The sequence below is a fragment of the Pituophis catenifer genome, unplaced genomic scaffold (assembly GCF_029215685.1).
Source record: "Pituophis catenifer annectens isolate HBS135680 unplaced genomic scaffold, rPitCat1.0.hap2 SCAF_15, whole genome shotgun sequence".
Lineage (NCBI taxonomy): Eukaryota > Metazoa > Chordata > Lepidosauria > Squamata > Colubridae > Pituophis > Pituophis catenifer.
The window spans coordinates 6,928,884-7,000,972 of NW_027256895.1; the positions used below are offsets into that span (position 1 = coordinate 6,928,884).

Consider the following 72,089-nt stretch of genomic DNA (forward strand, 5'->3'; position numbering starts at 1 on the left):
AACTCTACTACACAACCCATAACTCCCACAATCCCACCTTACCTTGACTCCTCCCCCAGGGTAAAAAAGGACCATCCACATGGGCACCAGGCAGTTCCAGATATATACCTGAGGAGAAAGGACATACAGTAGGTCAGTTACTATTGCATACCTGAACCTGTGATATATTTTAAACTGCAAATAAATAAACTGCAACAATTACTACTTTGTATCGAGAGTTATTGGGTGAGATCCTCCCTTTCTAACATACTCAGGTGACCCTGAGGACACAGATAAACCTCCAAGTGCTTTAACGACCCTCTAAAAGGATGCAAATGACCAACTGTCTGCAAGGAATATAAATCCTTCTATTCCCCACTATCCTGTCAAAGCTGAAGAAGCTTTTTAAATGAGAAGCAAAACATCTTAAAACACACACACTCACACACACACACACACACACACACACACACACACACACACACACAAGAAACTCCAGTTGCCTCCTGAAAAACCATCTTTGGCACAGACAAATAAGCCACTTGATGGGCTCCATCCCATTCTGGGTTCCCTAGGCCAGCTGGCAAAACCAGGCCTTCAGGGCTTTACAGAAGAGTGTCAAAGTGGGGGGACAGTCTAATGTATGAATGGATGATGTTCCAGAGGGTGGAAGCCACCATGGAGAAGGTCCTTCTTCTGTATCCCGACAAATGTATCTCCTTAGGGAAAGGGACCATGCCTTTTTTATGGTTTTTGTTTTGGAACTGCACCCAGTTGGACATTTCTTCCAACAGTATTAATGTTATTATCATTTCATGCTTCAACATTCTTTGACTGAAAATTTGGACAAAACCTCCCAAGAAATTATTGGCTTATTTGTCTGACCTTAAGAGGTCTGACAAATTTCCTCTTCTCTACTAAACAAATATATTTGTTTTCTATGGAAAATGGAAATCCTGTTCCATTGTAAGGAATGAACATGAATTTCAACACTTGAGGCTGTTTTTAATTGCCAATGTCCCCTAGATTACTTTTATTACCATTTGCTCATTTGAAAAAAAAATTGAACCATCACTGGAACCACTTATTGCCTCACCAAAAACAAAATAATTATCTCCTGCAGGAATCGTGTTTTTTTTTTTAACTAAATCAAAACATCAAGGACTGTGCATAAAGGTATTTAAATTCAGCAACAATGAAGGTATCAATCTGGTTATAAAGTAAGTCTTGAACCCCAGGGAGTTTGGTACAAAGGGATAATAATGGCTCCATGAGATTCATTGCTACAAGTTTATTCATTTCCAGAACATCTGTTCAATCCTAGTTATAGTCACTATACAAATTTTCACACACAAGGAACTTCAAATAGAAAATGATGGGATTTCTGATTAGGTTCATTATCAGACATAAACCTTGGCTCAATCATTGAATGAACCACTTGAAATACAAACTTTCTTATGGACAGGAGACACAAATATTTTCACTATGACAAATGCCTGAAGATGTTATTCCTTCTGGTGCTCTTGATGCAGAAAGCAGTTACTCTGAGCTGCCCTGCGAGCGATGCTTTCCCGATTCCCCATGAGTGGCACCAGCCTGGTGATCTCATCGTGGGTGGGATGGTGTCTCAGATAATTAACTCTTTTTTTGAAATTGAATTTAAAGAACATCCTTCTCTAATACCTTATGAGTTACCACTGTAAGGATTTTTTGTCTTTCCATTTATTTTCTAATTTTATTGTTTATATGACTAATAGCTCTTTGAGAATAAATGCATGGTTTTTTATATCAATTTACTCTTACTTCAAAGTTATCAGATTGTGGGAAAACAAATCATTTTCATTGTGTTAAAATCTTACTCATGAAATGTCTGAAACTATTCTGCAGGAAGTCTTTTGGAGAACATTTATGGAGTGTAAAATAATTAAAATTATCTAGTCTGTGCAGTCACTCCTTGCATAACATACATATATCAAATGAGTGATCCTTCCTATATAGTGCCAAACTGATTAAAATAAATGTCATAGCTTGGGAAAAAAACCATGACTTTGTTCTCTACTTATTTGTGGCAAATCATGGAAACACTGTACATAGTTGAAAACTATACAAATTATTGAGTGTTTTTACAAAGACTCTCATCTTCTCACTTACAAAAGAGACAGAAGTGGTTATTACTCATATGGTTATTACTTTAATGGTTTCACCATAAAAGAAATGTCAACATATTTTGTTTAAACTATTTGCAGTATAATAACTAAATTCTACCAGCATGCCCTCACCTTGGCCTTTGCAGTAAAGGAAATCAATGAGGATTCCCAGATCTTACCTAACGTCACTCTCGGGTTTCACCTTTATGATAGTTACAACAACCCAAGGATGACTTATCGCACCACCCTGGACCTGCTTTTCAAATCACAGCAATTTCTCCCAAACTACAAATGTGATAGCCAGAAGAATCTCATGGCCATCATTGGGGGATTAAGTCCTGATACATCATCCTTTATGGCAGAAAGTATACATGTCTACAAAATTCCACAGGTAGTTTGGGATGGAGTGAGAGAGAAAAGTCTTTTGTAATTAATAGTAGATACTAGTTGTTTGCCATACCTTTCTATAGAAATTCAATTAAATACATTATTATCACCCCTCATCTGTTTTCCCCACAACTCAATAGTCTGACTCAAGGTAATCCAATAAATCAAAACCTTTTATTACAAACATAGAGGTGTTTTGACTTCCATGCAGCAATAGGTTGCAACTCTTCTTACTTAATTTTGCTTTGTGTATGATAAAAATAGTTCAGTGTAAAACTAAACTGTTTTTCTTAGCAATTGTTGACAGTGTGGTTGTATACATTTAGTTAGTATTTTGCCATTCCTTTCTGCAGGACTTCAATTTTGCTCTCTTTGCTCTCCCTTCTGAAATTTTTCCCACAACTCAATATGTTATTAAAAATAATCAGTCAAGAAAATCTAAATCTTTTATTACAATCCTAGATTAGAAAATTTAAATTTAAATCATAAATTACAGTACAAAATTTATCTTATTTGAGAAGGTCATCTATGATTTGACCACTATCTGTGGTGAAATCTTGAGCTGTGTCAAGAGGAGGATAGAAAAGGCCAGCTAGCATGTAGAACACAGAACATAGAACATAGAATAATAGAATGGGAAGGTTTCTTGGGGATATTCTAGTCCAACCCCCTCTTTGAGAAGGGGATCCTATACTATTTCATATACTTCACTGTCCAGTCTCTTTTTGAAAGCCTCCAGTGATGGAGCACCCACAACTTCTGAAAGCAAGTTGCTCCATTGGTTAATTGTTTTCACTGTTTGGAAATTTCTATTTAGTTCTAAGATGCTTCTCTCCTTGATTAGTTTCCTTCAAATGTTTCTTGTCTTGCTTTCTGGTGCTTTGGAAAATAGTTTTACACCCTCATCTTTGTAGGAGCCCCTCAAATATTGGAACACTGTTAAAAGGATGAACATACTGGAACTCTGTATTAGGAAACTGAGTGTAGTTGTAATCTAGTTATATTTCAGATGAGAAAATATTTCATCATGGGATTTTACTGGCTTCTCTTTTTCATCAGAATTGTCATAATCTACATAGAATTGGACAAATGTTCAATGTAGGAAGACCTTCATTAAGTTTCTAAGAGGCAGTCTTCATATTTTTCCCAAGATTTTCATTATTAACAAATTTCTCTTTTTTGTTTCTTTAGTTGACTTATGGTTCCTTTGCCCAAGAACACTTTCAGTTATTTCCACTTTATTGCATGGTCCCAAAAGAGGAGCATCAGTACACTGGACTTATAAAACTTCTTCTCCATTTTGGATGGACGTGGATTGGAGTCTTTGTTTCTGAAAATAAGGAAGAATATTTTTTGCAAAAATTGCAGTTGTTGCTTTCCCAGAATGGGATCTGTTTAGCTTTCACACAAAAAATTCCACAACATATCCACTTGGAAGATTTGTCCCAATTAATTCATTCAGTCTCAACTATTAATGAGAAACTGTTAGATCAGAAAGCAAATACTTTTCTTGCCTATGGAGAAACATTCACAATCGCATGGCTCAGAACTGTCATGTTTATACGTGATCCTGAAAATAAAGAGAGTGCATTATGTAGCAAGATTTGGATCCTAATGAATCCTATTGATTTCGTTCTGATGGGAGGTCAAAGGAGTTGGGATTTTCAGATGTTCCATGGGGCTGTTTCCTTTACTGTACATTCAAGAGACATTCAAGGCTTTAAAGAATTTCTTCAAGTCATCAAACCTTCAACCCACAAAGATGCATTTCTTCAAGAGGTTTGGGAGCAATTGTTCGATTGTTCATTTTCAAATACAAAATTATCTTCAACGATGAATGAAACTTGTAGTGGAGAAGAGAATTTGGAGAATCTACCTGGTGCTCTGTTTGAAATGCAGATGACTGGCCAAAGCTACAGTATCTACAATGCTGTTTATGCAGTGGCACATTCTTTGCATGAGGCAGTGAGATCAAAATCCCAACCAAGAAAGATTCAAAGGGTTGAATTTCCAAATCTGCTGTCTTGGCAGGTAATCTTTCCATGCCATATCGATCTTGTATTTCAATGATTATCCACAATCATCCACAATCTAATATAGCTTACTTACTGTGGTCTATGGCTATGGCTACAAATCAATAGAGAGATTGAGGCACCAAAGCTATTCATTTTTTAAAATAAGAGGATGAACCTAAATGAGGTCTTTCCTAATTTCAGGATACTCAATGGGATTTACTGTATGCATCAATTTTTATTGTAGAATTGGCCTGTCGTGTGAATTTATACAATCTGGTTCCAAGAAGAATTCAATTGTATTGTGCCTGAAGGCAGTCTTTCTTTTATTGTGCCCCAAAAACATTTCTGAAGTGTAGAGATTTCACTTTTCTTATTAGCTTTTGAATGGTTCTCACCAGAGCCTTGATGGCGCAGTGGTCGGAAAGCAGTACTGCAGGCTACTTGTACTAGCTGCCAGTTGCCAGCAGTTTGGCAGTTTGATGCCCACTGGCTCAAGGTTTGACTCAATCTTCCATCCCTCGGTGGTTAGTAAAATGAGGATTGTTGGGGGCAAATGGTGACTCTGTAAACCACTTAGACAGGGTTGCAAAGCACTGTGAAGTAGTATGTAAGTCTAAGTGCTATTGCTATCCAAACCTGTCCTCAACCAGTTCTCTAATCTACTTCTCATTGGCTCATGAACCTTTCAGAGTTTGGATGCAAAGCAATATCTCTCTATAAATGTTCAAGAGGAATGGACCAAATATCAATCCTTTTCAGCTGTGTCCTGCACCCTTTGAAACAACTGTATGTTTGAAAGAATATATATAGCTCATTTTCACAATCTCTCTCTCTCTATCTCTCTCTCTTTCACACACACACACACACACACACACACACACATACACACAAAGTCACACACACATACACACACACACTCACAAAAGAATTGAATCTCGGATGATAAAATCTGGCTAAAGGAAATTTGTCATGTCTCAGGATGTCAAGAAGCTTTGTATTAACAAAGAACAAACAATTTAGAATGAGTTTAGATATGGTCCAAATTTGATTGTCTAGTTGTTTAAATAGTGAATATAAAACATAGATCAATCAAGTTGTATAATATCAATCTTTTTTTTATTTTGATTTGTTAACTGCTGTTGTTTCATTTTTTGCCTTGGTAGTAATATTAAATTAAGACTAGACCTGACCTGTGTCTTTCTCTGAAATATAGATTATCTGTATTCTAAGAGTACTATTGGATATGAGTACATATCTATATTTTAAGTGTACTTATTTGAATGAGTAAATGAAAGTTAAATATACTGGTCTCTTTTTCATTATTATCCTTTCATCTCTATCTCTCTCCCCCCCCCTCTCTTTCTCTCATTTTCTTTCAACTAGCTCCATCCATTTCTTCAAGGCATTTCTTTCAACAATTCAGCTGGGGACAGAGTGTTCCTGAATGAGAAAGGGGAAGCAACAGGTGGATTTGACATCACCAACTTGATCACTTTTCCAAACGGATCCTTTCAGAGAAATAGAGTTGGAAAGATGGATCCTCATATTCCCAATGTGAAGGAATTAATCATTGATGAAGAGCTGATTGTGTGGCATCCCGCTTTTAACCAGGTGTGGAATCAATTAATCAACTCTTTCTTGATCCATTATGATCCAATATTGAACACAGTCCTCTTTAGAAATCTAATTTGTGATTTTTTAAATGCCATCTTCTGTAGAAATATTGTCAATGATTAAGCATTCATCAAATTGACAGATTGAAAATGATCAAGCATTCATCAAATAGACAGATTGACATTTCAATTTAAAAGACAAGTATTCAAATTTGGGTTGCATTTCTATTTGAAATAATAAGATACTGTTTCCATCATATTGAAATCAGATATATTTCTTTATTCACCCTGCCATTCTCCAAACATGCCCTTTGCCATCCTTATAATGTCAACATTTTAATAGATAGTATAAATATGTGATGGCTCAGTGGTCAAAGACACTGAGCTTCACAGCTGGAAAGCTGACCGCCAGGGTTTGAGACCTGAGCACTATGCAATAGGTTGAGCTCCCATTCCTGCCTCAGCTCCTTCCTACCTAGGAATTCAAAAGGATGGAAATGTGAGTAGAGTCATTGGTACCATTTTGGTGGGAAGGTAACTATGTTCCTTGTGCCTTTGGCATATAGCCATGCTGGCCACATGACCATGGAAAATATCTTCAGACATTATTGGCTCCCTCGCCCAAGAAACACAGTGAGCCCTGTGCCCTAATGTTGAACACAACTGGACAGGGAAACCTTTACCTCATAAAAACACCTGGACTAACCCTTTGAGGATTCAAATATTCTTTCTCCCATAAGAAAGGAGGACAATACAAACTGCTTAAAAAACCCTCTTTGCAAAATCCTTTTACATTTATCACCAGGTTCTTCCAATTTCTCTGTGTAATGAGCATTGCTCCCCTGGATACTGGAAGAAAGGGTTGGAAGGAAAGCAATTCTGTTGCTATGACTGTGTTCTGTGTCCACAAGGGAAGATTTCAGATCAAAAAGGTAGGTTAGACATTCCGGCAACTCCTCAATAGAAGCAAATTTTAATATACTACTTTAGTATAGCAAATAGTTTTGTGAGTTCTTCAAGGTGAATATTAGTTTCTATACCTCTGAAACAGAACGCCCATGAGAGCTGAGCTCTTATATCTTACCCCTACAGATTTCTTCTCTGTGTTTTGGAAAAATGGGAAATGTCAAAATGGCCAAAATTTAAAAAAATTGGAAGATTTATTAGACAGGACTGTATTTCAGTGAATAGTTGCTCTTTCCATTGTACTTCTGTTATGGTGGTTCCCAGTTTATACAATGATGGAAAAACTGTGTTTCTATAGAAATATGATCTAACTGGTAGTAAATAGGGGAAAAAAACTTGAGAGGGATAATGGTTGGCACCCATGAAAAATATTATTTTCAAAAATATGGAATGTATAGAACAATATACCAATTGAAAGATGATAAAGGAGAAATTCAACATAGTAAAGAGGCCAAAAAAGAAATTATTAAGAAATTTGATGCGAATTTATATAATCAGGGAAAAATAGAGGAAGACAAGATAAAACAGTACATAGGGAAATCAGGAATGCCAAAATTCACAGAAGAACAAAGAACAACTCTCAATAGGCCAATAACCAAATTAGAACTAGATGAAGTACTAAAAAAGAAAAAAAAAAAACAATAAAACACCGGGACCCGACGGGCTACCGGTAGAAATATATAAAACAATACAAGAAGTATTGGGAGAGAATATGTTGCGATTATATAATGAAGCTATGGAGAAAGCCAAAATACCAAATTCATGGACAGAAGCCATAATAACAATCATTCCAAAAGAAGATGCAGATCCCCAGTTAATTCAAAACTACAGACCTATTTCATTATTGAATGCCGATTACAAAATATTTGCAGCAATCTTGGCTGAAAGGATTAAATCAGTATTAAATACATATATATACCCAGACCAAAATGGATTTCTGCGGGACGCCAAATAATGAACAACATGAGAATAGTACTTAATGCTCTAGAATATTATGAATCACACCCGGAGAAGCAGGCAGCGTTGGTTTTTCTTGATGCCCAAAAGGCCTTTGATAATCAAAATTGGAAATTTATGATTGAACAATTACAAAATATGCAAATTGGGGAAAAAATTGGGAAAATTATAGCAGAAATCTATACCAAGCAATCAGCAAGGATAATTATGAACGATGATATAACAGACAAATTTAATATAACCAAAGGAGTCAGACAAGGCTGCCCACTTTCCCCCTTACTATATATTCTATCATTGGAAATCCTGTTGAAAAAAATTAGAGAAGACCAAGGAATTGAAGGTTTAAGGATCAATAGAGAAGAATACAAAGCTCAAGCCTTTGCTGATGACTTAGTGTTTTTGACAGAAAATCCTATGGAATCTATATCTAATTTGTTCCAAAAAATAGAAGAATTTGGAGAAGTGGCCGGACTAAAAATCAATAAAAGTAAATTGAAGCTAATTGTAAAAAACCTTACGGAAATCCAAACAAAAGAATTGACAGATAATATACTAATCCAAACAACAACAAAAATAAAATATCTAGGAATCTGGTTATCTACAAGAACATCAGCAATTAAAGAAAACAATTATGATAAATTACTAGAACAAACAAAGAAAGACTTAGAAAAATGGGGAAATTTACATATTTCATTCCTAGGAAGAATTTTGCCCATCAAAATGTCTATTTTACCTAAATTTTTATATTTGTTTCAGGTCACCCCAATTAAAATAGATAAACCATTTTTTGAAAAGCTGAATAAAATAACATCTAAATTTATATGGCAAGGGAAAAGGCCACAAATAAAATTTAAGCTGCTTCAGGATACAAAAGATAGAGGAGGAGCTGCACTCCCTGACTGGGAGGTATATTACCAAGCAGCAGTACTATCGTGGGTCAAAGATTGGATAGAATTAAAGGACTCTAGAATTTTAACAATTGAGGGACACGAACTCCAAACTGGCTGGCACTCTTTTATGTGGGATGAGAAATACAAAACACATTCATATTTTAAAAGACACACAATAAGAAACTCATTATTACAAATTTGGCTTAAAATTAAAAAACAACATTATATGAAGATACCAAATTGGCTAGCACCGGCAGAATCAATTAGACACCCAAATTTAACAGAGAAGATAAAAATAATTAGATATAAAGATATAATTGACTATCAAGGCAAATTAAAGACAAAACAACAATTGGAGACAGATTTACACAGAGAAATAGACTGGTGGACTTATACTCAAATACAATCCAAATACAGAGAACATATAAAAACATATGAAATTTATAATCAAAAACAAGAAATAGATAAAATTATATTAGACTCAGAAAATAAATTAATTAGTAGAATTTATAAATTTCTTCTACGTTATAAATTGGAAGAAGAGACAGTCAAAGAAAAGATGATTAAGTGGGCTCAAAACATCAAACACACAATACCTTTGGAAAAATGGGAAAAGTTCTGGCAGGTAAACCTAAATTTAACAAAAGCAACTGCGTACAAGGAAAACCAACTGAAAATGTTTTATAGGTGGGATATGTCTCCAACCAGATTGGCAAAAATACAACCTAAAAATAGACCGATTTGTTGGAAGTGCCAAAAGGCACAAGGGACTTTCTATCATTTATGGTGGACTTGCCCGGCAGCAAAGAAATTTTGGTCTAACATCAAAAAATGGTTGGAACAAATAACAGAAACTCAGATTGAAAAAGAACCAGAAACATTTTTATTAGGAATCTTTAACAAATCATATCCTAAGGATATAAAATATCTCACAATTCACATATTAACTGCTGCAAGAATAACCTACGCAAAAAATTGGAAGCAAGAAAAAACACCAAGTGAAACAGAAGTAATAGGAAAAATTTTAGAATGCACTGAAATGGATAGGTTAACCAGAGAATTAAAAGAAAGAGAAGAATCAGATTATTACAAAATATGGAATAATTGGTATAATTGGTTAAAAATCAGAAATATACAAAAAATATAGGGGAAATATTACCAATTTAAATATATATATATATATCATAAAAAACGTTATTAGATTAAGGAGAGGTGAAGGAATATATCATAAATAGAATTGTAGAATGTCACTCTGAAAAAATGCTTAAGAAGAAATTATACTCTGTTTGTGTATATGTTGTATAAATGTTTGTTGTGTATATGTTATGTATGTCTTTTTTAATATTTATATTCAATAAAAATTATTTTTAAAAAAACAAAAAACAAAAATATGGAATGTATAAAAACTTGCCTTGACTTTGCTTTCAGATATGGATGACTGTTTTCAATGTTCAGAAGATCGTTATCCAAATAAAGAAAAGAAAGGATGTATCCAGAAACTGCTGGTCTTTCTAACTTTTCAAGAAACCTTAGGAATTGGTTTAACCTCAGCAGCTCTTTGTTTCTTCTTCTTGACATGTTGGGTACTTGGAACTTTTATTAAGCACAGGGATACTCCCATTGTAAGAGCCAACAATCGGTCCCTCACCTACACCCTACTTATCTCTCTTCTGCTCTGTTTTCTCTCCTCTTTGCTCTTCCTCAGTCAACCTGGCAAAGTGACCTGCCTTCTCCGACAACCAACTTTTGGCATCACCTTCTCAGTGGCCGTTTCTAGTGTACTGGCTAAAACCATCACTGTCGTTGTGGCTTTCATGGCCACTAAACCAGGATCTCAGATGAGGAGATGGGTGGGGAAAAGATTGGCCTTTGCTATTGTCCTTTCATGCTCCCTCTTACAAGTATGTATTTCTATAATTTGGTTGTCAACATTTCCCCCATTCCCTGAGTTGGACAAGCACTCAGTGCACCAAAAAATAATTCTACAGTGCAATGAGGGGTCAGCTTTCTTCTTCTACTGTGTCTTGGGCTACATGGGTATCTTGGCCATCGCCAGCTTTATTGTGGCTTTTCTTGCCCGTAATTTACCTGACAGCTTTAACGAAGCCAAGTTCATCACCTTCAGCATGTTGGCCTTTTGCAGTGTGTGGATCTCCTTCTTTCCAGCCTATCTGAGCACAAAAGGAAAAGCCATGGTAGCTGTGGAGGTCTTCTCCATCTTGTCCTCCAGCGCTGCATTACTGGGGTGTATATTCTTGCCAAAGTGCTACATCATTGTTTTCAGACCTGACCTCAACCACAGGGAGCAACTGATAAAGAGGAATTAACACTTGGTGTAATATTTCTGGCTTTGAGAAATTGCTCACACAAACAAAAGACAGAAGAATTGTTTGCTATCCATAGGAGACATATAGAAGTCCTTAATTCTGACAACAGAGGATTGATGGGGGATTATCCTGATCACTAAGATTTATTATAGTTGCCAATTGCAAAAGAAATGCTCATGCTTCTGCGTTTGCAATCATTCTCCAAAATTCTTTAATGAAACACCTTCCCTCTTTCAACACCCCAAGATTGCAAGAGATTGAGAATCCAGTTGTCTTGTTAGAAGATGAGAGATATTGAATCAAATCATGTGCAATGTTTGTAGTTTACTTACTGTATTAATGAAGCAAATTTATGTAGTTGGCTACTTGCTCACAGTGACTCTAGGCAGCTCATAAGCAATAAAACACAATATAGACAAAAATGAAAATAAAAAATGCTATCTCCCCGGTTGACAACACAAACTCAAATACGCCATTTAATGGGCTCCATCCCACTCTGAGTTCCCCAGGCCCCTGACAAAACCAGGCCTTCAGGGCATCTCAAAAGGGTATCAAAGTGGGGACCAGTATCATTTTTGAAGGGATGGGGTTCCAGAGGGTGGGAGCCACCCTGGGGAAGGTCCTTCTTCTGGGTCCCACCAAATGTTGCCATGTTCATCTTTTTCAAATATATATTTTAATTCATAAATATAGTAAAAAGGGAATTGCATTTTATGAAGACGTACTCAATACGGTATCAGGGATATCCTTTTTTGATTGGTCTGGGGTCTTTGAAATGTGAATGCTATGGAGTTTTTGAATTATCATTTTTTTTAAAGCATGCCCACTTTCTATTCATCTACCTATTTCCACTGTGACCTATTCTTTTAATAATACAAAAAGAATGAGTGAAGAAATATATTCTTCCTTCCATCTCACCTTTTACTAGAAGCGTATGCTTGCCAATAAGCATCATAAAGAATGCTTTGATTTGATTTCATCTTTTCCTATTTTAGCTTTATAACTTTTCATTATTTTAAATAATTGTTGCAGAATGATTTTAACTAATTCTTATCACATGTGTATTGGATTTTTGAACGCTGTCAGGAGTTCAAGATGCACAACCATTTAGCAAAGAACGCTGTCACTTGCCACAAGATGCACAACCATTTAGCAAAGTTGCAAAATTAATAAACATGTTATTAAAAGATATTAGAATAGAATAGAATAGAATAGAATAGAATAGAATAGAATAGAATAGAATAGAATAGAATAGAATAGAATAGAATAGAATAGAATGTTTAATTGGCCAAGTGTGATTGGACACACTAGCAATTTCTCTTGGTGCATACTCTCTCAGTGTACATAAAGGAAAAGATACATTCATCAAGAATCATAAGATACAACACTTAATGATAGTCATAAGGTACAAGTAAGCAATGAGGAAACAATGTCAATATAAAATATTAAGGATACAAGTAACAAAATTACAGTCATACAGTCATAAGTTTCTTTTCTTTTCTTTTCTTTTCTTTTCTTTTCTTTTCTTTTCTTTTCTTTTCCTTTCTTTTCTTTTCTTTTCTTTTCTTTTCTTTTCTTTTCTTTTCTTTTCTTTTTAAACATGCAAATTTTAATCTGTTTTTAAACGACTGTGGGGGGGTTTAATTTGTCTGGGCCAAATTGTTTAATTCAATTTTATCCTGTTTTTTTAAATTTTGTATTTATGTATTTTACTGTTTGGCTGTTCACCACCCTGAGTCCTTCGGGAGTAGGGCGGTATACAAATCAAATAAAGAAAGATAAAGATAAAGATAAATGGAAGGAGATGGGTGATGGAAATGATGAGAAGATTAATAGTAGTGCAGACTTAGTAAATAGTTTGACAGTGTTGAGGGAATTATTTGTTTAGCAGAGTGATGGCGTTTGGGAAAAAACTGTTCTTGTATCTAGTTGTTCTGGGGTGCAGTGCTCTATAGCGTCATTTTGAGGGTAGGAGTTGAAACAGTTTATGTCCAGGATGCGAAGGGTCTGTCAATATTTTCACAGCCCTCTTTTTGACTCGTGCAGTATACAGGTCTGCAACGGAAGGCAGGTTATTAGTATTACTGTGGCCTTTGGCAACTGCATGAAATAGAAACCTGGCAATATCCATTAGAAATGGGGATGTGATTAAACATAGTTTTATAAAACTGGATTATACCACTTCCTGCTCAAGCACAAAATCCTATACCATTTCAGACAAACGGTTGTCCAATCTCTTCTTAAAAACCTCCAGAGATGGATCCCTCACAACTTCTGGAGGAAGGTCATCCCACTTATTAATTATTTTCACTATCAGGAAATTTTTCCTTAGTTCTAGGTTAATTCTCCCCTTGATTGTTTTCCATCCATTGCTTTGTGTCCTGCCTTCAAATGCTTTGGATAATAGGTTGACCCTTCCTCTTCTTTGTGGCACCTTCTTAGATATTGGAAAACTCCTATAATATCTATCCTATCCTATCCTATCCTATCCTATCCTATCCTATCCTATCCTATCTATCACATCCTATCACATGTAACATATCCTATCATATCTATCATATACTAAATAGGAGGAGGAAGGTATGTAAGATATCTTCTCTGCCTTGAGTTATTTGTAAAAATAATACAACTAAGGACACAAATAAGTAAATAAATAACTAAAGATATGGAGGGTTAGATTATTAAACTCAAGCCAATGGCTAATGCTACTTTCCAAATATTAGCATAAATGTTGTCATCTTTTCATTCTTCAACATTCCTTGACTGAAAATGTGGATAAAAGCTCCAAAAAATTTTTTTGGCTTTTTCGTCCTTAAACATGTAAAAATATTTCCTCTTCTCTACTGAACAATTCTATTCATTATATATGGAAAATGGGGACCCTGCTCCATTGTAAGGAATGAACATGACCTTCAACACTTAAGCCTATTTTCAAGTGCCAATGTCCCTTAGAGTGATTTGTTAAAAAGTTGAACCTTCAGTTGAACTCAAAAAAAACCAAAATAATTATCTCCTACAGGAATCACTGCATTTTTTTTTAGCTAGGCCAAAACATCAAGAGCCGTGCATAAAGGTATTGAAATTCAGCAACAATTAAGGTATCAATTTGGTTATAAAGTAGCTCTTGAACCCCAGGGAGTTTGTCACAAAGGGATAATAATGGCTCTGTCAGATTCATTGCTATAAGTTTCCTCCCTCCTTTCTTCTTTTCCAGAACATCTGTTCAATCCTAGTGACAGTCAGTATAAAATTTGCACACACAAGGAACTTCAAATAGAAATTGATGGGATTTCTGATTAGGTGCATTGTCAGATATCAACCTTGGCTCAATCATTGAATGAACCACTGAAATACAAACTTCCTTATGGACAGGAGACACAAATATTTTCACTATGACAAATGCCTGAAGATATTGTTTCTTCTGATGCTCTTGGTGCAGAAAGTCGTTACTCTTAGCTGCCCTGCGACTGATGCTTTCCCAATTCCCCATGAGTGGTACCAGCCTGGGGATCTCATTGTGGGTGGGATGGTGTCTCAGATAATTCACAACGTTTTTGGACTTGAATTTAAAAAGCAGCCATCTCTAAAACATTTACCACTGTAAGGATTTCTTTTTCTTTCCATTCATTTTCTAAACTTAGCCAGACTCCCAAAATATCTTACATAACTTTGAGAATAAATGCATGTTTTTTTAAATATAAACTTACTCTTGCTTCCTTGTCTTTCAAAATTATCTGATTGTGGGAAAACAAATCATTTTCATTGTATTAAAATTTTAATCACAAAATGTCTGAAACTATTCTGCAGGAAGTCTTTTGGACAATATTTAGGGAATATAATTTTCTAGTCTATGCAGTCACTCCTTGCATAACTTACATAGATTAAAAGAGTGATACTTGCTAGCTAAATTCTATTTTGTGCCAAACTGATAGAAATACATGTCATAGCTTGAAAAAAATAATCACAACTTTGTTCTATACATATTTGTTGCAAATCATGGAAATGCTGTATGTGATTGAAAACTACACAAATTATTGAGGGTTTTACAAAGACTTTCATTTTCTCATTTACAAAAGAGACAGAAATGGTTGTTACTGATATATCAATGCTTTCACCATAAAAGAATTGTCAACTTATTTTGTTCAATGGGGGTGTTTAACCTATTTGCAGTGTAATAACCAAATTCTACCAGCATGCCCTTGCCTTGGCCTTTGCTGTGAAGGAGATCAATGAGGATTCCCAGATCTTACCTAACATCACTCTCGGGTTCCACATCTGTGACAGTTACTACAACCCAAGGATGACCTATCGCACTACCCTGGACCTGCTTTTCAAATCAAAGCAATTTCTCCCAAACTACAAATGTGATAGCCAGAAGAATCTCATGGCCATCATTGGGGGACTAAGTCCTGATACATCATCCTTTATGGCAGAAAGTGTACATGTCTACAAAATTCCACAGGTAGTTTGGGGTGGAGTAAGAGAGAAAAGTCTTTTGTAATTGATAGTAGATGCTAGTTGCTTGCCATACGTTTCTCCAGAAATTCAATTAAATACACTTTTTATCACCCCTCATCTGTTTTTCCCACAACTCAATAGACTGGCTCAAGGTAATCCAATGAAATCAAAATCTTTCATTACAATCATGCATGTGATTTGACTTCCATGCAACAATAGGTTACAACTCTTCTTACTACAATTTGCTTGGTGTAGGATAAAAGTAGTTTAGTGTAAAACTCAACTGTTTTTCTTAGCAGTTGTTGACCGATGGTGCTGTAGGGTAAGTTAGTATTTTGCCATGTCTTTCTGCAGGACTTCAATTTTTGCTCTCCCTTCTGCAATTGTTCCCACAACTCAAAATTTTGGCTCAAAATAATCACTCAAGAGAATCTAAATCTTTTATTACAATGATAGATTAGGAAATTTAAATTTAAATCGTAAATTCAAGTCTATCTTAATTGAGAGGGTAACCTGATGATTTGACCACTATCTGTGGTGAAATCTGGAACTGTGTCAAGAAGAGCGTAGAAAAGGCCGACTAACACATAGAACACAGGACATAGAACATAGGGTAATAGAGTGGGAAGGTTTTTTTTGGGTATTCTAGTTCAAACTCCTCTTCGAGCAGGAGACCCTATACCATTTCTGATAAATGTCCAGTCTATTTTTGAAAGCCTCCAATGATGAAGCACCCACAACATCTGAAGTTAAGTTCTTCCATTGGTTGATTGTTTTTACAGCTAGGACATTTCTCCTTAGTTCTAGGTTGCTTCTTTCCTTGGTTAGTTTCCATCCAGTGTTTCTCATGTTACTTTCTAATGCTTTGGAAAATAGTTTGACCCCCCTCGTCTTGGTAGGAGCCCCTCAAATATTGGAACACTGCTATCATGTCTTAATGTTTTAGGAAGGATTTCCTTTCAACCACTTCCTGAAATCAAAGCTATCAGCATTTTCACTGATGCCCTTAATTCAGCTCCAGATTCCATCAAGCTACCCGACAATAGGTGACAACTCCCCTTGGTATATTTTGGTTCGGTATGATAGTAATAATTGAATTTAACACTCAAGGATTGAGCCTGTGAGGTACTTTTGGAGATCTCCATAATAATTGTAGTAAACAAAGAGATGATTAACTCTTTCTATTCCTCTGGAATCTCATGGGCATAGTCTTCCATCTGTAAGTATTTTTTTTTATCTGCTACAAATAAGGGAAGAAGGTAATCCATTAAATCTAGCTCTTAAGAATCCTTTCCTTAGGCTGAGAAGAGTTCACAAGCTCAGATATTTAGCAAGTTTCCAGATGTTCTAGGGGGATGAACATACTGGAACTCTGTATTAGGAAACAGTATGGTTGTAATCTAGTTAAATTTCAGATGAGAAAATATTTCATCAAGGAATTTTAGTTACTTCTCTTTTTCATCAGAATTGTGATAATCTACATAGAATTGGACAAATGTTCATCATTAAGTTTCTAACAAGCAGTCTTCATATTTTTCCCATGATTTTCATGAATAACGATATTTCTCTTTTTCGTTTCTTTAGTTGACTTATGGTTCCTTTGCCCAAGAAGACTTTCAAATTACTGAGTTATTTCCACTTTATTACATGGTCCAAAAAGAGGAGCATCAGTACACTGGACTTATACAACTTCTTCTCCATTTTGGATGGACATGGATTGGAGTCTTTGCTTTTGAAAATAAGGAAGAACGTTTTTTTCAGAAAGTGCAGCCATTGCTTTCACAGAAGGGGGTCTGTTTAGCTTTCACACAAAAAATTCCACAATATCTTGACTTGGAAGACATGCCTGAATTGTCTAATTCAATCTCAATGATTTCTGAGAAACTGATAGATCGAAAAGTAAATGTTTTTCTTGTCCACGGAGAATCCATCACAATAGTGTGGCTCAGAACTATCATGTTTCTAAGTGATCCTGAAAATAAAGAGAGTGCATCATTTAGGAAGGTTTGGATCCTGATGAATCCAATTGATTTCATCCTGATGGGATTTCAAAGGAGTTGGGATCTCCAGATGTTCCATGGGGCTCTTTCCTTTGCTGTGCATTCAGGAGACATTCAAGGCTTTAAAGAATTTCTTCAAGTCATCAAACCTTCAACCCACAAAAATGCATTTCTTCAAGAGGTTTGGGAGCAATTGTTTAACTGTCTGTTTTCAAATACAGACTTACCTTCATTGATCAATGAAACCTGTAGTGGGGAAGAGAATTTGGAGAATCTGCCCGCACCTCTCTTTGAATTTCAGATGACTGGTGAAAGCTACAGTATCTACAATGCTGTTTATGCAGTGGCACATTCTTTGCATGAGGCAGTGAGATCAAAATCCCAACCAAGAAAGATGCAAAGGGTTGAATTTCCAAATCTGCTGGCTTGGCAGGTAATTGTTCCATGCCTCACCTATCTTGTATTTCAATGGTTATCCACAATCATCCAAAATCTAATATAGCTTATTTACCCTAGTCTATGGCCACAACTCAATAGAGACTGAGGCAACAAAGCTATTAGTTTTATAAAGTAAGAGAATGAACATAAACCTAAAATATAAAGTTGTCTAAGCCCAAAATTTGAAGACTGGTGGCATTAGGTATTTTATTGCGAGTAGAAGAATGGAGGAAAATATCTCTGGACTCTTTCAATTGTATTTATATCCAATATGCAGTGTAGGTTCCAGACAGATGAGCTGTATTCGAGAATTGGTCTAGCAAATGTTTTGTATGATCTAGTTAGTAGTACAACATTACCAAAGAAGAAGCTACGCAAGATTAGGTTAACAACTCTTAATGCCTTTTTTGGCAATGTTACAGTGTTACAATGTAACAGTGGACTCTGGCACTTAGATTTTTAGAGATGAGTACTCCAAGGTCCTTAACAAAATGAGGGTCGTCTACAAGGTCGTGTCCATCCAGCTTGTATTTTATGTTCTGATTTTTTTTTTTTTTTTGCCGATGTAAAAGAGAGAGCATTTGTTGGTTGAGATTTGAAGTTGCCACTTATTTGACCATTCTGACACATAGTCAAGTTCTTTTTGAAGGGTAGCAGCATTGTCGGTGGTGTTGAATAGTTTTACATCAGCAGCGATGAGAATGCAGTTGCTTTTGATATGATCTAATATGATCTAATATGTTTTAATATGATTTCATATTAATATTTACTATGATTTAATATGTTCGATTCCCACTGGCTCAAGGTTGACTCAGCCTTCCATCCTTCTGAGGTTGGTAAAATGAAGAGCCAGATATGGGCAGTATGCTGACTCTGTAAACTGCTTAGAGAGGATGGTAAAGCACTGTGAAGCTGTATATAAGTCTAAGTGCTATTGCTATCCAAAATTATCCTCAACCAGTTCTCTAATCTACTTCTCCTTGGCTCATGAACATTTCAAAGTAGGGATGCAGAACATTGTCTCTCTATCAATGTTCAAGAGGAATGGACCAAATGTCACTTTTTTTTCAGCTCTGGCATCCACCCTTTAAAACAACTCTATGTTTGAAAAAATCCCTCCCTCCCTCCCTCCCTCCCTCCCTCTCTCTCCCTCTCTCTCCCTCTCTCTCCCTCTCTCTCCCTCTCTCTTCCCCTCCCTCCCTCCCTCCCTCTCTCCCTCTCTCTCTCTCTCTCTCTGAAGAATTGAATCTCAGATGATAAAATCTGGCTAAAGGAAATTTGTTAGGACTCATGATGTTAAATACGTTTCTACTAACAGAGAACAAAAAATATAGGATGCGTTTAGATATGGTCCACATTTGATTGTCTAGCTTTTTAAATAGTGAATATAAATCATATCTGAATCAAGTTGTATAATGTCAATACCTCGTTTTGATTTTGATTTATTAACTGCTTATTAACTGCTGTTTTCATTTTTCCCCTGGAAGTAATATTAAATTAATATTAGAACAGTGTCTTTCTCTAAAATATAGATTATCTATATTCTAAGGCAGTGGTTCTCAACCTTCCTAATGCCGCGACCCTTTAATACAGTTCCTCATGTTGTGGTGACCCCCAACCAGGGGTGGGTTCTAAATTTTTTTACTACCGGTTCTATGGGCGTGGCTTATTTTTTGGGCGTGGCTTGGAGGTCATGTGAGTGGGTGGGCATGGCTAGCTGGTTATGTGACCAGGTGGCCATGGCTATGTGTACAGGGACTACTCAGAGGGCTGAAAAAAGTCATTTCTGACAGGTCCTCACACTTATGACCATCCTCACATTTATGCCTGTGCAGCATTCTTAACAACCATGTCACTCATTTCACAACTGCTTCTCTTCAACATGGTATAAGATAGGGCAAAAAAATGTAAAATGTGAGGACAGTCGTAAATTTGAGGACTGGTCAAAAGTGCGAGGACCAGTCAAAAATAACTTTTTCAGCCCTCTGAGTAGTCCCTGTGCACAAAAGGACTACCCAGAGGGCTGAAAAATGTGATTTCTGACAGGTCCTCGCACTTTTGACCGGTCTTCGCAGTTATGACTGGTCATCATTTATGCCCATTGTACAATTCTTAACAACTGTGTCACTCATTTCACAACTGCTTCTCTTCACCATGGTGACAAGATAGGGCAAAAACGTAAATTGTGAGGACAGTCGTAAGTTCGAGGACTGGTCAAAAGTGCGAGGACCAGTCAAAAATAACTTTTTCAGCCCTCTGAGTAGTCCATATGCATAAAAGGATACAGCAATAGAGAGGGATGAAGGAAGGGAAGGGAAATTAGAGTAGGAATGAGGGTAAGAGAGGGAGGAAGAGAGGAGGAGAAGGAGAAAGAAAGAGGAAGTAGGGAGAAGAAGAAGAGGGGGGAAGAGAAAGTAAGTAAGAAAGAAAGAAAAGACAGAGGTGGTAGGTTTGAGGAGAAAGATTGCTGTACAATAAAAAAGATGAAAGGGAAGAAAGCCAACCCCAAACAAATATAAAGATATTAAGATAAAGAATGAATTGTTAAACTTTAAAGAATAAAAGAGAACAAATAGCAATAAATAGTAATAATTAGAAACACACATACAAACATACAACGTATTTTCTTTGAACAGAGTATTTGGCCGGTTCACAAATTTAAACAGTTGTAGGAGGTTAGCACCCACCCCTTTCCTAGAAGAATGAAATATTTTGGGAAATATTAAAAAGGCAGAATATTATATTTCCCTACCTGGATGAGAAATGGAGAAGCATATTTTATAGACAAAGCAGCTCCCACCTTCCTGCCCCCCACCCTTTGTTAATGGGCCAGAGGCAGAAAGTCAATCCTTTGTCAAAGGACATTTGCAACACAATAGCAACAGAAACTAACACAATGGGCCCCATCAAGCCATGTGATCCTGTCCACTATTAAAACATCTTTCCAAACAGTCTCCATGTTTCCAGTGTCTTTTTCCCCACTTGGAGCAGAACCCAGAAGGATATTTCTTCCAACACAGTATTTAGTCATTTCAATTAAATTTACAATTTTTATATTTCCTTTTTACCATATTTATTCCTCATCTATTTTTTAAAAAACCAATATTACCCTTCATCCTCATCTCTAATCTTAATCAAATTCAATTTTTCCCTTCTATTCTATATTATACCCCTTCCCATTGTCATCTATTTTTATATCCATCCTCACATTGGTTAATTATGTAATACAGTTGTTTAATACAAATTCAACATTTTAATATAAATCAATTAGTTATATAACTATCTTTTTTGTATATTAATCAATATGAACATGAATATTCCAATTATTTCCATGCAATCCAATTTCTTACAAATCAATTAATTATATTTACCAATAATAATAAACCAAATAATTTCCCCCATATATTCCTCCAAACCACAACTTAACCATTTCTGCTTTCAACACAATATACAATTAATAGTATCTCAATTATTACAATTCCCTAGTTAAATAGAGCTTTTTTTCTTTTGTGTTTTAAAATCTTGAACCTCCTCTTGCCCTAATTTTCCCATTGTTTTCACCTACCTTTTTTGGTGAGGAAAAAGAAAAAGAAATCTCTCTGCCTCATTTTGTCACGTTGCAGCCAAGACCCTGCTTACTTTCAATTTCGCTTTTCAGCAGAGCTGGGGGGGGGAAATTTGCTCCAGGAATTTACCTCTTTGCAGCTAGCTCTTTGAAGCCCCGTGGCAAGAATTTAAACAGTTTTTTTTTCCTCTAGCCATCAGCTGGGACTCCGGAGGCAGCAATAGATTGGGAGTGGGCGGGGTAAGCGACCGGCGACCGGGCGATCCAACAGAGCAGAGAGTGAGGGTGAGTGAAGGCGTGGGGGGGGGCGAGAAAAGGCTTTGGCGACCCCTGGGAAATGGCCGTTCGACCCCCAAAGGGGTTGCGACCCCCAGGTTGAGAACCGCTGTTCTAAGGGTTGTTATTTGTTATTTGTGAGAGCAATGGGAAGTGAAAGTTAAATATACTGGCCACTTTTTCATTATTATCCTTCCAACTTACTCCCCCTCCCTCCCTCCCTCTCTCCCTCTCTCTCTTTCATCCTCTTTCAAGCAGCTCCATTCATTTCTTCAAGGCATTTCTTTTAACAATTCAGCTGGAGAGAGAGTGTTCCTGAACCAGAAAGGGGAAGCAACAAGTGGACTTGACATCACCAACTTGATCACTTTTCCAAACAGATCTTTTCAGAGAATTAGAGTTGGAAAGATGGATCCTCATATTCCCAATGCGAAGGAATTAATCATTGATGAAGAGCTGATTGTGTGGCACCCAGCTTTTAACCAGGTGTGGACTCATTTAATCAACTCTTCCTTGATCCATTATGATCCAATATTGAACACAGTCTCTTTAGGAATCTAATTTGTGATTTTTGAAATGGTATAATCCATAGAAATATTGTCAATGATCAAGCTTTCATCAAATTGACAAAATGACATTGCAATTTAAAAGATAAGTATTCACATTTGGATTGCATTTCCATTTGAAATCATAAGATAGTGTTCCCATAATATTGTAGTCACATGAATTTCTTTATTTACTCTGCCATTCTCCAAACAAGCCCTTTGCACATCCTTATAATGTCAACATTTTAATGGATACTATAAATATGTGATGGCTCACTGGTTAAAGACACTGAGCTTGTCAGCTGGAAAGATGAAAGATTTGAGACCTGTGTTTCATGCAATAGGGTGAGCTCCCATTCCTGCCTCAGCTCCTTCCCATCTAAGAATTCCAAAGGATGCTAATGAGAGTAGATTCATAGGTACCACTTTGGTGGGAAGGTAACAATGTTCCTTGTGTCTTTGGCATATTGCCATGCTGGCTACATGACCATGGAAAATATCTTCAGAGAATGCTGGATGCCTTGGCCAAGAAATGGAGATGAGCACTGTGCCCTAGAGTTGGACATGACTGCAGAGGGAAACTTTTCCCTTATAATAAACCTGGACAAACCCTTAAGGAAATCAAATATTCTTCTCGCTATCATAAATGAGAACATTATAAACTGCTTTAAAAATTCCCTTTGCAAAAATCTTTTATGCTTATCACCAGGTTATTCCATTTTCTCAGTGTAATGACCATTGCTCCCCTGGATACTGGAAGAAAGGGTTGGAAGGAGAGCAGTTCTGTTGCTACAACTGTGTTCCTTGCCCAGAAAGGAAGATTTCAAATGAAAAGGGTAAGTTAGACATTCCAGCAAGTTCTCATTGGATAGACTTAAGCAAACTATAATACCCTGTTTTCGTGTAGCAAATAGTTTTGTGAGTTCTTCAAGGTGAATATTCATTTCTATACTTGTGAATCACATTCTGTTCTTCTGAATGTAAAGTTTTTCCATAAGAGCTAAACTCTTATAACCCCCACCCCCTCAGATTTCTTCTTTGTGTTTTGGAAAAATAGGAAAAGACAACATGCTCTAAATTTTAATAAATTTGAATTTTTTTCAAAAATATGGAATGTATAAAAACTTGCCTTGACTTTGCTTTCAGATATGGATGACTGTTTTGAATGTTCAGAAGATCATTATCCAAATAAAGAAAAGAGCGGCTGTATCTTGAAATTGCTGGTCTTTCTAACTGTTGAAGAAACCTTAGGAATTGGTTTATCCTCAGCAGTTCTTTGTTTCTTCTTCTTGACTTCTTGGGTACTTGGAACTTTTATTAAGCACAGGGATACTCCCATTGTCAAAGCCAACAATCGGTCCCTCACCTACAACCTCCTTGTCTCTCTTCTGCTCTGTTTTCTCTCCTCTTTGCTCTTCCTCAGTCAACCTGGCAAAGTGACCTGCCTTATCCGACAACCAACTTTTGGCATCACCTTCTCAGTGGCTATTTCTAGTGTCCTGGCCAAAACCATCACTGTGGTTGTGGCTTTCATGGCTACTAAACCAGGATCTCAGATGAGGAAGTGGGTGGGGAAAAGATTGGCCTTTGCTATTGTCCTTTCATGCTCCCTCTTACAAGTATGTATTTGTATAATTTGGTTGTCAATATTTCCCCCATTCCCTGAGTTGGACAAGCACTCAGAGGTCCAAGAAATAATTCTACAGTGCAATGAGGGGTCACCTTTCTTCTTCTATTGTGTCTTGGGCTACATGGGTATATTGGCCATCGCCAGCTTTATTGTGGCTTTCCTTGCCCGTAAATTGCCTGACAGCTTTAATGAAGCCAAGTTCATCACCTTCAGCATGTTGGCCTTTTGTAGTGTGTGGATCTCCTTCTTTCCAGCCTATCTGAGCACAAAAGGAAAAGCCATGGTAGCTGTGGAGGTTTTCTCCATCTTCTCCTCCAGTGCTGCATTACTGGGATGCATATTCTTGCCAAAGTGTTACATCATTGTTTTGCGGCCTGACCTCAACCACAGGAAGCAACTGATAAAAAGGAATTAGAGCATCATGTAACATATAAAAGTCATTCATTCTGACAACAGAGTAGGGGTGAAATCCAGCAGATTCTGACAGGTTCTGGAGAACCGATAGCGGAAATTTTGAGTAGTTCAGAGAACCGGCAAATACCACCTCTGGCTAGCCCCAGAGTGGGATGGGAATGGAGATTTTGCAATATCCTTCCCCTACCATGCCCACCAATCCACACCCAGAAAGCCACACCCAGAGAACCGGTAGTAAAAAAAATTGGATTTCACCACTGCAACAGAGCATTGATGGAGGATTATCCTGACAACTAAGATTTATTATAGTTGCCAATTGCAAACGAAATGCTCATGCTGCTGCATTTGCAATCATTCTCCAAGATTCTTTAATTAAACATTTTCTGTCTTTCAACACCCCAAGATAGCAAGACACTGAGAATCACTGTTCTCGTGTTAGAAGATTAGAGATATTGAATAAAATCATGTCCAATGTTTGCAGTTTCCTTATTTATTTACGTAGAAAATTTATATAGCCGCCTACTTTCTCACAGTGACTCTAGTCATCTTACAAGCAATAAAAAACAATAAAGAAAATAATAAAAAACTGATATTCCCCTCTGGAAACAACACACAGTCAAATAAGCCATTTAATGGGCTCCAGCTCACTCGAGGTTCCCTCGGCCTAATGGCATAACCAGGGCCTTACGTAAGAGTGTCAAAGTGGGGGCCAGTCTCATTTTTGAAGGAATGGTATTCCATAGGCATGGAGCCATCACGTAGAAGGCCCTTCTTCTCTGTCCCACCAAATGACAAGGTTTATCGGAATTGGCATGGGACTCCTCCCACTGTCGTGAGAGGACAGTGGAGTCCAATTACCCACGCTTTTGTTGCTGCCTTTTGTCCTCAGGACCTTTAGACTTTATGGAACCCTGGCCAGACGCCATCTTCACCCTTTCCCATTTTGTGGATGTATTCAACCATTGAGCTTCTTGTGCTGCGAGACTCCCCCCTCTTGCAGGTCTGGCCCTCCACATTATCGAGGGCCTACCTCGATGACGGGCTTTGGAACCCAGAGAGGTGGCATGCCGCGAAGAGGGGGTTGAGGGTTTTTTTAAGTAAATTGGGTAAATTTTTAAGGGGTCCCGGGGGGGAGGGAAAAATTGGAACTAGGGTTGTGTGTTTGGGGGAAGACCCACCAAGGGGAGGGTCAGGCCTGGCCACTATGCGCGACGGAGGGGATGGGGGATCCGGAGGTAATGGGGGGGGTCGAGCTTGTCCAGATTGTGTTTCTATCATCGGTACTGTGAGTGGGAGGGGTAGATATGGCGGGAGCAGGGGGCCATATCATGTTAAGGGAGCGCGCACCCGCTGTCTTCGAGCGGTAGCATGCTCCGGCCCCCAAGGCTCCACTTGTTCTCCAGGTTGTACAGACCCTCAGGGCCCGGGCCTTCGACTGATGTTGTGCAATGCCAGGTCCGTAATAAATAAAGCCCCCCTCATTTGTGATCTGGTTCAGGAGGGGGGAGCAGACCTGGCGGGTATTACGGAGACCTGGTTGGGCCCGGAGGGAGGGGTCCCTCTGGTAGAAATGTGCCCACCAGGCTTCCTGGCATTCCATCAGCCGAGGTCACAGGGGAGGGGCGGGGGAGTAGCGGTTATTATTAGAGAAGGCCTTAGGCCGAGGGAGGCCGCTGTTCCTCAGACGGCCGGTTGTGAGACCCTCCTTGTGAAGTGGGGTCATGGGGTCCAGAGGGTTTGCTGATCACGTACCTGGCTCCCTGCCACGTGGCAGTAGCCCTGCCCGAGCTACTCAACGTTATTGCCGCGGTGGCGGTTGATACCTCCAGACTTATGGTCATGGGGGATTTCAACCTGCCGTCCGTGGGTGAGACGTCTGAGGTGGCTCGGGAGTTCATGGCTTCCATGACGGCTATGGATCTGACCCAGCTAATTCATGGCCCTACGCACATGGGGGGAAACACACTGGACTTGATTTTTGTCTCTGGACAGTGGCTGAGTGATCTTGAGATAGGGGACATAGTCATCGAGCCCTTGTCATGGTCGGATCACTCTCTCCTTCGCCTTGACCTTCGAACCGCTGCACCCCGCCACAGGGAGGCGGAACCGATGAGATGGTACCGCCCCAGGCGCCTGATGGAACCTGATAGGTTCCAGATGGAGCTTGGGCCAATTCCTGAGGTTCTGTCTCACGCCTCGACTGGAGACCTAGTGGCCGCCTGGGATAGGGCGGCCGCTGGAGCTCTGGACCGAGTCGTGCCTTTGCGGCCTCTGACCCGGTGCCGATCTCACCTGGCTCCTTGGTTTACTGAGGAGCTGAGGGAGATGAAGCGCCAGAAAAGATGCCTAGAGAGTAGTTGGAGGGCCAGTCGTACTGAATCTGACCGGACACTGGTAAGATCTCATATTAAGAATTACCTAGTGGCAATAAAAGCAGCAAAATGCACTTATCTTGCTGCTCTTATTGCATCATCAGATAACTGCCCGGCCGCCCTGTTCAGGGTGACCCGCTCCCTGCTCCACCAGGAAGCGAGGGAGGACCCCTTGGAGGGAAGAGCAGAGGATTTTGTTCAGTATCTGTATGACAAAATCACTCAGATTCGGGAAGATCTGGACTCCGACTGGGTAGATCCAGTGGGGATGATGGAGGCAGGTCCTGAGAATGTTATCTGGGATGGGTTTGATTCTGTGACCCCTGAGGACGTGGACAGGATTCTGGGTAGACTGAATGCGACCACATGTTTGTTGGACCCGTGCCCCTCCTGGTTAGTGCTGGCTTCCCGGGAAGTGACGTGAGGCTGGCTCCAGGGGATTATAAATGCTTCATTGGGTGAGGGTGTCTTTCCCGCCGCCTTGAAAGAGGTGGTGGTGAGACCTCTCCTCAAGAAGCCTTCCCTGGACCCGGCAATATTGGCTAACGATCGTCCAGTCTCCAACCTTCGCTTTGTGGTGAAGGTTGTTGAGAGTGTGGTTTGGTCACATTGGTGGATGATCTCTGGAGGGCTCGGGACAGAGGCTGTTCCTCTATCCTGGTCCTATTAGATCTCTCAGCGGCTTTTGATACCATCGACTATGGTATCATGCTGCACCGGTTGGAAGAGTTGGGGGTGGGAGGCACCGTATTATGGTGGTTCTCCTCCTTTCTCTCCGACTGGTCACAGTCTGTGTTGACAGGGGGGCAGAGGTCAAACCCGAGGCCCCTTATATGTGGGGTGCCAAAAGGATCGGTCCTCTCGCCCCTTTTGTTCAACATTTATGTGAAGCCGCTGGGCGAGATCATCCGTGGTTTCGGGGTGGAGTACCATCAGTACGCTGATGACACCCAGCTGTACATCTCCACCCCAGACCACCCCAACAATGCCCTTGAAGTGATGACCCGGTGCCTGGAGGCCGTACGGATCTGGATGGGGAGAAACAGACTCAGGCTCAACCCATCCAAGACCGAGTGGCTGTGGTTTCCGACGTCCCGATATAGTCAGCTGGTGCCATCGCTGACTATTGGGGGCGAAGCACTGGCCCCCAACGGAAGGGGCTTGCAACTTGGGTGTCCTCCTGGATTCACGGCTGTCTTTAGAAGAGCACTTGACGGCCGTGACCTGGAAGATTTTTCATCAGGTCCGCCTGATCCGCCAGTTGCGTCCCTTTCTGGATCGGAACTCATTACGCATGGTCACTCATGCCCTCGTCACCTCCCGTTTGGACTATTGTAACGGTCTCTACATGGGGCTCCCCTTGAGGAGCACTCGGAGGCTCCAACTGGCGCAGAGTGCGGCTGCGCGGGCGGTGATGGGAGCGACGTGGCGCTCCCATGTAACGCCTCTCCTGCGCGAGCTGCACTGGCTCCCAGTGGTCTTCTGGGTTCGCTTCAAGGTTTTGGTTACCACCTTTAGAGCACTCCATGGCTTAGGACCTGGTTACCTATGGGATCGCCTACTACCACCATTAGCCTCCCACCGGCCAGTACGATCTCATAGAGAGGGGCTCCTCCGGGTGCCGTCAGTCAAACAATGTCGACTGGTGGCCCCTAGGGGGAGACCCTTCTCTGTGGGCGCTTACTATCTGGAATGAGCTCCCCCCGGAGATACGGAGGATCCCGGATCTGAGCACCTTCCATCGCGCTTTGAAGACCTTTTTATTCCACCAGGCGGGCCTGGCCTAATCTTTTTTCCCTCTTTTCTTTTTAAACATGCAAATTTTAATCTGTTTTTTAAATGATTGGGGTGTTTTAATTTGTCTGGGCCAAATTTGTATAATTCGATTTTATCCTGTTTTTAAATTTTGTATTTATGTATTTTACTGTTTGGCTGTCCACCGCCCTGAGTCCATCGGGAGTAGGTCGGTATACAAATCAAATAAAGATAAAGAAAGATAAAGATATCATATCATATCATACAATATCATATCATATCATATCATATCATATCATATCATATCATATCATATCATATCATATCCCATATCATATCTACCATACACTAAATTGGAGGAGGAAGGTATGTGAGCTACCTTCTCTGCCTTGAGTTATTTCTAAAAATAATACAACTCAGGACACAAATAAGTAAATAAATAACTAAAGATTTTCATTCCTCAACAGTCTTCGAATGAAAATGTGGATTAAACCTCCAAAGAAATGTTTGGCTTTTCCGTCAGACCTTAACATGTAAAAAACGTTTTCTCTTCTCTACTGAACAATTCTATTCGTTTTATATGGAAAATGGGAACTCTGCTCTACAGTGGTAAGGAATGAACATGACCTTCAACACTTAAGGCTATTTTCAATTGCCAATGTCTCTTCGATTAATTTTATTAGCATTTGTTCATTTAAACACAGTTGAACCATCAGTTGAACTCCTTATTCTCTCACAAAAACAAAATAATTGTCTCCTACAGGAATCGCCATATTTTTTTATTATTATTTTTTTAGCTAGGCCAAAACATCAAGGACTGTGCATCGAGGTATTTAAATTCAGCAATAATTATGGTATCAATCTGGTTATAAAGTAACTCTTGAACCCCAGGGAGTTTGGCACAAAGGGATAATTCTGGCTCCATCAGATTCATTGCTACAAGTTTCCTCCCTCCTTTCTTCTTTTCCAGAACATCTGTTCAATCCTAGTGATAGTCAGTATAGAAATTTGCACACAAATAGAAAATGATGGGATTTCTGATTAGGTGCATTGTCAGATATCAACCTTGGCTCAATCATTGAATGAACCACTGAAATACAAACTTCCGTATGGACAGGAGACACAAATATTTTCACTATGACAAACGCCTGAAGATGTTGTTCCTTCTGATGCTCTCGGTGCAGAAAGCAGTTACTCTGAGCTGCCCTGCCAGTGATGCTTTCCTGATTCCCCATGAGTGGTACCAGCCTGGTGACTTCATCGTGGGTGGGATGGTGTCTCAGATAATTCATACCTTTTTTGAAATTGAATTTAAAGAACATCCTTCTCTAATACCTTATGAGTTACCACTGTAAGGATTTTTTGTCTTTCCATTCATTTTCTGATTTTATTTATATGCTAATAGCTCTTTGAGAATAAATGCATGGTTTTTTATATCAATTTATTCTTGCTTCAAAGTTATCAGATTGTGGGAAAACAAATCATTTTCATTGTGTTAAAATCTTACTCATAAAATGTCTGAAACTATTCTGCAGGAATTCTTTTGAACAATATTTAGGGAGTATAATTATTTAGTCTATGCATTCACTCCTTTCATAACTTACATATATTAATAATCATTTTCTTTTCACTGTATTAAGTCTAACAAGAAGTCTTTTGGAGAACATTTAAGGAGTGTAAAATCATTAAAAGTATCTAGTCTGTGCAGTCACTCCTTGCATAACTTACATGTATTAAAAGAGTGATACTTGCTGGTTGTATGCGATTTTGTGCCAAACTGATAGAAATAAATGTGAGAGCTTGAAAAAAAAATCACAACATTGTTCTCTACTTATTTGTGGCAAATCATGGAAACACTCTACATAGTTGAAAACTATACAAATTATTGAGTGTTTCTACAAAGACTGTCATCTTCTCACTTACAAAAGAGACAGAAGTGGTTATTACTCATATATTAATGGTTTCACCATAAAAGAATTGTCAACATATTTTGTTTAAATTATTTGCAGTGTAATAACCAAATTCTACCAGCATGCCCTTACCTTGGCTTTTGCTGTGAAGGAAATCAATGAGGACTCCCAGATCTTACCTAACGTCACTCTCGGGTTTCACCTTTATGATAGTTACAACAACCCAAGGATGACCTATCGCACCACTCTGGACCTGCTTTTCAAATCCCAGGAATTTGTCCCAAACTACAAATGTGATAGCCAGAAGAATCTCATGGCCATCATTGGGGGACTAAGTCCTGATACATCATCCTCTGTGGCAGAAAGTGTACATGTCTACAAAATTCCACAGGTAGTTTGGGGTAGAGTGAGAGAGAAAGCCTTTTGTAATTAATAGTAGATACTAGTTGTTTGCCATACCTTTCTCCAGAAATTCAATTAAATACAGTATTATCACCCCTCATCTCTTTTCCCCACAACTCAATAGACTGGCTCAAGGTAATCCAATGAAATCAAAACCTTTTATGACAATCATAGAGGTGTTTTGACTTCCATGTAGCAATAGGTTACAACTCTTCTTACTTAATTACTTAACAAATCACCAAATTACAAATAGATAAGAGAGCCGAAACTTTTTTGTTAGGAATTTTCACAAAAACTTACCCCAAAGAAATAAATTACTTGTTAATACATATCTTAACGGCAGCGAGGATAACATATGCCAAAAATTGGAAACTGGAAAAAAACCCATTGGAAAATGAAATAATGGATAAAATTACACAATGTGATAAAATGGATAGGCTGACAACAGAGCTAAAGGAAAAAGAAGACACAGAATTTTATAAAGTTTGGAATAAATGGTATCAATGGCATACGGCTATTATGGAAGAAATATAACTAGAAGTCAGATACAATAGAAACACAAGAGTGTATACAAATATTTTCTTATGGGCAAATAAAACCACAGAGAGAAACCCAGAAAGCAAAGGTATAATCCAAATATATAATACACAGATTATTAAAGTAGAAGTCTTAGAGAGGAGAAGAGAGGAGAGGGAGAAAAGGCAAAAATAAATTATTAAATTAAGATTTAGGGAAATAAGTATAACTGTATTACTTGAAAGACCATTACGAAACAAACGCTTTAAATGATTGATTATTTATAATTGTTTATTGTATAATGTAGTTTGATGTTTTTGTTATATGTGTTATATGTGTTTTATATCTGTTTTAATAAAGTTGATAAATTTTAAAAAAAGAAAAAGAAAAAGAAAAGGCTGGCTAGCATGTAGAACACAGAACATAGAACATAGAATAATAGAGTGGGAAAGTTTCTTGGGGGTATTCTAATCCAACCCCCTCTTCGAGCAGGGGATCCTATACCATTTCATATAAATCACTGCCCAGTCTCTTTTTGATAGCCTCCAGTGATGGAGCACCCACAATGTCTGAAGGCAAGTTGCTCCATTGGTTAATTGTTTTCACAGTTAGGAAATTTCTCCTTAGTTCTAGGCTGCTTCTCTCCTTGATTAGTTTCCATCCATTGTCTTGTCTTCTGGTGCTTTGCAAAATAGTTTGACCACCTTGTCTTTGTAGGAGCCCCTCAAGTATTGGAACACTGTTAAAAGGATGAACATACTGGAACTCTGTATTAGGAAACTGAACACTCGACCTGCTTTTCAAATCCCGGGAATTTGTCCCAAACTACAAATGTGATAGCCAGAAGAATCTCATGGCCATCATTGGGGGGACTAAGTCCGGATACATCATCCTTTATGGCAGAGAGTATAAATGTCTACAATATTCCACAGGTAGTTTGGGGTGGAGTGAGAGAGAAAAGTCTTTTGTAAAGTCTTTCTCCAGGAATTCAATTAAATACACTATTATCACCCCTCATCTGTTTTTCCCACAACTCAATAGACTGGCTCAAGGTAATCCAATGAAATCAAAATCTTTTATTACAATCATAGAGGTGTTTTGACAGCCAACCAGCAATAGGCTGTAACTCTACATACTTAATTTTGCTTTGTGTATGATAAAAATAGTTTAGTGTAAAACTAAACTGTTTTTCTTAGCAATTGTTGACAGATTGGTGCTGTAGGGTTAGTTAGTATTTTGCCATGCTTTTCTGCAGGACTTCAATTTTGCTCTCTTTGCTCTCCCTTCTGCAATTGTTCATACAACTCAAAATGTTGGCTCAAAATAATCAGTCAAGAAAATCTAAATCTTTTATTACAATCATAGATTAGAAAATTTAAATTTCAATCATAGATTACACTCCAAAATTTATTTTATTTGAGAGGGTCACCTATGATTTGACCACTATCTGTGGTGGAATCTGGAGCTGTATCAAGAGGAGGATAGAAAAGGCCGGCTAGCACGTAGAAGACAGAACATAGAACATAGAACAATAGAGTGGGAAAGTTTCTTGGGGGTATTCTATTCCAACCCCCTCTTCGAGCAGGAGATCCTATACCATTTCATATAAATCACTGTCCAGTCTCTTTTTGAAAGCCTCCAGTGGTGGAGCACCCACAATGTCTGAAGGCAAGTTGCTCCATTGGTTAATTGTTTTCACAGTTAGGAAATTTCTCCTTAGTTCTAGGCTGCTTCTCTCCTTGATTAGTTTCCATCCATTGTTTCTTGTCTTGTCTTCTGGTGCTTTGCACAATAGTTTGACCACCTTGTCTTTGTAGGAGCCCCTCAAATATGGGAACACTGCTATCATATCTCATGGTTTTAGGGAAGATCGCCTTTCAGCCACTTCCTGCCCATTCCCAACTCAAAGCTAGGCAGCATTTTCACTGCTGTCCTCAATTCAGCTCCAGATTCCACCAAGCCACCTGATAATAGATCACAACTCTCTTTGGTATGTCTTGGTTGGGTCTGATAGTAATAACTGAATTTAAAACTCATCTGATTTTATTTATTTATTTATTAAATTTATATTTATATTCAATTTTCCTTGAAATTGTTGAAGGATTGGGCCTACGTGGTACTTTTGGAGATCTCTATAATAATTTCAGTAAATGAAGACATGATTAACCCAGAATCTCATGGGCATAGTCTTTCATCTATAAGTACTTTATTTTATCTGCTACAAATAATGGAAGAAGGTAATCTAGTAAATCCAGCTCTTCTTTGTAAAAGCCCCTCAAATGTTGCACTATTGCTGTCATGCTTCCCCTAGTCCTTCTTTTTATCACACTAGAAATACCCAATTCCTGTAACTGAACTCTTTTGGATATCTCTATAATAATTGTAGTAAAGGAAGACATGATTAATCCTTTCTATTCCTCCAGAATCCCATGGGCATAGTCTTTCATGTACAAGTATTTTACTTTATCTGCTACAAAAAAGGGAAGAAGGTAGTCCAATAAGTCTAGCTCTTAAAAATCTTTTCCTTAGGCTGAGAAAAGTTCACAAGCTCAGATATTTAGCAAGTTTCCAGATGTTCTAAAAGGATGAACATACTGGAACTTTGTGTGGTTGTAATCTAGTTATATTTCAGATGAGAAAATATTTCATCTTGGGGTTTTAGTTTCTTCTCTTTTTCATCAGAATTGTCATAATCTACACTGAATTGGACAAATGTTCAATATAGGGAGACCTTCATTAAATTTCTAACAAGCAGTCTTCACATTTGTCCCATGATTTTCATGAAGAACGAATTTCTCTTTTTTGTATCTTTAGTTGACTTATGGTTCCTTTGCCCAAGAAGACTTTCAAATTACTGAGTTATTTCCACTTTATTGCATGGTCCCAAAAGAGGAGCATCAGTACACTGGACTTATTCACCTTCTTCTCCATTTTGGATGGACGTGGATTGGACTCTTTGCTTCCGAAAATAAAGAAGAATGTTTTTTGCAGAAACTGAAGCCATTGCTTTCTCAGAACGCAGTCTGTTTAGCTTTCACACAAAAAATTCCACAACATATCCACTTGGAAGATTTGTCCCAATTGTTAGATTCAATCTCAATTATTTCTAATAAATTGATAGATCCAAAAGCAAATGCTTTTCTGGTCTATGGAGAAACATTGACAATAGTGTGGCTCAGAAGTGTCATGTTTCTACGTGATCCTGAAAATAAAGAGTGTGCATTATGTAAGAAGGTTTGGATCCTGATGAATCCAATTGATTTCATTCTGCTGGGAACTCAAAGGAGTTGGGCTCTCCAGATGTTCCATGGGGCTCTTTCCTTTACTGTGCATACAAGAGACATTCAAGGCTTCAAAGAATTTCTTCAAGTCATCAAACCTTCAACCCACAAAGATGCATTTCTTCAAGAGGTTTGGGAGCAATTGTTCAATTGTTCATTTTCAAATACAGAATTATCTTCAATGATGAATGAAACTTGTAGTGGAGAAGAGAATTTGGAGAATCTACCTGGTGCTCTGTTTGAATTTCAGATGACTGGCCAAACCTACAGTATCTACAATGCTGTTTATGCAGTGGCACATTCTTTGCATAAGGCAGTGAGATCAAAATCCCAACCAAGAGAGATTCAAAGGGTTGAATTTCCAAATCTGCTGCCTTGGCAGGTAATCTTTCCACACCTATCATGTATTGCAATGATTATCGACAATCATCCACAATCTAATATAGCTCATTACCATGGTCTATGGCTATGGCTACAACTCAATAGAGAAACTGAGGAAACAAAGCTATTCGTTTTATAAAATAAGAGGATGAACATAAACTGTGTCCTTAATAATTTCAGTATAGTTAATGGGATTTACTGTATGCATCAATTTTCATTGTATAAATAACTTTTCACCTTCACATAGAATTGGCCAGTCTTGTGAATATATCTAATCTGATTCCAAGAAGAATTCAATTGCATTGTCTGAAGGCAGTCTTTCTTCTTTTTGTGCCACCCCGCCCCCGTGAATATTTTCATGTCATGTAGACGTATCATTTTTCTTATTAGATTGTGAATAATAATTCTCACCAGAGCCATGGTGGCACAGTGGTTAGAAAGCAGTACTGCAGCTAATTGTGCTGACTCCTGGTTGCTAGCATTTCAGCAGTTTGATTCCCACGGGCTCAAGTTTGATTCAACCCTCCATCCTTCTGAAGTTGGTAAAATGAGGAGTCAGCAATATGTTGACTATGTAAATTGCTTAGAGAGGGTTGTGAAGAAGGCACAGAAGAGGCTGTACTTCCTGAGAATGCTCAGGAAGAGAAATCTATCTCAGCATCTACTTCTGTCCTACTATCACAGCACCATGAGAGTATCCTGACATATGGCATTCTTGCATGGTATGGGAGCAGCTCTGTAGCAGACAAAAAAGCTCTACAGGGAATCATTAAAACTGCCCAGAATATCATCGGACTCCAGCTACCAGCCCTGGATGACATCTTCAAATCTCGCTGTTGGAGAAAGTTGCAAAACATTCTCAGAGATTCTTCCCATCCTGCTTACAATCTTTTGGGACTGTTGCCTTCTGTCAGAAGATACAGAACAATTAAAACTTGGACCACACATTTTCTGAATAGTTTTTATCCCACAGCTATAATTGCACTCAACAATGAACTAAAGGGCCACCATCAGTGAGCTGTTGGACAGTATTACTTCATCTGTTGTGTGGATGTTTGGGTAGTTTAGGGGTTGGGAATTGTGGTGGGTGGGAGTGTGTTTGGAGATTGTTACGTGTGTTGGACATGGTCTTTGGGTGTTACGTGAATTTCGTTGTATGGGTATACTGTGTATACATGTACAATGGCAATAAAGTTATTTATTTATTATTGTAAAGCACAGGGAAGTGGTATAAGTGTCCTAAAAGTGCCTTTTCAAGAGGCAACTGGACTTTCTGGATTTTCTTTGAAGATGTTTCACTTCTCATCCAAGAAACTTCTTCAGCTCTGATTGAATGGTGGGGAATGGAAGGATTTATACTCCTTGCAGACAAGTGGTCATTTGCATTCTTTTAGCTAGTCGTTAAGGTCACCTGGAGGTTTATCTGAGTCATCAGGATTACTGTGTGGTACAAATGGGTGTACTTTCTTCTTGGAACTTTTGTAAGGACTCTGTTGTAGATGGGAGATAGATGATGTTGTATCCGTCCTTTTCCCCCTGGAAGTAACATTAAAGTAATACTAGAACAGACCTGTGTCTTTCTCTGAAATATAGATTATCTATATTCTACGTGTACTTATTTGATATTTGTTAGAGCAATGTGAAAAATGAGTAAGTAAAAGTTTAATATATTGGCCACTTCTTCATTATTATCCTTCCATCTCTCTCTCTCTCTCTCTCTCCCTCCCTCCCTCCCTCCCTCCCTCTCTCTCTATATATATATATCTTCCATTCTCTTTCAAATAGCTCCATTCATTTCTTCAAGGCATTTCTTTTAACAATTCAGCTGGGGAAAAAGTGTTCCTGAATGAGAAAGGGGAAACAACAGGTGGTTTCGACATCACCAACTTGATCACTTTTCCAAACGGATCCTTTCAGAGAGTTAGAGTTGGAAAGATGGGTCCTCATATTCCCAATACGAAGGAATTAATCATTGATGAAAAACTGATTGTGTGGCACCCAGCTTTTAACCAGGTGTGGACTCAGTATTATTTGATACTATTTTACTATTTGTATTAAGATATAAACCTTTATTATGAAATTATTCAATATTTCAATGTATCATTCTAATGCCAATTACAACATTGTTTAAGCATGCATAATAATAATACTCTCTTTCAACCTCTAATCTTGCCATTTAAGTCTTTAATTTATTCTATTTAATCAGGCCAATCTTACTAATTCTAGTATAGTACACATATTGTATTAAAATTTAATCCCCCTACTCCATCCTGACAACAATCACCATATTATTTATACATACATATTAAATCCATCTTTCAACCTCTAATCTTCTGCCCATTCATTCATTTTATATCACATGTATCTTTATTTCTACTTCTACTTCTATTATAAGAAGTATCAGAAGAAAAAGAGCCTTGGTGGAGCAGCGGACTAAAGTGCTGTTAAAGTAGCACTTAGCTGCCAGCTGCCTGCATTTACTGCGAGTTCAAATGTCACCAGGTTCAAGGTTGACTCAACCTTCCATCCTTCCAAGGTAGGTAAAATGAAGAGCCGGATTGTGGGGGCAATAAACTACTTTGTATAAAAAAGAACACCGCTTAGGGAGGGCCAAAAGCCCTACTAAGCAGGTATATACAAAAGTATGAAGGTGATTGCTTAACGCATTGTAAGCCGCCCTGAGTCTCTGGAGAAGGGCGGCATATAAATCAAACCAATCAATCAATAAATAAATAACTTTTAATCAGGCCCCCATCATATTAAAGAAAGAAGGGGGGAACAAGGAAACCCCTTTCCTTTCTATCCATCTCTTGCCCATTTTAATATTTCAATTCTTATTTGTTTTTTGACATACCTCCCATACTCCTCTCTTGGATCTTTGTCTCTATCTACCTCTGCATTTTTAATGTTTTGACTTTTTCTGTTTACTCTTTCTATATTCCTCCATCTCTATTCTCTTATGCTGCCAAGCCTCCAGGGTATTTGCCCAAACTCCTATCTCTTTTTCAATGGTGTCTTCCCATTCCATTTTGAAATCTCTTAAAATACTTTTCCCCTGATTTGTTTCATTCATCATTATAGTCTTTATTATCTTCTCTTCTTGTTTTGCTTGTTGATTTATCTGTCCTGTCTTTTCCTCCATTCTTTCAATTCTCTCCCCCCTCTCCTGGGCATCTTGGCCTTTATTCATTGTACCTTGTAGAATCTTTTCTATTTTCCCATCTATGCTTTGAATTAAATTGTTTATCTCCCTGAAGTTTTTTGTCATAGAGTCCTTAATGCTTGTCTTATTTTAATAAGGTCCACTTTTACTCAATAGTTCAACAACCATATATTCAGGACTAATGTTGCTCTTCAAAGAATACTTTAGTCACAGTTCTTTTATATCCCAGGGTTATTCATTCAGACGTTCAGGTAGTCCAGGGAACTCTCCAAATATCTCTTATGTCCCCTCGATAAGTTTAATCATATATCTTAACATTCAAAAATTGCTTTACTTAGGTATCTTCCTTGTTCTCACCATTGCACCGCCCATAGTCATAAGGTAGATAAGTATAGAACAGTAAATATCACCACAGTTTTCCAAATAAATGTTGTTTATTTTTCCAATTGAAAATTTTCCCAGGGTTGTAGAATATGGTATGTTTTCCTTTGTCAGTAGATGGCGCTCTCAACAGGAGAGATTGCAACTCTCTGCGACCTGCAGGGTGCCCCTCTTTTCTTCACCACCCCTCCAGGGTGTCTTTCGTTCCTTTCGGACCCCTTTAATGTAGAGAAATAGGTGTGGGAGCTCAGAGACCCACTTCTCATGTCCGATATCGCTGTGATATCAGCCAGAAGTCAGGAATTCAAATATTCTTCTCGCTACCATGAATGAGAACGTTATAAACTGCTTAAAAAATTCCCTTTACAAAATCATTTATATTTATCACCAGGTTATTCCCTTTTCTCAATGTAATGACCCTTGCTACCCTGGATACTGGAAGAAAGGATTGGAAGGAAAGCAATTCTGTTGCTACAACTGTGTTCCTTGCCCAGAAGGGAAGATTTCAAATGAAAAGGGTAGGTTAGACATTCCAGCAAATTTTCATTGAATAGACTTAAGGAAACTATAATACACTACTTTAGTGTAAACAAATATTCACAAGTATAGAAATATTCATTTCTATACTTGTGAATCACAATCTTTTGTTCTGAATATAAAGTTTTCCCATAAGAGCTAAACTCTTATAGCCCCACTCAGATTTCTTCTTTGTGCTTTTTGAAAAACAGAAAAAGTCAAAATGTTCTAAATTTTAAGAAATTTAAAATGTTTCTAAAATATGAAATGTATAAACACTTGCCTTGCCTTTTCTTTCAGATATGGATGACTGTTTTGAATGTTCAGAAGATCATTATCCAAATAAAGAAAAGAAAGGCTGTATCTTGAAATTGCTGGTCTTTCTAACTTTGAAAGAAACTTTAGGAATTGGTTTATCCATAGCAATTCTTTGTTTCTTCTTCTTGACTTCTTGGGTACTTGGAACTTTTATTATGCACAGGGATACTCCCATTGTCAAAGCCAACAATCGGTCCCTCACCTACACCATCCTTGTCTCTCTTTTGTTCTGTTTCCTCTCCTCTTTATTCTTTCTCAGACAACCTGACAAGGTGACCTGCCTTCTCCGACAACCAACTTTTGGCATCACATTCTCAGTGGCCATTTCTAGTGTGCTGGCCAAAACCATCACTGTGGTTGTGGCTTTCATGGCCACTAAACCTGGATCACAGATGAGGAAGTGGGTGGGGAAAAGATTGGCTTTTTCTGTTGTTCTTTCCTGTTCTATTGTCCAAGTATGTATTTGTGTTCTTTGGTTGTCAACATCACCTCCATTCCCTGAGTTGGATATGCACTCAGAGCTCCAGGAAAGGATTTTACAGTGCAATGAGGGATCAGCTTTCTTTTTCTACTGTGTCTTGGGCTACATGGGTATCTTGGCCATCACCAGCTTTATTGTGGCTTTTCTTGCCCGTAAATTACCTGACAGCTTTAATGAAGCCAAATTCATCACCTTCAGCATGTTGGCCTTCTGCAGTGTGTGGATCTCCTTCTTTCCAGCCTATCTGAGCACAAAAGGAAAAGCCATGGTAGCTGTGGAGGTCTTCTCCATCTTGTCCTCCAGCGCTGCATTACTGGGATGCATATTCTTGCCAAAGTGCTACATCATTGTTTTAAGACCTGACCTCAACCACAGGGTGCATCTGATAAAGAGGAATTAGCACATCATGTAATATTTCTGCCTTTGAGAAATTGCTCACAAGAAAAAAGACAGAAGGATGTTTGCTATCCATAGGAGACATATAGAAGTCCTTAATTGTGACAACAGAGGATTGATGGAGGAGTATCCCAATCACTAAGATTTATTATAGTTGCCAATTTGAAAAGAAATGTTCATGCTGCTGCATTTGCAATCATTCTCCAATATTCTTTAATTAAACAACTTCTGTCTTTCAACACCCCAAGATAGCAAGACATTGAGAATCCAGTTCTTGTGTTAGAAGATTAGAGATACTGAATCAAATCATGTCCAATATTTGCAGTTTCCTTATTTATTTATGTAGAAAATTTATACCGCCTAGTTGCTCACAGTGAATCTAGGCAAATTATCGTCAATAAAACGCAACATAGAAGATAATAAAGAACTATATCCCCCTCTGGCGACAACACACAGTCAAATAATTCTGTAGGTAGTCTCAGTCATCCATGTCATGGTTGTCCCAAAGGTGTTTTTTCATGAGGCAACTCGAGTTTCTTTCTTTCTTCCTTTTTTCTTTTGAAAACGTCTTCAAGAAAGTCCAGTTGCCTCCTGAAAAAGCACCTTTGGGGCAGTGGTGAAATCTGAACTGGTTCACTACCAGTTCGCTGGCTGCGCATGAGCATTGTGCACCAAAGGTGTGCTGTGCGCGTGAATGCTCAGTGCTCACCACGCACCAAATGTGAGGGGTGTGTGTGTGTGTGTGTGTGTGCGTGCACAGTGCATGCCAAAAGGAGGCATGGGGTAAGTAGAAGAGTGCGCAGGGAGTTGTGATCAGCTGTGGTGAATGATCTTCAGAGCCTTTTTTTCTTTACTTTTACTTTTTATTCGGCCGAATAGGTTGTAAAAAAATGCTTTTAAAAGTTTTTTAAAAAACGTCTCTGACGATCACGTACCACAGGTTTTATCATCGGAGCCTTTTTTTTTTAAATTTTCTAAAGCATTTTTAGTACCGATTCTAGAGAACTGGTAGTAAAAAAATACTAGAAAAGTAAAAAAAAAAAAAAACTTCCAATGATCGCGCATCGCTCATATGATCTTTGGAACTTTTCTTTTTTTTTTACATTTTTTACTACCGGTTCGGGCGAACCGGACTGAACCGGGAACATTTCACCCCTGCTTTGGGGCAACCATGACCTGGATGACTGAGAATCTCTACAAACTTTTAGCAATTTGGGATGAACACCGTTTGGCATGTGTGAGAATAGAAATGGATTTCCAGAGGGAAAAAGATGCAGACTAGATGAACCAGGAGCACTACTCTGTCACATAAAATGTCTAACCTATATATGTACCCACTACTCCATGGTCCATCAAGGGTTAACTCTACTACACAACCCATCACTCCCACAATCCCACCTTACCTTGACTCCTCCCCCAGGGTAAAAAAGGACCATCCACATGGGCACCAGGCAGTTCCAGATATATACCTGAGGAGAAAGGACATACGGTAGGTCAGTTACTATTGCATACCTGAACCTGTGATATATTTTAAACTGCAAATAAATAAACTGCAACAATTACTACTTTGTATCGAGAGTTATTGGGTGAGATCCTCCCTTTCTAACATACTCAGGTGACCCTGAGGACACAGATAAACCTCCAAGTGCTTTAACGAACCTCTAAAAGGATGCAAATGACCAACTGTCTGCAAGGAATATAAATCCTTCTATTCCCCACTATCCTGTCAAAGCTGAAGAAGCTTTTTAAATGAGAAGCAAAACATCTTAAAACACACACACACACACACACACACACACACACACACACACACACACACACAAGAAACTCCAGTTGCCTCCTGAAAAACCATCTTTGGCACAGACAAATAAGCCACTTGATGGGCTCCATCCCATTCTGGGTTCCCTAGGCCAGCTGGCAAAACCAAGCCTTCAGGGCTTTACAGAAGAGTGTCAAAGTGGGGGGACAGTCTAATGTCTGAATGGACGATGTTCCAGAGGGTGGAAGCCACCATGGAGAAGGTCCTTCTTCTGTGTCCCACCAAAGGTATCTCCTTAGGGAATGGGACCATGCCTTTTTTATGGTTTTTCTTTTTCTATTCATAAATGGCTTCATAAATGTAGTAAAAAGGGAATTACATTTTATGAATATGTACTCAACACAGTATCAGGGGGATATCCTTTTTGGATAGGTGTGGGATCATTGAAATGTGAATGTTATCGAGTTTCTACTGTATGTTGTTGTTGTTTTAATCATGCTCACTCTCTGTTCATCTACCTATTTCCACTGTAACCTATTCTTTTAATAATACAAAAAGAATTAGTGAAGGGAAATTCCTTCCATCTTATCCTTTACTAGTAGCATGTGCTGCCCAATAAGCATCATAAAGAGTTACTTGACTTGATTTGATCTTTTCCTGCTTTAGCTTTATAACTTTTGATCTTTTAAATACTTGTTACAGAATGATTTTAACTAATGATGATCTCACGTGTCCTGGATTTTTGCACACTGTCAAGGCAGAAACTCAGAGCCCCAGGAAGAAACTAAGGGGCCAACTTTTAAAAATGCAGATTTGGTAATCCATTCAAGTCAGGATATTCTGAACAAAGGTAGCATTAGCTCTCAGACAGAATAGGAATTGCCCAATGAGCCCCTTCATTGCATCAACAACCCTACATGTAGCCATGATCCCTACCACAGCCAATAGAATACATGCTCTTGCACAGGAACAGGAAGCTCAAGTTCAAATCCCAGAGAGGGTAATAAATAACTCCCATTCTCAACTCCATGGGGTCAGCTGCCCAGGACATCAAACCCATGTGGCCTGTACATCAATAAACCATCTTTCCAATCAGCCTCCATGTTTCCAGTGTCTTTTTCCCCACTTGGAACTGCACCCAGTTGGACAATTCTTCCAACAGTATTAATGTTATTATCGTTTCATGCTTCAACATTCTTTGACTGAAAATTTGGACAAAACCTCCAGAGAAATTATTGGCTTATTTGTCTGACCTTAAGACGTCTGACAAATTTCCTCTTCTCTACTAAACAAATATATTCGTTTTCTATGGAAAATGGAAATCCTGTTCCATTGTAAGGAATGAACATGAATTTCAACACTTGAGGCTGTTTTTAATTGCCAATGTCCCATAGATTACTTTTATTACCATTTGCTCATTTGAAAAAAAAAATTGAACCATCACTGGAACCACTTATTGCCTCACCAAAAACAAAATAATTATCTCCTGCAGGAATCGCAGTATTTTTTTTTTTAGCTAGGCCAAAACATCAAGGACTGTGCATCGAGGTATTTAAATTCAGCAACAATTAAGGTATCACTCTGGTTATAAAGTAACTCTTGAACCCCAGGGAGTTTGGCACAAAAGGATAATAATGGCTCTGTCATATTCATTGCTACAGGTTTCCTCCCTCCTTTCTTCTTTTCCAGAACATCTGTTCAATCCCAGTGATAGGTAGTATAAAATTTGCACACACAAGGAACTTCAAATAGAAATTGATGGGATTTCTGATTAGGTGCATTGTCAGATATCAACCTTGGCTCAGTCATTGAATGAACCACTGAAATACAAATTTCCTTATTGACAGGAGACAGAAATATTTTCACTATGATAAATGTCTGAAGATGTTGTTTCTTCTGATGCTCTTGGTGCAGAAAGCAGTTACTTTGAGCTGCCCTGTGACTGATGCTTTCCCAATTCCCCATGAGTGGTACCAGCCTGGTGACTTCATCGTGGGTGGGATGGTGTCTCAGATAATTCACAACTTTTTTGGAATTGAATTTAAAAATCAGCCACCTCTAAAACGTTATGATTTACCACTGTAAGGATTTCTTTTTCTTTCCATTCACTTTCTAAACTTAGCCAGACTCCCAAAACAGCTTACATTTACTAATAGCTCTTTGAGAATTAATGCATGTTTTTTTTAAATATTAACTTACTCTTGCTTCCTTGTCTTTCGAAATTATCTGATTCTGGGAAAACAAATCATTTTCATTGTATTAAAATCTTAATCATGAAATGTCTGAAACTATTCTGCAGGAATTCTTTTGGAAAACATTTAGGGAGTATCATTATCTAGTCTATGCAGTCACTCCTTGCATAACTTACATAGATTAAAAGAGTGATACTTGCTAGCTAAATTCTATTTTGCACCAAACTAATAGAAATACATGTCATAGCTTGAAAAAAATAATCACAACTTTGTTCTATACATATTTGTTGCAAATCATGGAAATACTATATGTGGTTGAAAACTACACAAATTTTTGAGTGTTTTACAAAGATTCTCATCTTCTCACTGACAACCTAGACAGAAATGGTTGTTACTCATATATCAATGCTTTCACCATAAAAGAATTGTCAACTTATTTTGGTCAATGGGGATGTTTAAACTATTTGCAGTGTAATAACCAAATTCTACCAGCATGCCCTCGCCTTGGCCTTTGCAGTGAAGGAGATCAATGAGGATTCCCAGATCTTACCTAACATCACTCTCGGGTTCCACATCTGTGACAGTTACTACAACCCAAGGATGACCTATCGCACCACCCTGGACCTGCTTTTCAAATCACAGCAATTTCTCCCTAACTACAAATGCGATAGCCAGAAGAATCTCATGGCCATCATTGGGGGACTAAGTCCTGATACATCATCCTTTATGGCAGAAAATGTACATGTCTACAAAATTCCACAGGTACTTTGGGGTGTAGTAAGAGAGAAAAGTCTTTTGTAATTGATAGTAGATACTAGTTGCTTGCCATACGTTTCTGCAGAAATTCAATTAAATACACTTTTTATCACCCCTCATCTGTTTTTCCCACAATTCAATAGATTGGCTCCAGGTAATCCAATTAAATCAAAATCTTTCATTACAATCATGCATATGTTTTGACTTCCATGCAGCAATAGGTTACAACTCTTCTTAGTACAATTTGCTTGGTGTAGGATAAAGGTAGTTTAGTGTAAAATTCAGCTGTTTTTCTTAGGAATTGTTGACAAATTGGTGCTATAGGGTCAGTTAGTATTTTGCCATGCCTTTCTGCAGGAGTTCAATTTTGCTCTCTTTGCTCTCCCTTCTGTAATTGTTCCCACAACTCAAAATGTTGGCTCAAAATAATCAGTCAAGAGAATCTATATCTTTTATTACAATGATAGATTAGAAAATTTAAATTTAAATCGTAAATTACGGTACAAAGTGTATCTTAATTGAGAGAATAACCTAATGGTTTCACCCCTATCTGTGGTGAAATCTGGAGCTGTGTCAAGAGGAGCATAGAAAAGGCCGGCTAACACATAGAACACAGAACATAGAACATAGAATAATAGAGTGGGAAGTTTTCTTAGGGGTATTCTAGTCCAACCCCCTCTTTGAACAGGAGACTCTATACCATTTCTGATAAATCACTGTCCAGTCTATTTTTGAAAGCCTCCACTGATGGAGCACCCACAACATCTGAAGGTAAGTTCTTCCATTGGTTTATGGTTTTCACAGTTAGGACATTTCTCCTTAGTTCTAGGTTGCTTCTTTCTTTGGTTAGTTTCCATCCAGTGTTTCTCATGTTGCCTTCTAATGCTTTGGAAAATAGTTTGACCCCCATCGTGTTTGTAGGAGACCCTCAAATATTGGAACACTGCTAATATGTCTCAAGGTTTTAGGGAGGATTGCCTTTCAGCCACTTCCTGAAATCAAAGCTATCAGCATTTTCACTGATGCCCTCAATTCAGCTCCAGAGTCCATCAAGCTACCTGAGAAGAGGTGACAACTCCCCTTGGTATATTTTGGTTGGGTCTGATAGTAATAATTGAATTTAAAACTCAACTGATTTGCATGGAAATGGTTGAAGAATTGAGGCTATGCGGTACATTTGGAGATCTCCATAATAATTGTAGTAAATGAAGAGCTGATTAACTTTTCTATTCCTCTGGAAACTCATGGGCATAGTCTTCCATGTATAAGTATTTTTTTATCTGTTACAAATAAGGGAAGAAAGTAGTCCAGTAAGTCTCGTTCTTAAAAATCCTTTCCTTAGGCTGAGAAAAGCTCACAAGCTCAGATATTTAGCAGGTTTCCAGATGTTCTAAACATACTGGAACTCTGTATGAGGAAACAGTATGGTTGTAATCTAGTTTAATTATAGATGAGAAAATATTTTAGCAAGGAATTTTAGTTGCTTCTCTTTTTCATCACGATTGTCATAATCTACATAGAATTGGACTAATGTTCATTATTAAGTTTCTAACAAGGACTCTTCATATTTTCCCCATGATATTCATGAATAACGGTATTTCTCTTTTTCCTTTCTTTAGTTGACTTATGGTTCCTTTGCCCAAGAAGACTTTCAGATTACTGAGTTATTTCCACCTTATTGCATGGTCCCAAAAGAGGAGGATCAGTACCCTGGAGTTATACAACTTCTTCTCCATTTTGGATGGACGTGGATTGGAGTCTTTGCTTTTGAAAATAAGGAAGAACGTTTTTTTCAGAAACTGCAGTCATTGCTTTCACCGAAGGGGGTCTGTTTAGCTTTCACACAAAAAATTCCACAATATCTCAACTTGGAAGAGATGCCTGAATTGTTAGATTCAATCTCAATAATTTCTGAGAAACTGAAAGATCAAAAAGTAAATGTTTTTCTACTCCATGGAGAATCCATCACAATAGTGTGGCTCAGAACTATCATGTTTCTACGTGATCCTGATAATAAAGAGAGTGCATCATTTAGGAAGGTTTGGATCCTGATGAATCCAATTGATTTCATTCTGATGGGAGGTCAAAGGAGTTGGGATCTCCATATTTATACTATACAGTCCAGTAAGTCTAGCTCTTAAGAATCCTTTCCTTAGGCCGAGAAGAGTTCACAAGCTCAGATAGTCAGCAAGTTTCCAAATATTCTAAAAGGATGAACATACTGGAACTCTGTATTAGGAAACTGAGTGTGGCTGTAATCTAGTTACATTTCAGATGAGAAAATATTTCATCATGGGGTTTTAGTTGCTTCTCTTTTTCATCAGAATTGTCATAATCTGCACAGAATTGGACAAATGTTCAATGTAGGGAGACCTTCATTAAATTTTAACAAGCAGTCTTCACATTTGTTCCATGATTTTCATGAATAACGAATTTCTCTTTTTTGTTTCTTTAGTTGACTTATGGTTCCTTTGCCCAAGAAGACTTTCAGATTACTGAGTTATTTCCACTTTATTGCATGGTCCCAAAAGAGGAGCATCAGTACGCTGGACGTATTCAACTTCTTCTCCATTTTGGATGGACATGGATTGGACTCTTTGCTTCTGAAAATAAGGAAGAATATTTTTTGCAGAAACTACAGTCATTGCTTTCACAGAATGGGGTCTGTTTAGCTTTCACAGAAAAAATTCCACAACATATCCACTTGGAAGATTTGTCCCAATTGTCTAGTTCGGTCTCAATTATTGATGAGAAACTGTTAGATCAGAAAGCAAATACGTTTCTTGTCTATGGAGAAACATTCACAATAGCATGGCTCAGAACTGCCATGTTTCTACGTGATCCTGAAAATAAAGAGCGTGCATTATGTAAAAAGGTTTGGATCCTGATGAATCCAATTGATTTCATTCTGATGGGAGGTCAAAGGAGTTGGGATCTCCAGATGTTCCATGGGGCTCTTTCCTTTACTTTGCATTCAAGAGACATTCAAGGCTTTAAAGAATTTCTTCAAGTCATCAAACCTTCAACCCACAAAGATGCATTTCTTCAAGATGTTTGGGAGCAATTGTTCGATTGTTCATTTTCAAATACAGAATTATCTTCAACAATCAATGAAACTTGTAGTGGGGAAGAGAATTTGGGGGATCTGCCTGCACCTCTGTTTGAGTTTCAGATGACTGGCCAAAGCTACAGTATCTACAATGCTATTTATGCAGTGGCACATTCTTTGCATGAGGCAGTGAGATCAAAATCCCAACCAAGAAAGATTCAAAGGGTTGAATTTCCAAATCTGCTGCCTTGGCAGGTAATCTTTCCATGCCACACCTATCTTGTATTTCAATGATTATCCACAATCTTCCACAATCTAATATAGCTTATTTACCCTCATTTATGGCTCTAAATCAATAGAGAGACTGAGGCAACAAAGCTATTACTTTTATAAAATAAGAGAATGAGCATTAACCTAAAACATAAAGTTGCCTAAGCCCAAAATTTGAAGACTGGTGGCATTAGGTATTTTATTGCGAGTAGAGAAATGGAGGAAAATATCTCTGGACTCTCTCAATTGTATTTATGTCCAATATGCAGTGTAGGTTCCAGACAGATGAGCTGTATTCGAGAATTGGTCTAGCAAATGTTTTTTATGATCTATTTAGTAGTACAATATTACCAAATAAGAAGCTACACAAGATTAGGTTAACAACTCTTAATGCCTTTTTGGCAATGTTGTTACAGTGTTACAATGTTACAGTGGGCTCTGGCACTTAGATTTTTAGAGATGAGTACTCCAAGGTCCTTAACAAAATGAGGGTCGTTTACAAGGTTGTGTCCATCCAACTTGTATTTTATGATCTGATTTATTTATTTATTTATTCATTTTGCCGATGTAAAAGACAGAGCATTTGTTGGTTGAGATTTTCAGTTGCCACTTATTTGACCATTCTGACACATTGTCAGTAGTGTTGAATAGTTTCACATCATCAGTGAAGAGAACACAATTGCTTTTGATATGATCTAATATGATCAAGAGCCTTTTTGGTGCAGCAGACTAAAGTGCTATTATGTAGCACCAGCTACCTGCAATTACTGCAAGTTCAAATCTCACCAGGCTCAATGTTGACTCAGCCTTCCATCCTTTTGAGGTAGGTAAAATGAGGACCCAGATTATGAGGGCAATAAGCTGACTTTGTATAAAAATGGAACACCGCTTAGGGGGACCCAAAAGCCCTACTAAGCAGGTATATACAAAAGTATGAAGGCTATTGCTTAACGCATTGTAAGCCACCGTGAGTCTCCAGAGCAAGGGCGGCATATAAATTGAACCAATCTATATAAATAAAAATGTAAATATCCGTTTGTACATAACTGCACATCTCCGAAAGTTCTTCACCGATTGCTTTCAAATTTTGACACAATGTTGCATTTGACTACGGGCGTGTTTTTATATACCTATATTATATTCATGTCACACATGTGACAGGTAAAAACATGAAAAACATTGGAAAACATTGAAAGACATTGACAAACATTGAAAAACATTGAAAGACATTGACAAACATTGACAAACATTGGAAAACAGTGCCATCTGCTGGACATAAAACCAACATGGCAGCTCCCAGCCCTCATTACGCTCAACAGATTTCTGCTCCTTATATTTAGACTCTCCATATTGCTTCCAAGAAACTGCGCATTTGGAAGGCCGAGATGCCCGAGGGCCATATCCTGCCACCAGGCTCGGCAGGTAGGCAGCCGGCTCCCCGCCAGAAAGCCCTTGCAGCTGGCGCTTCAAGGGCTGGGCGGGGCCTGCCCAAGCCTGGCTCTGACCTCCCCCTCCCCTGGGCACCCCACAAACTAGCCTCACCCGCCACTGCTGCTCATCCCCCTCGCCAGCCACTCTCGGGGCTCCCTCCAAAGAACACCTGGCAACGAGGCTGCCTGGGTCCACTGAGCGGGAACCCTCCATCCCTGGCGTGGCCTGATTTGTGCCTGGCCCAGCGCTACCCCGGGCCCCGAGGTCAGACCAGCTGCTAATCGGTGCTATGCGAATCCGGTCGGTGAGCAGGAGATGGAGGCAACTGGAGCCTCGGGGTCACCTTTGACCAGCGCCACCTTTGATTCCCAGGTGGCGCTCTGGCAGTTCATGGAGCCTACATGAAAATTTTGGCCTCTGGCAGAAAAGGGACTCCAGGGAGGCTTTGGGGGGGCGGAAATGGGCAGGAGGGAGAATGGCCAGCCCTCCTTTGTTTCGCCTGGAAGAGCGGGGGATTTAATCATTCCCCTGCCCTTGGCAGGCGGGGGAGGAGAACTTCCCAGCAGGGGTCCAGTGGGGTGTGCGTGGCTCCTGGCTTTGCCGCTTTCTTCCTTCGGGTGGGAAGCCCTTAACCAGCCTCGAACCCCCGCCACACCCCCTCCCTCCCTCCCCTTCCCTTCCCTACTATACGTCTCCTCGTCAAGTCCCCAGAGAACATCTGTGTAGGGAGGACGGAGGGCCCCCCCCGAGTTTCTGCTGTGGTGCGGGAGCTGTGAAGGCCTGGCCTGAAAAGGTAAGGGGATGGTGGGGGATGCAGAAGAGGCCGGGCCAGAGACAGAGATAAACAGAGAGAGAGGGAGAGATGGACATAGAGAAATACAGAGAGAGATGGGGGGGCAGAGAGACACATACAGAGAGACAGAGAGAGAGGGTGGGAGAGAGAGAGACAGAGAGAGATACAGAGAGAGGGGAGAGAGAGAGAGAGAGAGAGAGATACAGAGAGAGGGGGAGAGAGAGACATAGAGAGATACAAGGGGGGAGAGAGAGACATAGAGAGATACAGAGACAGGGGGGAGAGAGAGACACATAGAGAGATACAGAGTGGGGAGAGAGAGAGACATAGAGAGATACAGAGTGGGGAGAGAGACAGAGAGATACAGAGGGGGAAGAGAGACAGAGAGATACAGAGAGGGGGGGAAAGAGACAGAGAGATACAGAGGGGGAGAGAGAGACAGAGGGGGAGAGAGAGAGACAGAGAGATACAGGGGGGAGAGAGAGACAGAGAGAGATACAGAGAGAGGGGGAGAGAGAGACACAAAGAGAGATACAGAGGGGAGTGAGAGAGAGACACATAGAGAGATACAGAGTGGGGAGAGAGACAGAGAGATACAGAGGGGGGAAGAGAGACAGAGAGATACAGAGAGAGGGGGGAAAGAGACAGAGAGATACAGAGGGGGGAGAGAGAGACACATAGAGAGATACAGAGGGGGGGGAGAGAGAGAGACAGAGAGATACAGGAGGAAGAGAGAGACATAGGGAGATACAGAGAGAGGGGGAGAGAGAGACACACAAAGAGAGATACAGAGGGGGATGAGAGAGAGAGACATAGAGAGATTCAGAGAGGGGGGGAGACAGAGAGGGAGGATTTTGTGGTTCCCTTTGTTTTTAGCAACCAGTTCTCTGCCCTAATCACCAGCTGGGTAGGCGTGGCTCGAGGGCTATCATGTGACTGGTGAAAGTGAGTGACGTCGAGTTGGCCATGCCCACTAAATGTTCGTGGAGAGTTTGGAACTTCAGCCTCGCTCTTTTAGGCCGGTGGAAGCAACAGACTGGGCCACAGCAACACGTGGCCTGGTACAGCTAGTAAATAAATAAATAAATAAATAAATAAATAAATATTTAATATGATTTCATATTAATATTTAATATGATTTCATATGTTTTATTATTAGTATGATTTAATATGTTTGATTCCCACTGGCTCAAGATTGATTCAGCCTTCCATCCTTCTGAGGTTGGTAAAATGAGGAGCCAGATGTGGGCAGTATGCCCACTCTGTAAACTGCTTAGAGAAGATTGTAAAGCACTGTGAAGCTGTATATAAGTCTAAGTGCTATTGCTATCCAAAATTATCCTCAACCAGTTCTCTAATCTACTTCTCCTTGGCTCATGAACATTTCAAAGTAGGGATGCAGAGCATTCTCTCTCAATCAATGTTCAAGAGGAATGGACCAAATGTCACTTTTTTTCAGCTCTGGCATCCACCCTTTAAAACAACTCTATGTTTGAAAGAATCCTTCCCTCCCTCCCTCTTCCCCTCCCTCCCTCCATCTCTCTCTTCTATTCTCTTTCAAGTAGCTCCATTCATTTCTTCAAGGCATTGCATTTAACAATTCAGCTGGAGAGAGAGTGTTCCTGAATGAGAAACGGGAAGCAACAGGTGGATTCGACATCACCAACTTGATCACTTTTCCAAACAGATCCTTTCAGAGAATTAGAGTTGGAAAGATGGATCCTCATATTCCCAACGCGAAGGAATTAATCATTGACGAAGAGCTGATTGTGTGGCAACCAGCTTTCAACCAGGTGTGGACTCATTTAATCAACTCTTCCTTGATCCATTATGTCCCAATATTGAACACAGTCTTTTTAGGAATCTAATTTATGATTTTTGAAATGGTATAATCTGTAGAAATATTGTCAATGATCAAGCTTTCATCAAATTGACAAAATGACATTACAATTTAAAAGAAAGGTATTCACATTTGGGTTGCATTTCCATTTGAAATAATAAGTTTTCAGGAGAAGGGCGGTATAGAAATAAAATAAATAAAAAATAAATAAATAAATAAATAAATAAATAAATAAATAAATAAATAAATAAATAAATAAATAAATAAAATAGCGTTCCCATAATATTGTAGTGACATGTATTTCTTTATTTACTCTGCCATTCTCCAAATACGCCCTTTGCACATCCTTATAATGTCAACATTTTAATTGGTAGTATAAATATGAGATGGCTCACTGGTTAAAGACACTGAGCTTGTCAGCTGGAAAGATGATAGCCCAGGTTTGAGACCTGCATGTCATGAATAGGGTGAGCTCCCATTCCTGCCTCAGCTCCTTCCCATCTAGGAATTCCAAAGCATGCTAATGAGAGTAGATTCATAGGTACCACTTTGGTGGGAAGGTAACAATGTTCCTTGTGCCTTTGGCACATAGCCATGCTGGCTACATGACCATGGAAAATATCTTCAGAGAATGCTGGATCCCTTGGCCAAGAAATGGAGATGAGCACTGTGCCCTAGAGTTGGACATGACTGCAGAGGGAAACTTTTACCTTACAATACACCTGGACAAACCCTTGAGGAATTCAAATATTCTTCCTGCTAACATAAATGAGAACATTATAAACTGCTTTAAAAATTCCCTTTGCAAAAATCTTTTATGCTTATCACCAGGTTATTCCATTTTCTCAGTGTAATGACCATTGCTCCCCTGGATACTGGAAGAAAGGGTTGGAAGGAGAGCAGTTCTGTTGCTACAACTGTGTTCCTTGCCCAGAAGGGAAGATTTCAAATGAAAAGGGTAAGTTAGACATTCCAGCAAGTTCTCATTGGATAGACTTAAGCAAACTATAATACCCTGTTTTCGTGTAGCAAATAGTTTTGTGACTTCTTCAAGGTGAATATTCATTTCTATGCTTGTGAATCACATTCTGTTGTTCTGAATATAAAGTTTTTCCATAAGAGCTAAACTCTTATAACCCCCCCCCCTCAGATTTCTTCTTTGTGTTTTGGAAAAATAGGAAAAGACAAAATGCTCTAAATTTTAATAAATTTGAATTTTTTTTCAAAAATATGGAATGTATAAAAACTTGCCTTGACTTTTCTTTCAGATATGGATGACTGTTTTGAATGTTCAGAAGATCATTATCCAAATAAAGAAAAGAGAGGCTGTATCTTGAAATTGCTGGTCTTTCTAACTGTTGAAGAAACCTTAGGAATTGGTTTATCCTCAGCAGTTCTTTGTTTCTTCTTCTTGACTTCTTGGGTACTTGGAACTTTTATTAAGTACAGGGATACTCCCATTGTCAAAGCCAACAATCGGTCCCTCACCTACAACCTCCTTGTCTCTCTTCTGCTCTGTTTTCTCTCCTCTTTGCTTTTCCTCAGTCAACCTGGCAAAGTGACCTGCCTTCTCCGACAACCAACTTTTGGCATCACCTTCTCAGTGGCCATTTCAAGTGTCCTGGCCAAAACCATCACCGTGGTTGTGGCTTTCATGGCTACTAAACCAGGATCTCAGATGAGGAAGTGGGTGGGGAAAAGATTGGCCTTTGCTATTGTCCTTTCATGCTCCCTCTTACAAGTATGTATTTGTATAATTTGGTTGTCAATATTTCCCCCATTCCCTGAGTTGGACAAGCACTCAGTGCACCAAGAAATAATTCTACAGTGCAATGAGGGGTCAGCCTCCTTCTTCTACTGTGTCTTGGGCTACATGGGTATCTTGGCCATCGCCAGCTTTATTGTGGCTTTTCTTGCCCGTAAATTGCCTGACAGCTTTAATGAAGCCAAGTTCATCACCTTCAGCATGTTGGCCTTTTGCAGTGTGTGGATCTCCTTCTTTCCAGCCTATCTGAGCACAAAAGGCAAAGCCATGGTAGGTGTGGAGGTTTTCTCCATCTTCTCTTCCAGTGCTGCATTATTGGGATGCATATTCTTGCCAAAGTGTTACATCATTGTTTTGCGGCCTGACCTCAACCACAGGGAGCAACTGATAAAGAGGAATGAGAACATCATGTAACATTTCTGCCTTTGAGAAATTGCTCAAGAAAAAAAAGAGAGAAGGATTTTTTGCTATCCATAGGAGACATATAGAAGTCCTTAATTCTGACAACAGAGTAGGGATGAAATCCAGCAGGTTCTGACAGATTCTGACAGGTTCTGGAAAACTGATAGCGGACATTTTGAGTAGTTCAGAGAACTGGCAGCAGACATTTTGAGTTGTTCAGACAACCGGCAAATACCACCTCTGGCTAGCCCCAGAATGGGATGGGAATGGAGATTTTGCAGTATCCTTTCCCTACCATGCCCACCAACCCACACCCAGAAAGCCACACCCAGAGAATCGGTAGTAAAAAAAAATTGGATATCACCACTGCAACAGAGCATTGATGGAGGATTATCCTGACAACTAAGATTTATTATAGTTGCCAATTGCAAATAAAATGCTCATGCTGCTGCATTTGCAATCATTCTCCAAGATTCTTTAATTAAACATTTTCTGTCTTTCAACACCCCAAGATAGCAAGACACTGAGAATCACTGTTCTCATGTTAGAAGATTAGAGATATTGAATAAAATCATGTCCAATGTTTGCAGTTTCCTTATTTATTTATGTAGAAAATTTATATAGCCGCCTACTTTCTCACAGTGACTCTAGTCAGCTTAGAAGCATTAAAACACAATAAAGAAAATAATAATAATAAAAAACCTATATTCCCCTCTGGCAACAACACACAGTCAAATAAGCCATTTGATGGGCTCCCTACGCCTGCGAGCAAAACCAGGCCTCCAGGGCCTTACGTAAGACTGTCCAAGTGAGGGCCAGTCTCATTTTTGAAGGAATGGTATTCCAGAGGATTAGAGCCACCACAGAGAAGGCCCTTCTTCTCTGTCCCACCAAATGTACCGCCTTAAGGGACATTTTCATGGTTTTTCTATTGTCTATTTATAAATGACTTCATAAATATAGTCAAAAGGGAATTGCATTTTATGAAGATATATTTAACATGGTATCAAGGGAATATCCTTTTTGGATAAGTGTGGGGTCTTTGAAATGTGAATGTTATAGAGCTTCTATGCCCAGTCCAGTTGCCTCTTGGAAAATCACTTTTGGGACAACTAAAAATAATGGAACCAGCACTCTGGAAATACTTTGCATAATTTCATAAGATAGCAATGAAAGTTTCATAGAAGACATTCAAGTGTCCTTGTGTGACAACATACATGAAGATAAGGATTCCCTGAGGAACACACAACCTACTGAAACAGAGCCATTGAAATTATGACAGTCACACCCAACAACCACAATTTTTTCTAATTTTTGAGTATCAGTTCAATATCTCCTACTCTGGTTGGTGGCTTTGGACTTCCCTGCTCAAAAAAAAGATTGCTCCATTCACTCATAAGTGAAATATTTGACTTAAGAGCCAGATTCAGATATGAGAGTCAGTTTGGCCCAGTGATTTATGCATCAGGTTAGAAAGCAGAAGGTTATGAGTTCAAGCCTCACCTTAGCCATGACAGCCTACTAGGTAACTTTGAGCCAGTCAATCTCTCTCAGCCCAACCCACCTTTTTGATTTGGTGAGGAAAATAGGAATAACAGAATAACAGAGTTAGAAGGGACCTTGGAGGTCTTCTAGTGCCATCCCCTGCTCCAGCACAAAATCCTATACCATTTCAGACAAACAGTTGTCCAATCTCTTCTTAAAAACCTCCAGTGATGGAGCACTCAGAGCTTCTGGAGGCAGGTCATCCCACTTATTAATTATTTTCACTGTCAGGAATTTTTTCTTAGTTCTAGGTTAGTTCTCTCCTTGATTATTTTCGATCTATTGCTTTGTGTCCTGCCTCCAAATGCTTTGGAGAATAGGTTGACCCTTCCTCTTCTTTATGGCAACTCCTTAGATATTGGAAAACTCCTATCATGTCTATCCTATCCTATCCTATCCTATCCTATCCTATCCTATCCTATCCTATCCTATCCTATCCTATCCTATCCTATCCCATATCATATCATATCATATCATATCATATCAATCATATGATATAACAGAAGGAAGAAGGTCTGTTAGATATCTTCTCTGCCTTGAGTTATTTTTAAAAATAATACAACTCAGGACACAAATAAGTAAATAAATAGCTAAAGATTTAGAGGGGTAGATTATTAAACTCGAGCCAATGGCTAATGCTACTTTCCAAATATCAGCATAAATGTTGTTATCATTTCATTCCTCAACATTTTTTGAATGAAAATGTGGATAAAACCTCCAAAGAAAGTATTGCCTTATTCATCAGACCTTAACATGTAAAAAATATTTCCTCTTCTCTACTGAACAATTCTATTCATTTTATATGGAAAATGGGGACCCTGTTCCATTGTAAGGAATGAACATGAACTTCAACACTTAAGGCTATTTTTAATTGCCAATGTCCGTTAGATGACTCTTATTACCATTTGCTCCTTTGAAAAAAACGTTGAACCTCCAGTACAAAATAATTATCTCCTACCGGAATCACAGTATTATTTTTTTAGGCCAAAACATCAAGGACAATTCAGCAACAATTAAGGTATCAATCTGGTTCTATAGTAACTCATGAACCCCAGGGAGTTTGGCACAAAGGGATAATAATGGCTCCATGAGATTCATTGCTACCAGCTCCCTCCCTCCTTTCTTCTTTTCCAGAACATCTGTTCGATCCTAGTGATAGTCAGTATAAAATTTGCACACACAAGCAACTTCAAATAGAAAATGATGGGATTTCTGATTAGGTGCATTGTCAGATATCAACCTTGGCTTAATCATTGAATGAAACACTGAAATACAAACTTCCTTATGGACAGGAGACAGAAATATTTTCACTATGACAGATGCCTGAAGATGTTGTTCCTTCTGATGCTCTTGGTGCAGAAAGCAGTTACTCTGAGCTGCCCTGCGACTGATGCTTTCCTGATTCCCCATGAGTGGTACCAGCCTGGTGACTTCATCGTGGGTGGGATGGTGTCTCAGATAATTCACAACCTTTTAGCAATTGAATTTAAAAAGCAGCCACCTCTGAAACATTGTGATTTACCACTGTAAGGATTTCTTTTTCTTTCCATTCATTTTCTAAACTTAGCCAGACTCCCAAAATAGCTTACATAACTAATAGTTCTTTGAGAATAAATGCATGTTTTTTTAAATATAAATTTACTCTTGCTTCCTTGTCTTTCAAAATTATCTGATTGTGGGAAAACAAATTATTTTCATTGTATTAAAATTTTAATCATGAAATGTATGAATGTATTCTGCAGGAAGTCTTTTGGAGAACTTTTAGGGAGTGTAAGATAATTAAAATTATGCAGTCTGTGCAGTCACTTCTTCCATAATTTACATAGATTAAAAGCTGATATTTGCTGGTGGTATTCTATTTTGTGCCAAACTGATAGAAATACATGTGATAGTTTGCAAAGAAAATCACGATTTTGTTCTATACTTATTTCTTGCAAGTCATGGAAATGCTGTATGGGGTTGAAAACTATACAAATTATTGTGTGTTTTACAAAGACTCTCATCTTCTCACTGACCACAGAGACAGAAATGGTTGTTACTCATATATCAATGCTTTCACCATAAAAGAATTGTCAACTTATTTTGGTCAATGGGGGTGTTTAACCTATTTGCAGTGTAATAACCAAATTCTACCAGCATGCCCTCGCCTTGGCATTTGCAGTGAAGGAGATCAATGAGGACTCCCAGATCTTACCTAACATCACTCTTGGGTTCCACATCTGTGACAGTTACTACAATGCAAGGATGACCTATCGCACCACCCTGGACCTGCTTTTCAAATCACAGCAATTTCTCCCTAACTACAAATGTGATAGCCAGAAGACTCTCATGGCCATCATTGGGGGACTAAGTCCTGATACATCATCCTTTATGGCAGAAAGTATACATGTCTTCAAAATTCCACAGGTAGTTTGGGGTGGAGTAAGAGAGAAAAGTCTTTTGTAATTGATAGTAGATGCTAGTTGCTTGCCATACGTTTCTCCAGAAATTCAATTAAATACACTTTTATCACCTCTCATCTGTTTTTCCCACAACTCAATAGACTGGCTCAAGGTAATCCAATTAAATCAAAATCTTTCATTACAATCATGCATGTGTTTTGACTTCCATGCACCAACAGGTTACAACTCTTCTTACTACTTTACTTGGTGTAGGATAAAAGTAGTTTAGTGTAAAAGTCAGCTGTTTTTCTTAGCAATTGTTGACTGATTGGTATTATAGGGTTAGTTAGTATTTTGCCATGCCTTTTTGCAGATTTCAATTTTATACTCTTTGCTCTCCCTTCTGCAATTGTTCCCACAACTCAAAATGTTGGCTCAAAATAATCAGTCAAGAGAACCTAAATCTTTTATTACAATGATAGATTAGAAAAAATAAATTTAAATTGTAAATTACGGTACAAAGTGTATCTTAATTGAGAGAGTAACCTGATGATTTGACCACTATCTGGAGCTGTGACAAGAGGAGGGTAGAAAAGGCCGGCTAACACATAGAACACATAACATAGAACATAGAATAATAGAGTTGGGAAGGTATTTTGGGGGTATTCTAGTTCAAACCCCTCTTCGAGCAGGACACTATTTATCATTTTCGATAAATATCCAGTCTATTTTTGAAAGCCTCCAGTGATGGAGCACCCACATCATCTGATGTCAAGTTGTTCCATTGGTTGATTGTTTTTACAGATAGGACATTTCTCCTTAGTTCTAGGTTTCTTCTTTCCTTGGTTAGTTTCCATCCAGTGTTTCTCATGTTGCCTTCTAATGCTTTTGAAAATAGTTTGACCCCCTCGTCTTTGTAGGAGCCCCTCAAATATTGGAACACTGCTATCATATCTCATGGTTTTAGGGAGGATCTCCTTTCAGCCACTTCCTGAAATCAAAGCTATCAGCATTTTCTCTGATGCCCTCAACTCAACTCCAGATTCCATCAAGCTACCCGACAGTAGGTTACAACTCCCCTTGGTATATTTTGGTTGGGTTTGATAGTAATAGTTGAATTTAACACTCAACTGATTCGCACGGAATTGGTTGAAGGATTGAGGCTGTGTGGTACTTTTTGGACATCTCCAGAATAATTGTAGTAAATGAAGAGATAGTTAACACTTTCTATTCCTCCAGAATGTCATTGGCATAGTCTTCCATATATAAGTCTTTTTTTTATCTGCTACAAATAAGGGAAGAAGTTAATATCCAGTAAGTCTATGTCTTCAGAATCCTTTCCGTGGGCTGAGAAGAGTTCACAAGCTCAGATATTTAGCAAGTTCTAAGGGAATGAACATACTGGAACTCTGTATTAGGAAACAGTATGGTTGTAATCTAGTTAAATTTCAGATGACAAAATATTTCATCAATGAATTTTAGTTGCTTCTCTTTTTTATCAGGATTGTCATAATCTAAATAGAATTGGACAAATGTTCAATACAGGGAGATCTTCATTAAATTTCTAACAAGCAGTCTTCACATTTGTCCCATGATTTTCATGAAGAACAAATTTCTCTTTTTCATTTCTTTAGTTGACTTATGGTTCCTTTGCCCAAGAAGACTTTCAGATTACTGAGTTATTTCCACTTTATTACATGGTCCAAAAAGAGGAGCATCAATACCCTGGATTTATAAAACTTCTTCTCCATTTTGGATGGACGTGGATTGGAGTCTTTGCTTTTGAAAATAAGGAAGAATGTTTTTTTCAGAAATTGCAGCTGTTGCTTTCACAGAACGGGGTCTGTTTAGCTTTCGCACAAAAAATTCCACAATATCTCGACTTGGCAGATATGCCCGAATTGTCTAATTCAATCTCAATTATTTCTGAGAAACTGGAAGATCAAAAAGTGAATGTTTTTCTTCTCCACGGAGAATCCATCACAATAGTGTGGCTCAGAACTATCATGTTTCTACGTGATCCTCAAAATAAAGAGAGTGCATCATTTAGGAAGGTTTGGATCCTAATGAATCCAATTGATTTCATCCTGATGGGATTTCAAAGGAGTTGGGATCTCCAGTTGTTCCATGGGGCTCTTTCCTTTATTGTGCATTCAAGAGAAGTTCAAGGCTTTAAAGAATTTCTTCAAGTCATCAAGCCTTCAACCCACAAAGATGCATTTCTCCAAGAGGTTTGGGAGCAATTGTTTGACTGTTTTTTTTCAAAGGCAGACTTACCTTCATTGATCAGTGAAACTTGTAGTGGGGAAGAGAATTTGGAGAATGTGCCTGCACCTCTGTTTGAGTTTCAGATGACTGGCCAAAGCTACAGTATCTACAATGCTGTTTATGCAGTGGCACATTCTTTGCATGAGGCAGTGAGATCAAAATCCCAACCAAGAAAGATGGAAAGGGTTGAATTTGCAAATCTGCTGCCCTGGCAGGTAATCTTTCCATGCCACACCTATCATGTATTTCAATGATTATCCACAATCCTCCACAATCTAATATAGCTTATTTACCCTGGTCTATGGCTTCAACTCAATAGAGAGACTGAGGCAATAAAGCTATTCTTTTATAAAATAAGAGGATAAACTTAAATCATGTCTTTTCTAATTTCAGTATAGTTAATGGGATTTAATGTATGTATCAATTTTCATTGTATATATATAACTTTTCACCTCCGCATAGAATTGACCTGCCTTGTGAATTTATCCAACCGATTTATAAGGAGAATTCAATTGCATTGTGTCTGAAGGCAGTCTTTCTTTCTGTGCCCCGCCCCCCACAAATTTTCTGAAATGTAGACATTTCACTTTTCTTATTAGCTTGTGAATAATGATTCTCAGCAGAGCCATGGTGGCACAGTGGTTAGAAAGCAGTACTGCAGGCTCCTTGTACTGGCTGTTGGTTGCCAGTAGTTTGGCAGTTTGATGCCCACTGGCTCAAGATTTGACTCAATCTTCCATCCTTCTGAGAATTGTAAAATCAAGACCGAGATTGTTGGGGGCAAATGCTGTAAAATGCTTAGAGAGGGCAGTAAAGCACTGTGAAGCAGTATATAAGACTAAATGCAATTGCTATCCAAAATTCTATTTTTCCTTGGCTTATTTCAGGGTTCAAAAGAATATAAGACAGTGTCTTATTTTGGGGGAAATACAATATATATGTATATATATGTATATATATGTATATATATATAAAGTGTTTTTCTATCGAGACACCTGGTCTACCCCAACATGTGGGAGAGGGCATTCTGCTCCCTTTTGCTTTTCAGCTCCAATCCAGGAGCCCTCAAGCAATCGCATTCACGACAAACCATTTTATATCAAATTTATATTTTGCTGATAAAGAAATAAAGGGAAACTAGTATAGATCTATTTCAAGCTAATTAGCTCTCATCAGCTAGCCATACCCTTATTCGGATTCGAACTTGGGCTTCCTGCATGTTAGGCAGTTGAATAAACCTCAGAGGTAGTACTCCAGCAGCTAAAGCCAAGGAGCGGGCATATCTTTATTAGATCTGCAAGCTCAATGGATACTCAATGGACTTTATGCGAAGGTGTACTACACCTAGGGTTCTGCAGCCTATTGAAGGTGCCAGTGGAACTGCTGCGTGGAGGGTACTCCCATATGTACATGGGGTATCTGAAACCGCTGCATGCATCCTCTCGGCACATGGAGTCAAAGTGGCGCATAAGCCAGACCAAACACTAAGAATGAGAGTGATGCCCCCAAAAGAAGCATTATCCAAGGAGGAGACATCTTCAACAGTTTACCGCATCAACTGTAGTTATTGTGCAAGCAATTATGTAGGAGAAATGGCCAAGCAGTTACAGACCAGAGTACACGAACAGGAACTGGCTGCCCGACGCAAGGAACAGCGCTCCCAGATCTGGACGCATATGAAGGAGCACAACCATACATTTGATTTTCAAGAAGCTGAGGTTATTGCCCATGATAGGACCAAAGGAGGACACCTACTAAAAGAAGCCTGGTTCTGCAATAACAATTCCATCAACAGGCATATTGAACTGCCACCGGCCTACCAGGCTTTGAGACACCAGGAAAGACCCTGCAGGAGGAGCAGAGGTGCCTTTCCATCAGGGAGCAGAGGCACCCACCCCCCACCTCTGGGCATGCAGACTCAGCCTGTGAAGGCATAGTTAGTCCTGACCAAACACAGAGCAACCCAGCAGGGCTGTCTCAAACTGTAACAGATAGGATCAATGAGAAACATACCTGGCCGACCACGAGGTCACAGACAAGGCAGCAAATTGCAATGGCTGACAGGCTAACATCATCCCCCACTGATAAGCAAACTAGGGCAGCAAACATGATGGCAGCAAAAACAACACAGCTGATTCCAACTGGGAGACAGCTGGAAGGGCCGATTACAGGATTAGCAAGGGCTAAATTGATTAATGGCATATAAAGGCAGATATCTCTGTAATGGTAGTTTAATACTCTGATGATGTCAGCAGATGACTGACAAAAGCTTAATAAAATAAAATTTTAATTCTTTTAAAATTTTAAAACTTTAAGTTCTGGAGTTCGCAGTATCTCTGCTTCTTTCTTTACTAATATACCTGGAACTCGTATTTTTAGAATAGTTTGTAAGATACACACACACACACACACACACACACACACACACACACACACAATCTCTCTCTCTCTCTCTCTCTCTCTCCCTCCCCCCCCCCTCTCTCTCTCACATACACACAAAACAATTGAGTATCAGAATATAAAATCTGGCTAACTGAAATTTGCCAGGTCTCAGGATGTCAAACACCCTTTTACTAATGAAGAACAAACAATGTAGGATGAGTTTAAGTATGGTCGAAATTTGATTGTCTAGTTGTTTAGCTAATGAATATAAATCATATCTGAACCAACTTGTGTAATGTCAATACCTTGTTTTGATTTTGATTTGTTAACTGCTGTTGTTATGTTTTTTCCCCTGGAAGTAACATTAAATTAATACTAGAACAGTTCTGTGTCTTTCTCTGATATATAGATTATCTATATTCTAAGTGTACTTATTTCACACTTGTGAGAACAATGGGAAGAATGAATAAGTGATATTTAAATATACTGGCCACTTTTTCATTATTATCCTTTGAACTCCCTCTCCTCTCCTCTCCTCTCCTCTCCTCTCCTCTCCTCTCCTCTCCTCTCCTCTCCTCTCCTCTCTTCTCCTCCCCTCCCTCTCTCTCCTTCTCCCTCCCTCCCTCCCTCTCTCTCTCTCTCTCTCTCTCTCTCTCTCTCTCTCGTCCATTCTCTTTCAAGTAGCTCCATTCATTTCTTCAAGGCATTTCTTTCAACAATTCAGCTGGGGAGAGAGTGTTCCTGAATGAGAAAGGGGAAGTAACAGGTGGATTTGACATCACCAACTTGATCACTTTTCCAAACAGATCCTTTCAGAGAGTTAGAGTTGGAAAGATGGATCCTCATATTCCCAATGCGAACAAATTAATCATTGATGAAGAGCTCATAGTGTGGCACCCCGCTTTTAACCAGGTGTGCTCTTGTTTGATCAACTCCTCCTTGATCCATTATGATCCAATATTGAACACAATCTCTTTACAAATCTAATGTGTGATTTTTGAAATGCTATCTTCTGTAGAAACATTGTCGATGATCAAGCTTTCATCAAATTGATAAAATGACATTACAATTTAAAAGACAGATATTCATAGCTGAGTTGCATTTCCATTTGAAATCACAGGAGTCACACTGTTTCCATAATACTGTAATCACATATATTTCTTTATTCACCCTGCCATTCTCCAAACATGCCCTTTGCGCATCCATGTAATGTCAACATTTTAATGGATAGTATAAATATGCAATGGCTCAGTGGTTACAGACACTGACGGGTTTGTGACCTGAGCGCCATGCAATAGTTTGAGCTCCCATTCCTGCCTCAGCTCCCGCCTACCTAATTCAAAAGCATGGAAACGTTAGTAGATTAATAGGCAGCACTTTGGTGGGGAGGTAACAATGTTCCTTGTGCCTTTGGCATATAGCCATGTTGGTCAAATGACCGTGGAAAATATCTTCAGACAATGTTGGATCCCTTGGCCAAAAAAATGGAGATGAGCACTGTGCCCGAGAGTCAGACGTCACTGGAGCGGGAAACCTTTATAATACACTTTTAGGTATTAAAATATTCTTCCCGCTTCCATAAATGAGAACATTATGAACTGCTTAAAGTTTTTCCTTTCCAAAATCTTTTATGTTTACTACCAGGTTATTCCATTTTCTCAGTGTAATGACCATTGCTCCCCTGGATACTGGAAGAGAGGGGCTGAAGGCAGTCAGTTCTGTTGCTATGACTGTGTTCCATGCCCAGAAGGAAAGATTTCTAATCAAACTGGTAGGTTATCAGTTTCACTGTATATTTTTCTTCAACCCGTTGTTATTTCATAAATTAAACATTCATTATTTAGTGTTCAAAAGAGCAGCATGATCGCCCTCACCTCCTAATCAGGAGCCTTTGATGATAGATAAAAGCAGATATTTTTCTCTCTGGCACAATGAGTAATTGTCTGCTGTGAACTCCAAGTTAGGTGTCAGGAAGGGCATCCAGCTTCAGTCAGTTGCCCCGACCCTATCCCAAAGCAAAGAATTGCAGGATCATTAATAGATATACAGATACAGATAGAATTATAGAATAATAGAATTTAGAATTATTATAGAATTATTATAGAATTATAGAATTATTATAGATATTATAGAATTATTATAGAATTATTATAGAATTATAGAATTATTTATTGGCCAAGTGTGATTGGACACACAAGGAACTTGTCCTGGTGCATATGCTATTAGTGTACATAGAAGAAAAGATACATTTGTCAAGAATCATAAGGTACAACACGTAATGATAGTCATAGGGTAAAAATAAGCAATCAAATTATATTAGGAAACAGTCAATATAAATCATAAGGATACCAGCAATGAGGTTACACTCATACAGTCATAAGTGGGAGGAGATGGGTGATAGGAATGATGACAAGATTAATAGATTAATAGATAGATAGATAGATAGATAGATAGATAGATAGATAGATAGATAGATAGATAGATAGAAGATATAGATAGATGGAGACAGAGAGAGAGAGAGAGATGATAAATGATAGAATGAGAGAGATTGAGAGAGAGAGAGTGGTAGAGATAGAAATAGAGAGGTAGAAGTAGAGATGGAGCTGGAGAGAGAGAGGGAGAGAGAGAGAGGGAGAGGTAGAGGGAGGGAGAGAAAGAGAGAGAGAGATAAAGAGAGAGTGAGAGAGAGTGAGAGAGAAAGAGAAAGGAAGAGAGGGAGTTGGAGAGAGGGAGGGAGAGGGAGAGGGAGAGAGTCAGAGGTCAGTCAGGCAGATCTCATTTCATCACAGAACCCTGTGATTATTAGTTTATTAGTGGAAGTTGCTCTTGTTCACACTTGCATTCTCCTTTGCATTGGTCTTCTGGCCCCTATGTTTTCTGTGTTTTTGCAACAGTAACAAATATTGCAAATGCTGATGGTCATCCATTGTCTTAATGAACTTTGGGTGCTAGGTGGGCATATGAATTTTCATTGGCTATGATTAAAAGCTGGTGTTGTGATGTTGATTCCTGGATTATGTGTTGGGCCTCAACCTCGTAATAACTCCAGCGAAGCAATGTCTGATCTAACAAATTTATGAATGGGAGATGACCAGCCTATTATAGGACCAGCAGAGTAGATTCAGGATTAAAGAAAAAGTGTAATGGAAAAAGACAAGGGTAAAATATTTGATCCTTATGAAGAAAAAGGAGGGGCTTTTTCTGCCATCAGTTTCTATGTTTCTATTTGAATCTATGAGCATGGGCTTAACTGAGAAATTCCTTGATCTGTTCTTTTGGGCTGAATTAATGTATGATTAATTAAGTGGTGGCTCAGTGACTAAGATGCTGAGCTTGTCGATCGAAAGGTCAGCAGTTCAGTGGTACGAATCCCTAGCGCCGCGTAACCAGGTGACCTCCTGTAACTTGTCCCAGCTTCTGCTAACCTAGCTATTCGAAAGCACATTAAGAACTGGCATCCACTCAGGCTATGTCTTTCAAAAATATGAAATGGATAGGTGATAAATTCAGTGGCTTTTATTTCCAGATATGGATGACTGTTTTGAATGTTCAGAAGATCATTTTCCAAATAAAGGAAAGAAAGGATGTATCCTGAAACTGCTGGTCTTTCTAAATTTCAAAGAACCCTTAGGAATTAGCGTGGTCTCCGCAGCTCTTTGTTTCTTCTTCATGACATCTTGGATACTTGGAACATTTATCAAGCACAGGGATACTCCCATTGTCAAAGCTAACAACCGGTCCCTCACCTACGCCCTCCTTGTCTCTCTTCTGCTCTGCTTTCTCTCCTCTTTGTTTTTCCTCAGCCAACCTAGCAAGCTGACCTGCCTTCTCCGGCAACCAACTTTTGGCATCACCTTCTCAGTGGCCATTTCTAGTGTACTAGCCAAAACCATCACTGTGGTTGTGGCTTTCTTGGCCACTAAACCAGGATCTCTGATGAGGAGATGGGTGGGGAAAAGATTGGCTTTTTCTCTTGTTGTTTCCTGTTCTCTCTTACAAGTATGTGTTTGTATACTTTGGTTGTCAACATCACCTCCATTCCCTGAATTGGACATGCACTCAGAGCTCCAGGAAATGATTTTACAGTGCAATGAGGGATCAGCTTTCTTTTTCTACTGTGTCTTAGGCTACATGGGTATCTTGGCCATCGCCAGCTTTATTGTGGCTTTTCTTGCCCGTAAATTACCTGACACTTTTAATGAAACCAAGTTCATCACCTTCAGCATGTTGGCCTTTTGCAGTGTGTGGATCTCCTTCTTTCCAGCCTATCTGAGCACAAAAGGAAAAGCCATGGTAGCTGTGGAGGTCTTCTCCATCTTGGCCTCCAGTGCTGCTTTACTGGGATGTATATTCCTACCAAAATGCTACATCATTGTTTTGCGGCCTGACCTCAACCACAGGGAGCAACTGATAAAGAGGAATTAATACATGGTGTAATATTCCTGGCTTTGAGAAATTGCTGACAAAAGAGAAGAGAAGAGAAGAGAAGAGAAGAGAAGAGAAGAGAAGAGAAGAGAAGAGAAGAGAAGGGAAGGGCAGGGCAGGGCAGGGCAGGGCAGGGCAGGGCAGGGCAGGGCAGGGCAGGGCAGGGCAGAGCAGAGCAGAGCAGAGAAGAGCAGAGAAGAGCAGAGAAGAGCAGAGCAGAGAAGAGCAGAGAAGAGAAGAGAAGATGACTGCATTTGCAATCATTTTACAAGATTCTTTAATTAAACAACTTCTGTTTTTCAACACCCCAAGATAGCAAGACATTGAGAATCCAGCTCTCGTGTTAGAAGATTAGAGATATTTAATCAAACCATGTCCAAAGTTTGCAGTTTCCTTATTTATTTATGTAGAAAATGTATGTATCCGCCTACTTGCTCAAAGCAACTCTAGGCAACTTACAACAATAAAACACAATATAGAAATTAATTTAAAAAAACACTATATCCCCCTGATAAGGATATTTTTGAGTTAAACCCGAAGTTGTGGCTTATAAAGCAGAATACCGTTAGAGTTTTACACACGGAAATGGTTTTAGAATAATTGTGAATAACATACAGACAAACTGGGTTTTATATATTTTACTGTTAGGGAAAAGCAAATTATTAGTCCTTTAACGATCCAAGTCTTAGCCATATAAAGTGCAATATAAGATCAATCCAGGGATATAAAATCTTCTTATCAGTTTGTAGAAAAATACAAGGAACAATCGGGAACAATATAAAAACAGTTCAATAAATATCAGAAAGCAGTTAAATATATCATCATGATCAAAACAGTTGATCATAGAGAGATCAAAAAGAGTTACAGCAGCAGATAAAGCAGCAGATAAAATGGTGTAGTAGTCCACATTAACCATAATTTAGCTCTCCTTAAATACATTGGCTACAGAGCTCAGCCAATTAAATGCAGAATGACTCAGCACAATTCTTAAAGCTACATAATACATTTACATAATACAAACATACAATGTTGGCTTATATATTTCCTGGCCAACCAATTAGGCAATAACCATTTCCTAACCATTTCCTGACAACAAATCACAGTCAAATAAGCCACTTGATGGGCTCCATCCCATTCTGGGTTCCCTAGGCCTGCTGGCACAACCAGGCCTTCAGGGCCTTGCATAAGAGTGTCAAAATGGAGGACAGTCTCATTTCTGAATGGATGATGTTCCAGAAGGTGGGAGCCACCGTGGAGAAGGCCCTTCTTTTCGGTCCTGCCAAATGTACCTCCTTAGGGGCTGGACTTTGCCATTTTCATGGTTTTTATATTTTCTATTTATAAATGATTTCATAAATGTAATAAAAAGGGAATTGCATTTTAGGAAGTTGTATTTAACACGGTATCAGGGGGATATCCTTTTTGAATTGGCCTGGGGTCTTTGATATGAGAATATTATAGAGTTTATGATTTTTTTTAAAAAAAAATCATGCTCACTCTCTATCATCTACCTATTTCCACTGTAACCTATACTTTTAATAATACAAAAAGAATGCAAAAATCCTTAGAATTAATGAACGAGATCCTGATATTTATGTAGATTTTGCATCTCAGGATGAACAACCAAGAATCAATGTCTACGGAGATTTCTAGTTTATCCAGGTCATGGTTGTCCCAAAAGTGATTTTTCAAAAGGCAACTGGACTTTCTTGGGTTTTCCTTGAAGACGTTTCGCTTCCCATCCAAGAAGCTTCTTCACTTCTGATTCTGACCAAGAACTGAAGAAGCTTCCTGGATGAGAAGTAAAATGTCTTTGAGCAAAAGCAAAGAAAGTCCAGTTGCCTTTCCAAAAGTCACAGTTTGGACAACCAACGATAAAAGGACCAGCACTCTGGAAATACTTTGCAGACTTTAATTTCATAAGGTAGCAATGAAAATTTCAGAGGAGACATTCAAGTGTCCTTGTCTGACAACATACAGGAAGATAAGGATTCCCTGAAGAACACACAACCTACTGAAACAGAGCCATGGAAATTGTGAAAGTCACAGCCAGCAACCACAATATTTTCTACGCTGGTTTGTGGCTTTGGAGTTCCCTTCTCAAAAAAGATTGCTGCTTTCACTCATAAGTGAAATATTTTATTTGAGAGCCAGCTTTAGATACGAGAGTCAGTTTGATCTAGTGATTTAGGCACCAGGTTAGAAAATGGAAGGCTATGAGTTCAAGTCCCACCTTAGCCATGAAAGCCTACTGGCTAACTTTGAGCCAGCCACTCTCTCTCACGCACCTTTTTCCTTTTGTAGGGAAAATTGCTTTTTCCTGCCTTCAAATGCTTTGGAGAATAGGTTGACCCCCTCTTCTTTGTGGCAACTCCTTAGATATTGTAAAACTCCTGTCCTATCTATCCTATCCTATCCTATCCTGTGATATCTATCATATCATATCAGGCCATATTATATCATATCATGTACCATATCATATCATACCATATCATACCATATCATATAATATATCATATCATATCATATCATATCATATCATATCATATCATATCATATCATATCATATCATATACCATATAATATCTACCATACACTAAGTAGGAGGAGGAAGGTATGTTAGCTACCTTCTCTGCCTTGAGTTATTTCTAAAAATAATACAACTCAGGACACAAATAAGTAAATAAATAACTAAGATTTTCATTCCACAGCATTCTTTGAATGAAAATGTGGATAACGCCTACAAAGAAATGTTTGGCTTTTTTGTCAGACCTTAACATATAAAAAATGTTTCCTCTTCTCTACTGAACAATTCTATTCGTTTTATATGGAAAATGGGAACTCTGCTCTACAGTGGTAAGGAATGAACATGACCTTCAACACTTAAGGCTATTTTCAATTGCCAATGTCTCTTCGATTAATTTTATTAGCATTTGTTCATTTAAACACAGTTGAACCATCAGTTGAACTCCTTATTCTCTCACAAAAACAAAATAATTATCTCCTACAGGAATCGCCGTATTTTTTATTTTTTTTTAGCTAGGCCAAAACATCAAGGATTGTGCATCGAGGTATTTAAATTCAGCAACAATTATGGTATAAATTTGGTTATAAAGTAAATCTTGAACCCCAGGGAGTTTGGCACGAAGGGATAATTATGGCTCCGCCGGATTCATTGCTACAAGTTTCCTCCCTCCTTTCTTCTTTTTCAGAACATCTGTTCAATCCTAGTCATAGTCAGTATAGAAATTTGCACACAAATAGAAAATGATGGGATTTCTGATTAGGTGCATTGTCAGATATCAACCTTGGCTCAATCATTGAATGAACCACTGAAATACAAACTTCCGTATGGACAGGAGACACAAATATTTTCAATATGACAAACGCCTGAAGATGTTGTTCCTTCTGATGCTCTTGGTGCAGAAAGCAGTTACTCTGAGGTGCTCTGTGAGTGATGCTTTCCTGATTCCCCATGAGTGGTACCAGCCTGGTGATCTCATTGTGGGTGGGATGGTGTCTCAGATAATTCACTACTTTTTTGAAATTGAATTTAAAGAACATCCTTCTCTAATACCTTATGAGTTACCATTGTAAGGATTTTTTGTCTTTCCATTCATTTTCTAATTTTATTGTTTATATGACTAATAGCTCTTTGAGAAGAAATGCATGTTTTTTTTATATCAACTTATTCTTGCTTCAAAGTGATCAGATTGTGGGAAAACAAATCATTTTCATTGTGTTAAAATCTTACTCATAAAATGTCGGAAACTATTCTGCAGGAATTCTTTTGGACAATATTTAGGGAGTATAATTATCAAGTCTATGCAGTCACACCTTGCATAACTTACATATATTAATCATCATTTTCTTTTCACTGTATTAAGTCTAACAACAAGTCTTTTGTAGAACATTTAGGGAGTGTAAAATCATTAAAATGATCTAGTCTGTGCAGTCACTCCTTGCATAACTTACATGTATTAAAAGAGTGATACTTGCTGGTTGTATTCGATTTTGTGCCAAACTGATAGAAATAAATGTGAGAGCTTGAAAAAAAATCATAACATTGTTCTCTACTTATTTGTGGCAAATCATGGAACCACTAAATCATGAAAACTATACAAATTATTGAGTGTTTTTACAAAGACTCTCATCTTCTCACTTACAAAAGAGACAGAAGTGGTTATTACTCATATATTAATGCTTTCACCATAAAAGAATTGTCAACATATTTTGTTTAAATTATTTGCAGTGTAATAACCAAATACTACCAGCATGCCCTCACCTTGGCCTTTGCTGTGAAGGAGATCAATGAGGACTCCCAGATCTTACCTAACGTCACTCTCGGGTTT

The 72,089-nt window shown here is 38.7% G+C and overlaps 3 protein-coding genes across 3 annotated transcripts in view; all 3 read left to right on the forward strand.

Annotated features, from left to right (window-relative positions):
- The first annotated feature begins 1,542 nt into the window (after positions 1 to 1,542).
- Positions 1,543 to 40,483, forward strand: LOC139324836 (vomeronasal type-2 receptor 26-like). Its single transcript, XM_070954588.1, has 8 exons — positions 1,543 to 1,589; positions 15,452 to 15,743; positions 17,324 to 17,409; positions 23,987 to 24,127; positions 29,852 to 30,085; positions 30,744 to 31,035; positions 39,160 to 39,286; positions 39,585 to 40,483. Exons 1-8 carry the CDS (start codon positions 1,543 to 1,545, stop codon positions 40,481 to 40,483), a joined length of 2,118 nt encoding a protein of 705 aa, XP_070810689.1.
- Positions 40,484 to 60,359: 19,876 nt separating this feature from the next.
- On the forward strand, positions 60,360 to 67,737 carry LOC139324837 (vomeronasal type-2 receptor 26-like). Its single transcript, XM_070954589.1, has 4 exons — positions 60,360 to 61,145; positions 63,997 to 64,224; positions 64,957 to 65,083; positions 66,839 to 67,737. The coding sequence occupies exons 1-4, from the start codon at positions 60,360 to 60,362 to the stop codon at positions 67,735 to 67,737; spliced, it is 2,040 nt and encodes a 679-aa protein (XP_070810690.1).
- Positions 67,738 to 71,088: 3,351 nt separating this feature from the next.
- Positions 71,089 to 72,089, forward strand: part of LOC139324838 (vomeronasal type-2 receptor 26-like) — a 9,862-nt gene continuing 8,861 nt past the window's right edge. The window contains exons 1-2 of the mRNA XM_070954590.1: positions 71,089 to 71,330; positions 71,990 to 72,089. The exon at positions 71,990 to 72,089 is cut by the window's right edge and continues 159 nt beyond it. Coding sequence (XP_070810691.1) covers positions 71,089 to 71,330; positions 71,990 to 72,089 — 342 coding nt within the window. The remainder of the gene's footprint in view (positions 71,331 to 71,989) is intronic.

Bases quoted from the DNA above. Each gene is read 5' to 3' on its own strand.
- LOC139324836 (XM_070954588.1), top strand. From the start codon at position 1,543: ATGCTTTCCCGATTCCCCATGAGTGGCACCAGCCTGGTGATCTCATC. The intron at 24,128-29,851 runs GTGGGTGGGGAA...CCGTATGGACAG, and splicing joins CCAGGATCTCAGATGAGGAA to GAGACACAAATATTTTCACT. The intron at 31,036-39,159 runs GTAGTTTGGGGT...ATTTATCACCAG, and splicing joins ATGTCTACAAAATTCCACAG to GTTATTCCCTTTTCTCAATG.
- LOC139324837 (XM_070954589.1), top strand. From the start codon at position 60,360: ATGGTCCAAAAAGAGGAGCATCAATACCCTGGATTTATAAAACTTCTT. The intron at 61,146-63,996 runs GTAATCTTTCCA...TCTTTCAAGTAG, and splicing joins CAAATCTGCTGCCCTGGCAG to CTCCATTCATTTCTTCAAGG. The intron at 64,225-64,956 runs GTGTGCTCTTGT...GTTTACTACCAG, and splicing joins GGCACCCCGCTTTTAACCAG to GTTATTCCATTTTCTCAGTG.